This window comes from Idiotropiscis lumnitzeri, chromosome 22 (assembly GCF_059441095.1).
Source record: "Idiotropiscis lumnitzeri isolate Australia: NSW breed Sydney's pygmy pipehorse chromosome 22, RoL_Ilum_1.0, whole genome shotgun sequence".
Taxonomy (NCBI): Eukaryota; Metazoa; Chordata; class Actinopteri; order Syngnathiformes; family Syngnathidae; genus Idiotropiscis; species Idiotropiscis lumnitzeri.
The window spans coordinates 6,905,372-6,977,460 of record NC_142412.1 but is presented as its reverse complement, the minus strand read 5'-3'; the positions used below and the strand labels follow the sequence as shown (position 1 = coordinate 6,977,460).

At 43.5% G+C, this 72,089-nt stretch overlaps 1 protein-coding gene and 1 non-coding gene across 2 annotated transcripts; one reads left to right on the top strand and one right to left on the bottom strand.

Annotated features, from left to right (window-relative positions):
- Positions 1–21,780: 21,780 nt before the first annotated feature.
- Positions 21,781–37,610, top strand: LOC148316187 (uncharacterized). Its single transcript, XM_088287017.1, has 5 exons — positions 21,781–21,874; positions 23,383–23,483; positions 23,559–23,659; positions 34,639–34,759; positions 35,030–37,610. Exons 3-5 carry the CDS (start codon positions 23,574–23,576, stop codon positions 36,059–36,061), a joined length of 1,239 nt encoding a protein of 412 aa, XP_088143143.1. The 5' UTR covers positions 21,781–21,874; positions 23,383–23,483; positions 23,559–23,573; the 3' UTR covers positions 36,062–37,610.
- A 15,630-nt stretch (positions 37,611–53,240) lies between these two features.
- trnat-cgu (transfer RNA threonine (anticodon CGU)) lies at positions 53,241–53,313 on the bottom strand. Its single transcript has one exon. It is a non-coding gene; the product is annotated as a tRNA-Thr (tRNA).
- Between the last annotated feature and the right edge of the window lie 18,776 nt (positions 53,314–72,089).

Genomic DNA, 72,089 nt, shown 5'->3' with positions numbered 1-72,089 from the left:
CCTATGAGCTGTATTCACTGTGTTATAGTCACACTCTAGTGGCAGCTGGATCCACCAGTTGCAGTACAAGCTTCTCCGGTTTCCAGCTAAAGGCCGAGCTTAAATTGTTCAGTGACCACGCTTGTTGCACAAAACTATTTTATAATTGGGAGCACCTTCCCCGGGCACGGGCGGGGCGAAATGCGGCGCTGTGTGTATAACAAAATAACAACTATAAACGCGGCGAGAATGCCAGACAAGACTTTCAAAAAAAATTACAATTTTGTAAATGGAAGAAAGACTCGGGGGCTGATATTTCACTATCAGAGTGACAATCAAATTAATGACTTTCCAGGCTTCAGGATGCCTTTCTACACTATATAAAGGTGGAAATTTACATTGGAAACGTTTGGTTTAGCTGTTATAAAAGTTTGGTTTTTTAGTGCTGTATGAATTAAGCAATTAAGTTAAATCCACACGCTTTTAACCATTGGAGAGGAGCACCTTCCCCAGGCACGGGCGGTGCCATCATCTTCCTCTACCCCACATATTTGTGTGCGTGTTTGTATATATAAATATATATTTGCTAAGAAAGAAAATTCCAGCCATCTGCCATGGAGTGCACCATTTTGACCGAGAGAACATATTGTGACCTGCAATATCTGAGTGATATTTGCCACAATAAAGACCACATGTATAAAATGCAAAATTTTGAAAGGAATTGTCGCTTACGGCCATACTACCCTGAGAACGCCCGATCTCGTCCGATCTCGGAAGCTAGTTTTCACCTCTCTCGTTATTTCCGTGTGTGTGCAGTCAAAGAAAACGGGGCAATCACTCTGTTCAACGTCGCGGTGGCACACTTCCATATACAATACACATGCTGCCTTCTGCCCTCAGGTATTTTTCTTTCTTCGCCCCCCCCTTGCTACAGCATCCCTGTGGGAGGGCTGTGCACAAACCCAATGAAAAGCAAAAGGCAAATGAATGTGCGTGTGTATGTGTGTGCGTGTGCATGTCTGTGTGGGTGTATAAAGGTATTTGGCTGGCAACCAGTTCAGGGTGTCCCCCGCCTACTGCCCGAAGATAGCTGGGATGGGTACTGTGTCTCCACCTGGTACAGCGGCCGCACTTTCCAGGCTTCAGGATGCCTTTCTACACCTGTGACCGAGCAGGAGGGGCCACCACTTGAAGAAAGACTAGTGACTGACGATGGTTGTATTGGCTGCAAAATATTGTAAACAATTCAGTTCACTCAAAAGGTACTACAACTTCCTTGATGCCAATTCTCCAGTCGGGGCGCTGGGCGAAACTATAATGATTGTAATATATATATATATATATATATATATATATCGGATTTTTGACCCCCGAAACATGCACAAAAACTCACCAAACTTGGCAGTCCCGGACGCGAAGTGCGGGGGACCTGCCCCTGCATCATAATTTTTGTATGAAGAAAAAAAAGCCGGCCGAAGGAACCGTCCACCCGAACACCCCGGCGCGAGGCCGGGGCCGGCAGGGGCCCTCCGATGGCGGGTCATGATTGCCAATCGGTCAGTGGTTGTGTGTGTTGCGGTGGGGCCGGGAGGACCGCTCCTCCTGCGTCGGACTTTCAAAAATTCATAACTCACTTCCTGTTCAGTGATGGACGTCAGAGTGAATTTAGGGACGTATCCCTCAACAGTCGTTCAGTCCATTCTCCTTCGAATGTCGCTGAGGGATGCCCCTTTCGTCCTGGACAAACGCTTATTTTTTTTTAACGGAGGACAAGAAGTTTTTAAAAAAGGACGGACTAGGCAAAGCCGAAAGTGAGTTCTCCTGCGAGTACCCCTTCTTCCTGGGTTTCATACCTTTGCTCTCGTCTCCCTTTTCCAGCTTGTTGAAAGGGAAAATTGTGCTCACATGGACACAGTCTAGAATAGCTAGCAGGATCTTGGTGAGTCTTAGTAAGTCGCTGAAGTTGTAAAATCCAAAATAAATCAGATTCCTTGACAAATTTACCACCTAAAAAAAAAAAAAAGCCAAGGAAGGTATTATTTTGTTGCTTTTTTTTCCCTCCCAGAATGTGTGCCATGATTGTGACTGTGTTTTATATGCCAAACTGGTAAAACTCACCTCAAAGGTGAGCTTATTCTTTTCTTTATCTGCAAACGGAAAGCTCTGACAAACCACATCTCTGAGATAGTTCTCTACAAACTCCATAGTCTGTGAGAATCGCTCCTTAATTTCATCTTTAGATGTTCCGTCGTTGTCATAACTACATAGAGATCATTTCAAGGATAAATACAGACAAAAAAAAAATATGAAAATGTGAACACAATTGACTTCGAAGTGGTGATATTCTCCAGCGTTAAGCACCTGATTTACAGCACTAAAAAACCAAACTTTTATTTTTATTATTATTATTATTAGGGCCCGAGCAGTGACCGCTGCGAGGTCCCTATTGTTTTTCTAGAAATTGTTATTAGGGCCCGAGCCGCGACGGATGTGCACAGTCGAGTGGCATTCCCATCCGGCTGTTCGTGCCGGCCCAGTTCCGCGCGGAGGTGCTGAAGTGGGGATACTCCTCACGGGTGGCCTGTCACCCCGGAATCTGTGTATGTATATATATATATATATAATATATATATATATATATATATATATATATGTGTGTATATATATATATATATATGTATATGTGTGTATATATATATATATATATATATATATATATATATGTATATGTGTGTATATATTCCCGCCCCACCTGCGGAGCATCAACTCCGCATTGCAGTAAGCAGGCCTGTCTACCCGCCTAATCCCTCCAATGCTCAACATATGCTTGTTATATGCGCGCCTGCCCCCCCCTTCACACCAACGTCACAAGAAGCATTCATACTGAAAGAACGATGATCATGTTTTTACTCGCTAATTTGCTTTACACAGTGTGTTACAGCTCGCGCTGTACACATTTGCTATGAGAGGCATTATCTCATGAAAACTTTGGATGGTCTGATGATTTTAAAGATAAACTCACGACAGATTCAGTGTCTTTCCCTTGAGAACCCAAGTCAGAGTGGATGTCCCTCTCACCGACGCCATAGTCAAATGTTAGTAGTGACTGAATAACCACAGTTCATAGTTAAGAGTTAACCAAAACAGCAGCACCTGTTAGCCAATCACAGTCTCCCATGACGGCCACTTCAGGGTGTGCCCCGCCTACTGCCCGTTGACAGCTGGGTAGGCTCCAGCACGCTATCCTTGTGAGAAAAAGCGGATTGGATATTACATGTATGTGTTTATGCCCTAGGCCAGGCGAGGGCAAACTACGGCCCGGGGGCCACGTCGCTGACGCTCCGAGAGGTAGATTTGTGTCTGGAAGATAGCTGGGGGTTTCGATTGCCTGAAATCAGAATCTTAGCTCATTATAAAATGATCTTAGGGAAGGTGCTCCTCTTCGGCTTACTGTGACGCGAGCATGCCCTCTCTAATCTCGTTGCACACTTGAGTACAATGACAATAAAGGGATTTCAGGTGAAAAAAAGACAGGCTACAGGTCTCGTATCAAATCCTAAAAGACTGCTGGCACAGTTATCAAAACAAGGTGCATTCGGCTGTGCGGCATTCTTGTTTAGCTGCACGGGTTATCTCAAAAACCACCAAAAATTATGGGGCCAAAATTAAGACTGAAACGTCCAGGGTTCCTCCTCCAAGATCCACCACCAGCACGCTGAAGACGTTTGGCGGCTGGGTTTTTTTTTTTTGTTTTCTTTGGCGTATTTTCTGAACTCTAGAGCGCCCCTACTGGTGAAAGAAAAATCCACAGAAAAGCCGCACCCTTGTATTAGCTGCATGGTTCAAACTCTAGGAAAAAAAGTAGCGCCTCATAGCCTGGAAAATACGGTACTCAACACAGAAATTGTTTTAAATGATTGGAACCGCCCGTGCCTGGGGAAGGTGCTCCTCTTCGGCTTACTGTGACGCGAGCATGCCCTCCTCCTCCGGAGCTTCCATTCGGTTAAACTTAGGGGCCTTAGATTTTAATGTACTGTGATGTTTTTTTTTTTTGGTGATTATCTAAGAATTGTCCTTTATCAAATCTATATTTATAATGGATGTCATTTTTAATAATAATAACAATTATTATTTTTTTCCCCCCCTAATTTACTTTTCCTTTATTCTGTCTTTCCAAACACCATCTCTGCATTTTTCTACAGAAAGACGGCGTAATTGTGCCCTCACCCCCTTGGCTACAAGCCAGCAGCACAACCAGGGTGCCCCCCTAAATTAGGGCTCGAAATTAATCCCCGCAACCATTTGATACTCATGGCGTCGTCACGCCAGGTTTTCACAGTCTTTGTGGTAGGCCTGAATCTGCGCCTGAGAGGGGTGTACGCAGGTGCATTCCTTAATAAACTTAAAAAAAAATCCACCTGTTGCTGAACCTTATCTTTAATTCATAAAATATTACGTAAAAAGGCATCCGTTATAAGAATAGTGCACAAAGGCATTTTGTTCTACCACTGTTGGGGCAGACACCCCCTGCACAGCCTCTTTCCAAATCCCCTTTCCAAATTTCCCCTCTCTCAACTCCTAATCTTTTATTCTGCAGCCCCCTAACTGCCAAATTCACTGACTGATGCATTATTTTTGCTTTTGTCTAACCCTAAAATCTAATTGCGATGTATGTTTGACAACATGCCAGTTGAAGATGTTTTTTTTAGTGCTGAAAATTCATTGTCTGCTGGCGCTGTACACTTTTTCTAAGTGTTGCAATATCTCATGAAGGATCAGAGGCCTAAAAAAAAAAAAATTGGGAGACAATTAGTTGCAGATGACTGTAAACAGAGCTAGGTTGGCTCCGGCCGGCGTGCGTGGCAGTTATGCTTGTTTAATTGTAAATAATTATTTAGCATTTTGCAAATAATTCCAAAAGCTTTACAGTATAAATAAGAAATGTATTAGTCGCAAATATTATTTTTCTACATGCCGCTGGACCCTTAAACAAGCATTTTTTAAAGCAGCCAAATATCTTTAATTTTGACCGGGCTAAATTGCACAATCTCCTGTTCTGGGCTTCCACGAAGCGTTTACTTTGAAAAAATTAGAGTGTTCAAAGCAGGCCCGCCGGCGTACCAGCAGGTAAAAGTCGGAGTAATCCGCGATAACCGAGGGTTCACTGTACTCCATAAAATTTACAAAAAGCGAGGTGAAACACTCAACCAGGGCTGCTTTTTAACTACAAATGTAATTCATGTCATTTGGAGGCAAAACCGCTTTCCGCCGCGCGAATTCAAAAATTAAGTGGAATGTAAAGAATGAAACTGAAAAAAGCAGCCCTGGTTGAGTGTTTCCCAAATTTTAAAACAGGTCCAAAAACAGTAATCTGGTGTCTATTAGTCCAAAATTAAAATCCAGTTCCCAATTTCCAATGTTAACCAAGAGAAACGGTGTGTACAAGGCACACCTTTCATTCAACACAGCTATTGTATATAATAATCGTATCTCGCAGAAAAAGCACTTCTGAAATCACAGCCAGACTAACAACGGCAGTTAAAAATAGACCTCTTCCTGCCCGAAAATATAATCCCACTTTTATCGTCGTTGGAAAAGTAGCACTGAAATCACATACTTCTGATATGCAGTATGTTCCATTTGCAACATTCATCATCTGTAGCAAACAGAAAACATCTTTGGGGAGCAGCAGAGAAGGGAACCCGTTTACAATACCATTTCATCTCAAAGTGAACTCGCGTCTCTTTACGGTCCACTGCAGGTTCAATGAGGCCGACTGTCAATTTAATGGCGATACGAGGCTAAGTGAATCTCGGGTACTTTTTCATATCACAAATGAACCAGCACATTGCACATAAGGCAAGTGAAAGCAGAGCTTCTTTCGGCAGGGTGCGAGTTTGTGTGGATTGTTCTATCGAAGTTTGCTGAAAAAGCTAAACGTGTGACGGCAATCTCAAATGTGATTCCATTTGCGTACCTTGCAGGCTGCACGATGAGGGCAGAACTTTCCAAAGCCCAGCGGAGGCTGGATCCGTCTGAGCAGCGTCACAAAGCCATCCGCGGCGCGACGGTGCGGGTCTTCCGCCCCCCCCCGGGCCGGGGCAGGGTAGCGCGGGCCCGCGCGGGTGGCGAACGGCGAGGCGCACTCAAGCACGCGTCCAGTGCGGTAACGCAAACGATCTCGGAGAAGCTGGCGGGGGCCCCGGGGAGAGTTCTCTTTTCTTAGTGAAGGGCAGGGCGCCCTGGAATGGAATCGGCCCGAGAGAGGGGCCCGCGCCCTGGAAAGCGTCGCGGTTCCGGCGGCGTCCGGTGAGCTCCCGTCGGCCCTTGAAAATCCAGGGGAGAAGGTGTAAATCTCGCGCCAGGCCGTACCCATATCCGCAGCAGGTCTCCAAGGTGAACAGCCTCTGGCATGTTAGAACAAGGTGTGTAAGGGAAGTCGGCAAGTCAGATCCGTAACTTCGGGACAAGGATTGGCTCTAAGGGCTGGGTCGGTCGGGCTGGGGTGCGAAGCGGGGCTGGGCACGCGCCGCGGCTGGGGGAGCAGTCGCCGGGAACAAAACCCAGGACATGGCAAAAAGGTGAAAAATAATAACAAAAAACCTGACATGACCGACACGGGTCATGACAGATAGCAATTGTTCAACGAGATATCCAAAATAAGCAAACGAAATTGTGTTATTGATATTATATTAATGCTCATCTTGATAATACATGTATGGATCGGGTCAGCGTGAATCCTGTGACTAGAGTTGATGTAGATGAACATGTTTTCTATGATAGTTGCTTTTGAAAATTTCAATTGTATTAATATTGCTGCTAATAAATCTCTGTATGTGACAGGATACCCAAGGAAAAAAAAAAAAAAAAAAAAAAAACGGCATGCAAACACAGATAATGATGCCTTCCCTCGTGTGATGCATTTCCAAAATAAGTCCCGCGCTTCTCCCTGGAGTCTCGCTCCGTTGATAAAAGGAGATTATATAGAATTTTACTGAACGTTTAAATATGTACTAACTCTAACCTACTGCATTTTCAGCTCGCACTGTACACATTTGCTATGTGAGGCATTATCTCATAAGGGAAATACTGGACAATCAAATTAATGACTGCCCAGGCTTCAGGATGTCTTTTTACACTATATAAAGGTGGAAACTCCTAAAATGTCACAGGACATGCAAGTATACATCCTTTTCCTACAGTAGGCTATTCCTCGTAACACATTCAAGGGGGCTCCTAGGGGACAACTTCTCTATTATGGCTCATTGTAGTGCTGTGGTTGCTGAACGGACCTACACGTGGTCGTGCTTGTACATTCCCTTGTGCCCGCACCCCCGTCCGTCTCCAAGCGACCGCAGCTGCGCTGTGTAGTAATTACATAAAACATTAATTTGATTGTCTCAGGATTCGCATTAAAAACAAATATCAAAATATCCAGTCATAGCGATGGTATCATTTGTCCTAGCATCCACCGAGCCAAACATGCTGTAGGGCCGATTTGTGGGCCGGACTTAAATGAACTTTTTTAAAAATTGTCATCCCGTTCCCCAAAAATGGTGTCAGAACAGCCAAAAAGAATAAGAGACTCATTTGATGGTGCATTGCAGCATGGCTGAGCATCGGCAGACCCGGTCCCCTCCCCTCGGGCGGGTATATATATATATTTTTTTTTTTCTTGAGTGTTTGTATGGGAAGCATGCATCTTATGCGTGTCTTGTGTTTGAATTTAAATGAAAGTGAACAAAAGCATTCCAACAAAATATATACGTCTTTGAAAAAGCACAGTATTTAGAAAATAAAACATTAACAAGGTAATGACTTCCCAGGCTTCAGGATGCCAGCCTTCCTGTGTGGGCAATTGAGCTACTTGGGAGGCGCTCGAGCAGCACAGTAGAGGTGCGGTTAACGTGTCTACCGACGGGTCTCAAGACACCATCATGCGACACTCTGAAGAAGGCGAAAGACTCGCCGAAACATGTCAGGTAAAAAATTAACCTAAAACATAATTGTCTGCTTTTAATGAATCAGTCAAATATCAAGAGCGGTCTAAGGCGTTGCGTTCAGGTCGCAGTCTCCCCAGGCGAAAGACTTTCGTATTGTGACATGCTCAAGGCCTAAACACTCATCCGAGCAAATATAAGGTAGATTTTGTTAACCTGCCCGGAGAAAAACATCAACGAAAATTAGTCAACATTTCGACTCAGGGGTTAACGCGAGTGCCTCTCCTTCGTTATGTCCTGGGTTCAACTTTTGGCTTTGTGCATCCCCTATGTGATGGAATTTGGCTCCCCCCTTCATCCCTTAGTGCAAATACATTGTATTGTTAGGGACTTCCCTAATAAAATAGAGGGCTCAATGTTTGGTTTTATATCCAGTTTAACCAGCGTCTTTTAATGGACGGTACCAATACATTAAAAAAAAAAATTAAAGCGGGGCAGACCATTCTCATGTTTGAGGGTGAATTTATGTGCTTAACCAGATAAGGAAATTGAGATGAGCTATTTATTTACTTTCTCACCTGGAGGCAATTTAGTGTTGAATGTTTTGGTCCAGCCTCAAGACGTTGATCTTAGTCTATGCTGAATTTTGTGACGACCGACTGGTGCTTGGAACCAATCCGCCAATCACGGGACGCTTGTTGCCCAACGTTGGGTTGCCTTTGACTCAATCTTCTGTATTTGATGACATTTTCCATTCCATTTCATGCATAGAAAATCACATTAGAAGACATGAGTCAGTCTTTCCCAACAACCGTTCAAAAATCTAAAAGAGATTCTTGCTTTTTTAAACTATTATCTGACTCTATTAACCAACATTCATCCAGCAATCCAGATTATCGTAAAATGTGTAAAAATAAAATGTAAGTTGCAAAGTCCAAGTGAAACCTTATTTGTATATGCACTATGCGACCCATGCTCGACCACATGAGAACACCTCAAGGAGAGGCAGATGCAAAAAATTACTTACAAGGCACTTTTATCAAATCTTTCTGCTGTGCGTATACAGAAGAAGATAGTGATCTGCCACAGATATGTTTCGCTGTGTCAATCAATAATAATGATAGGATACTGTGACACACACCCGCCCTCCTCCCCCGGAGCTTCTGATTTTACCCTTTAGTTCTTTTCATCATGGCCCCGGTCACAAAACTCGTTTTGTAGCTCGGTAGCAGCATTTGCTCCCTGCTGGGCAAAGAGTGAGTTGGTTTCACATCTCGATAGTCATGTATCCAATTACAAAAGTTTCACGTTAGTTTTGAATCGTAATCATCTTCAAGCGCCTTTTCGAAACCGTCGCCGCACAAGATGATGTAACCGTGGCGGCATCCTCCTGAAAAGCATCCAACACAGGCCTTATCTAGCTCTTCTGGACGTGGAGGAGCAGCGGCGGAGAAAAACATCCAAGAAAATAACTTGGCACGCCGGTCCCGCAAGCCCAATTCGGCCGTCTGAGTTCCAAATTAAAGATGCTTCCAAAAAAAAAGATCCGGAGACACTTTCCTGAAAAATTCTACAGTGATTTAAGTTATTTGTTCCGCCCCCAGGACAGACTACCCACCTCTGCCAAAAGTATGCACAATGATTTTGAATGGTCAAATTGTGTCCAATACCTCCACTGATTCAAACCAAGAGATGAAAAGATGTGAATATATTGCTGACTAGAAAATGGCATTTTGAGAGTAGTTAGTTGTTCACTGATTTCTCCAAAACAGATTAACTCATTCACTACCAGCCAAGTAAAAAAAAAAAAAAATTATCTTTGACGTCTTTAGCCGTCAATGGCAGTTAAGCAGGAGGGGATGACTGCTTGAGCCAGGGATCGGTTGAGACCATGCCGCCTCCACATCAGCTGCCGCAACGAGAATGTGTATTTTCCCTTTTTTAACTAACTGTTCAAACAGTATGTTGGCAAGATTATTTAATTCTCCAATACCCCATCATCATCATCATCATCATCATCGCCACCACCATGGCCATCAGCAGCCTGATTTTTTTTTTTAAACTAGGTTCATCATGCGCATTTTACATTCTTCATGATCCTGGAAAGCAACTGTTGCCGGACGAACTTCAGGTTGGATATTATGAGAAAAGACATCATAAATGCATAGGTTTTTTTTTTCCAAATCAAATGTTCAGTGACATTTCTATGAATACTTGTTTTGTCAGTATATGCCCTCGGCTGCCCAGTCAGGAATCAACCTCTGTGTCTCTGTAGCTCATGTTCACTGCGCTACGAAGAGTAATTTAGGGCTTCCCTATGCATAAGAAATGGGTTAAATGAGGCATATATGAGGGCGACCTTATCAAAAAAGCTAACGCCCACCCCTGTTTTAATGTTGTAATGCTGAGTCCAAATGATAAGTGAAGATACAATTGTCATAACCACAACCAAAATATCTGAATAAATTTAGTGGCATTGCGGCGAAGGAAATCTTAAGTGAAAACTTCGAAGCCCCGCCCCCATTGTTTGGAGCTTCTTCTCGAAGGTCTGTGAGTCTACTGCAGGCCTCTCATAGCAAATGTGTACAGCGCTTCCATTCGGTTAAACTTAGGGGCCGCTTGGCACCGCCCCATATACAAGAGTTGTCTTCCTTACAACTTCCTTAATTCGGTGATTTATTATTTTTTTTTTACATGCCGCAAGTGTACAGCGCCAGCAGACAATGAATTTTCTACTAGTGTAGAAATTAAATAAATTATAAATAAACTATAAAACAACCAAATAATTAAGCCTGGAAAGTCATTAATTTGATTGTCCACCCAAATCCCAATAACACCAACAGTGCGTAATGGGCGAGAACAAAGGGGGTGATACCTTTGGCAATGATTAAAATATTTCATTGTTTAAATTGGCTAATGATTAAAAAAAAATATCTGTGGTGCCTCAAGGATGAATGCCTCCTGGGGAGACTGCGACCTGAACGCAATGCCTTAGACCGCTTCAACATGTTATGAGAAATGTACCTGACAATGTTTCAAAGTTCCCCGCTGGAAAGGGGACTTAGAACACTCCCACAACTTTTCATGAAAAAGGATTCAGAATTCGCAACCGTACCATCCATCCTATGTGAGACAAAAACATCCATTTGCTTTCATCTCTCACACTGATAATGTTAGAAGCTGAAAGAAAAAGCAAAAAATGTGTCACAGCTGTTTACATCCCTCCCGACGCTAGCACTACCACGGCGCTTGTTTTGCGTGTGCGTGTGTGTGTGTTTCTTTTTAAATCCATATGTCCGAGTTTGGCGTTTTTCAACGGGTTTTCTGTGGGTACTCAAGCTTACTCTCCCATTCCCAAAACAAACATAGCAGTTTTTTTTTTTTTTTTTAATCATTTTCAAGTAATGCTGATTGACTATAAAGCCGGTCAGGCTCTGAACGCCTTAGACCGCTCCGCCATACTGGCACCTGGTACGAGTTAGATCTGAATCAGACGGTGAAGATGACAACAAAGATTGGCGTAAGCACAGCTATCATTTGCCGTGGAACATCTGTAAAGCTAATTACATATTTTGTGTATAATTATAGGGCAAGCTCATTCCAGGGGACGGATTGATTTATATTGAAGATGACCATCCAAGTTTGTTCTGCATTTGTGGCAATGTGGCATTTCAGATGGAAAACTTCATATTTAAAAGGATGTTACCTTACCTGATTATTGACCCTGATCTTTAAGCGAACATTTCCGAACATTTTTTTTCTTTCCAGCCTTCACGTCCCCACCAAAGGACGGCGACCCCCATTAAATCCGCCATTCATGGAATATGTTCTCTGTGGTCCCAGCACATCTTAATGAAGATTTTCTACATTTTAGCGCAGCTTTTATCCAACTCACCCTTTCAAACAGAAATTGCAGAAGCTTACACATTTGTATCGACTGCACAACACTGCATTACAGTGTGGACGGGTGAAAAGTCAAAGTGTTCAAAACACCTAACCAAACAAATTAAGAATGAAGACAATAAAAAGCACAAAAAAGAGTAAAACCCGTGCATGTGTCTTCTTCCCATGCAGTCAAACACAGCCGCCGCATGTGGACTCACACACTGTCCGGATCTGTCTGAGGTGGGATTCGAACCCACGCTTCCTGGGGAGACTGCGACCTGAACGCAACGCCTTCGACCGCTCTTCCATCCTGGCATCTGGTAATGCTCTCTTGACTAAACGACAAAGAGATTCGCCTCCCTCCAACGCACCACCTTTGCCGACGCCCCGTCCTGTAATACAAAACGTACAATGAGAATTGCCGTCTAACCGCTCCAGCGCCCGTCGTGCCGCTCGGCGAGGTGAGCGGCTGGCATATTTAAAGGAAGCCATGGATTGGCCAACAATCAAGTCTGAAGATGGTGATCATGCACGAGGCGTGGGTTCGAATCCCACCTCAGACGACCATAAGAGCCGTTTACAAAGCGACCCATTTCTGTGCTGGATTGCAAGCTAACTAAATCTAACCTAAAGCTCGTTTGGAAATTCACACATACTATACCCCGAAAGGGGGTGTGTTCGACCTGGTTGATGTCTGGAAGTTTCTTGAGTAGGAAATCTGCTTTAAGTCAAGTGAGGGTCGCACTTGGCTTACTAAGTGCTGCTTTGAAGTTGTACACATTTGAGGATACTTCAGCCCTGAAGACATCTACCAACTTATTTTACATCGTAGTAGTAGCGCCACGGAAGAGTACGTTTTGAAGCAAAACAAGACCACCTCAAAAAGTGGGTCTTATTTTTCACATTTGAGGGGAAACGTTTGGTTTAGCTCCCACCTCAGACAGAGCCCATTGAAAGTACCAAGCAATATAAATTAAATCAGCTTTATTTGTTCCACGCGGCTGCCGCAATGGACAAAATGCTTAATAACTCTCCTGCACATGCTGCGCTCGATCCGCTTCATTTTCAAATGATAATTCCAAAAAATCCGCCCGCGGCCGTAATCGCTTGGATCCCATTTGACGAATATCGTCCTCGGCGTTCGGAAGCATTAAAACTTCATTGAAGATTCCTGTGCATTGATAGGGCTCTTTCTCTCGCACACAACACATGCACAAGTGCGCTTGACACACACACACGTTGCACACCCACCATGTGCTGAAGAGTTTGAGCCTCCAGACAAAAAATTTGTGGAGCCGCACATAGTTGTTTTCCGCGCCTATGGATTTTGTTTTTTTAATACTCGACAGTGAAGGACATGTTCGTGTTTTGATTTTGGAAATGGAAGCTCAAAGAAGGAATATGGAAGCTCCGGAGGAGGAGCTCGTTGAACTACTTGTTGGCCTGTTTGCATGCCCATTAGTCAGAAAAGACTCAAGACAATGATCTTACTCTCTGCCGAATTTTGTGACGTTTTCTTCACATGTGCATAAAGAGTCTGTACCTGAAGACATCTATATGTTTATATTCAGTTATACACCTTGCGCCAATCAATATCATTTTTTACATTTTGACGTACAACAGACAGCAACAAGATCACGGTAAAAGGCCAAAAATAAAGAGTCCTATTGCACAGATGTGACTTGAAGACAGGCCATGTGAGTGAGCAGTTTCGGATAAAGAGTCTGTACCTGAAGACATCTATATGTTTATATTCAGTTATACACCTTGCGTCAATCAGATTCGTTAAAAGGGCACCGTGCAGTACGTCAAAATGTAATAGCTCGTCTGGTCATTTTTATCTCCAGGCACTACTAAATTTGTGGCGGTAAAATGGCTATCCCCAAAGTGAGACTTTTTAATGTTTTTTTTTTTTTTTTTTTTTTACTTCAGAAGGCACGTCAAGTCTTTTTGCTCTCTTGTCTTCCACCTAATGTTACAAACAATGTGGACTTGATATTTTCTGTCACAAGCCAATATACTATACGGTCTCCTGTAGATGGCGCTCTCTGTTCAACATTGACCTGAAAGCCATTTTTTAAACCCTTCGTTTCAACCAACAGCGCCATCTAGAGGACTCAGAAATACTACAACTGGTTCATGAAGCAAATTTGAAGCTTCATTTTCCCGTTTATGGACTTTCACAGTATACGTTAGCATTAAGCTAGCATGCGTTTGTTAACGAGATTCAAATGACGGTTTTAGTTGAGCATCTTGGTCTGACGGTAAATATTTCATGTGTCCAATATACAATGCATTATGTACTATTCAAAAACAACGCATGATCTTGCATTAGTTAACCTGTAAAATATCAAATTTTTCGCCATGCCCGATGAGACTGCCAAGTTTGGTTGTGGGAGTGGCATTGCACTGTTCGGCAATAAAACAACGCCGCTTGGAACCGCCCGTGCTAGAAATATATCGAGATGCATTTCAGATCTATATTTTGGAAGGCGGAAATTTACATTTGAAACGTTTGGTTTAGCTGTTATGAAAGTACCAAGCAAGAACAAAGCAAACACAGTCAAGAGAGCATTACCAGTGTCCAGGATGGCGGAGCGGTCAACAACTACACCAAGCATCTTACAATATGTGTGTGTGTGTGTGTGTTTAAGTGTCTGTTTGTGTGTTGTTAGCCAATCACATACCTGCAGTGAGAAATCATAGCGATATAAGTATTTCATATGGGTCCATCTAGATCTCAGAAAACGGGAAATGGCCATCCTGGCAACTGGGTGGAAGTTCAGCCATGTTGGCTGACCGGTTTTTGCTATCATAGTTGCAGGAACATTAAGGTTTACTTTACGAAACTATATCCTCATCAGGGAATCGAACCCCAGGTAAAGGGGGACATTCTAATGGAACTAAAATACATCTCATTGTACTCTGCCACGACAGCAACTCAACAAGGTCGCCCTCATATATGCTCGGATGACTGTTTCGGCCATGAGGATGTCACAATACGAAATTCATCCTTTTTCGTCTGATGATGAATCGCCGGGTGGCCCGAGGGTGTTCTCTTGCCGCACCAACGATTTTTTTATTTTTTTTTTTTCGAAAAGGAGTTGCATAAGCACTTATAGTCCAGGAATACGGTAGATGTGGACTGTACCCTCTTACTGATTTCTAAATGCCAAATACAAATTTCTTTGCAAGACAAAACATTGGTCAGCTGTTCCAAAAAATCTGAGAGGAATAGCAGGATCACGTTTCCCGAATCACCAAAAGCAAAATGTGACATTCGCTAGCTGAAGAAGAACATATCGACACTGCTCAGTGACTTTGCAATTTCTGTGTACGTGGCTGGCTCCAGCATTTTCATGCGCCGTTTTTTCGAGCTTTCCTCCCCCGCCGCTGAATTTTGAAGCAATTGTGAGCTGAGCAGTGCTGACCAAGCCGAAACGCTCACGAGTAGCCCGATCAATGCTGTGCCGCGACCATGGCCCCAAAAGGGGGTACGGCCGCCATCATCCTTCAGACTGCACCGGATGTCCTCATCTGCCTCTCTCGTCAGCACTCTGCCAACAGCAAAGCGGAGATTTATGCACAGCAGACAACTCAAGTCGAAGCGTATGTTTTGGCTTTGCGAGCTAGCGTAGGACACAAGTAGCGCCGTTGACGGGCTAAGCGTCGGAAAGGGCGTGGCTATTACGGTGCCGCAGAGTCTGAAGTTGTGGGAGTGGCATTGCACTGTTTGGCAATAAAACAACGCTGATTATGAGGTTCTCCCTCACAAGAAGCAATGTTTCAAACCACCCTACATTAGTATAGTGGCCCAAATGAATATGATGACTCCTTATTTGTGTGCTTAAAAATATGACGAAGCTAACTTGATTTCCCTGTTAACTAGGTCGAGGAGTATTTACCAAGGCCCCTTTACCGAATGGAAGCTCCGGGGGAGGAGGACGGGCGTGTGTCACAGTTAAGCCAAATTGGAGCACCTCTTCTGCCCGGGCACGAGCGGAGCGCGATTTTGTCATGTACATTTTTTTTTAGAAATTAAATAATCGAAAGTAGTGTAGAAAGGCATCCTGAAGCCTGGAAAGTCAGAGGTTCAGGAAATAGTACTGAGCGGCTTTTTCTTAATCTCATGAGAAAATGTACTCGGGCAAGCACAGTCGAAAAGAGTCGTGCGTTATCTCAGCCCAAGCAAATCTCAAAACTCAGTGCTCTGTGGTGCAAAAATTATTGATGAGAATATAAACATTTGATATATGTGTCGGACCGCTTTCAGGATTCCAGCGTCTCATTTGATTGTCCGACCTCTGAGATGTACAAAAACGGATGAATTTTACTGCTTAACTCGTCAGATAGCTCATTAATTATAACAATAAGGTCAATAAGTTATGCAAATCATTAGAACATGTACAATATTAACATTAACATTATTATTATTATTATTATTATTATTATTATGTGACAACACTCGGCTCGCATCATCCCCGACAAGGGGGGGGGTGGTGGACAAGTGGCGAGCACAGGTGAATGATGTGTACGCTGCGTGCATTAACCCCTCGTATTCAAAACTTTACCAGCAGACCTCGTTCCTGTGTTGGATGATGTTGTGCGCATGGTAAAATTTGCGAAAAGTCGCATATTTGCGGCCATCCAAAGTCGCTTTTAACGTCTAATATGAACAGGGACAGATATTTTGTTGTAATTGCAGCAGCACAGGTGGTTTTGAAATAGTCCAGAAAGAGATGATGTCCGGAAATCTCAGCACTCAAAGTAAAACATGAGCTTTCAAAACGTCACAAAATTCGGCAGAGAGTAAGATCATTGTCTTGAATCTTTTCTGACTCATTTTCAGTCGGATTCGTCAAAAGGCAGTCATTAATTTGATTGTCCAATATTTCCCTTATGAGATGACAAAAAACTCACCAGGATCGATAGTCTCAAAATAAATCGGGTTTCTATTCTTGGGGGGGTTGGAAATTATTTTCTCGACACCAATCGGTGTAGGTACATCCTGCAAAGAAGTCGGCACTCACAGCTGCGCTGGCCGGACTCCCTAACAGCTAAACCAAACGTTTCCAATGTAAATTTACAACGGGACAAGAAAGGGAGGAGAAAAAAGCGCAAGCAGACACGTTAGCCCAAGCATTCTTCAATTTTGGTGTAACTCACCCGGTTTTTTCATTTGAAAGCCTGGACTGAACCTCGTCGCCTCTAATTCCCTTGATAACACATGCAAGGCTGCGCTCGAACTTTGACACTATTATTTATGGCCTTTATGACACCTCTAGAAAAATTTGATATTTTAACGTCTAATATGAACAGGAAGTGAGTTATAATTTTTTTATCTCATACGGGAAATATTGGACAATCAAATTAATGTTTTTTAAATCCATAAAAATTATTTCAATATTTTTTTAATTATTTTTATTTAAATCTTGAATATTTGTCAACATATTTGTTCGATGAAGGATAAATTTGGGTCCGTGGGATTGGATACGTTTTATCAGTATCTTGTGCTAGGTTACCCCAAATTAACAGCTCCACTTGGCGGCACTGTGTGTATAACAAAATAATAACATTAAGATGTCTTCAGGTCCCGATGACCTTTCTTGGAGTCACAACACCACAGCAGTGGTAAAGAAGGTCCGCCAACGTCTGCATTTCCTGAGATTGATGGTTTTGACTATCATTTAAGGTCTCAAGAAGATCAAATCGCTATTATACCAGCTGTTCAGTGGGTAACGACAACACTCAATCAGGGCTGCTTTTTTGAACATTTCTCGAGGGCCATGGCGAGCCATTTCAAAAAAGCTGCACAACTAACGTATAAAATAGGAACTTTGACTTACATTAGCATTCCATTGCACATTTCCGAGGACAAAGAGTCGTCTTTTTCCCTTTTTTGTTCTGTTTGTCTTCGTATATTATTCCTAAATAAACTGCCATCTCTGTGTTTTAAGAATCCCCACCCCCCAACTTCCCCGCTCCGTCTTTTTCTGTGCTGGACTGTTTTTGCTCTCTGCTGCAGAACATATTGCCCCCGAGGGACAAGTGGAGAAATAAAGGTGAAAGTACAAGATGGAAAAAGTTAACTGCGACGTCAAGTCAAGGGTTTCTGAGTGCTCTTTGTGGCTACTCCTTTGGCAAAGAATTGGCTAATATGTGTAAAATCTAAAAGTATCATGGATTTGGGGGAAACATAAAACAACATTCAGTGATAGGGCGGGAGGGAAGGGGGTTCGGAAGGCGGGCGACTAAAAATAAAAGTGCTGATTTTAACAAATGCAGAACTTTGCGAGGGAACGCAAACTTTGCAAGGGAACGCGACGCGATGTTATGACTAGCCGAAACATGTCGTCGAGGCAGGCATCCCTTCAACATCAAATCTCATTTGTTGACATCAATCACACGGGCCGATGATTGAGGACCCCTGTCGTGTGCGGCAGGTTTGCCAGGTGCTTGCCCTCTCCGCTTTTGACACGAGCACTAACCTGTGACCGGGGGCTCCGGAGAAGACCAAGTATCACGCCCATAACATTTGTGCGTGGATTTAGGTTAAAATAAATAAATCACCTTTTCGTTTCAGGAAATTGAAAGAACGGAGAAAGCCAGTAGAGGGAGGCACCTTGGGGTCACAGTCTAAAAGGGGGCGGGTCACCACAATGGACTTTGTGTAGAAATTATTATTGGGGCCCGTGCCCCCTTTTGGAGCTCGGCTTGTTATTTTTTCCGTCTCTGTCACAGCACCGCTCTGCGAAACGACCAACTTTGTGGGTGCCCATAATGAATGCAAAGTTTAAGAATGCAGGAAAATGCGACAATTTTACTGCTTTTGAATACATGTGATAGTTGGTGGGCACATGCTCTGAGGACCTTGCCTGGTATTCCGTCGGGTCCAGTAGCTTTCAGAGCCCCCCGCCCCTCCTCTTACCGGTGACATCCTGAAGCCTGGGCAGAAATCCCACTCCAAACGAAGACTCGGTTGAACGCTCTTTCTTACCTCTGCAGATGACGTGATGTTAAAATAAATGTAAATGGAGCTGTGAAGACAACAGTGGCTGCGATCTTGTTTGAGAGCTTGTTCTTTTAAGATGTTGAAACAAAAACAAAAAAGCAAACCTGTCGGCACAAAAAGCGCACGAGAATATATAAATAATCAATTACTATTTTTTCGGGTGTGTGTTTGTATAATTCGGTAGGAGTACTTTTTCAAGGCGTTGTACTTGTATTTTTCTATTGCAAATTGATTCCAGTAACTTTCCGACCTGATTCTCAAAATGTTCCAACTTTATTCTCATAATCGTACCGTGGCACAAAGTGCAGCCAATTAAAAAGTTTGCCCACCCCTGGTCTAATAGGTCAGGCTTAAAGTCAAAGCAAAAAAAAAAAAAAATCAAATAAATTTAGAATTGACCAACCAACATCTGGTATCTCAAAAAAACTCCAAAGTCAGGTCACTCGTATTTCAAAGCACCACTGACTGCTTTGAAATTGCCAAATGTGTTGCATTGTTCATAATAAGTAACTCGCTTCAAATGTTCCCGGATACCCTGACGGCCACTCTTTGTAACTACAGCAACTGGCCCTGGCACGATTCGCGTTTTTCAAAAATAGTCCCTGGAGCAGTCGGAAAAGTCGCTAAGGATCGCGACCAGCCCTCCTCGCACGGTCGTCATGCTGTCTCTGTTCCCTGGCACGTTTGAGTCCTCTGCAGTCAAAGTGAGAGACAAAGTCAGCAGCCGAGGTCAGTAGCACCCCATTGCCACTGTACACATGTCAATGGCGCACTGCTTTCCTCTCCTAAAATGCTGGATTAGGGTCCAATGACTGCCCAGGCTTCAGAGGAAACCGGAGAACCCACGCAGGCGTGTGGGAAACATGCAAACTCCAAACAGGAAAGCCGGAATCAATCCCGCGACCTCTGCATTGTGAAACAAAACCCAAATTGACACATTTTTCTCCAAAATAGCAGACCCAATTAAAATGCAGATTTGTTAATTATTAAAACTACAATTAACATTTTCAATAACTGCACAGGATGATACATGCTGTTGTGCGCAGGGGTTGATAAAGGAATACGGGGAAAATAAAAATATGTTTTATATACAGTGTTCTGTGGGGATAAGAATTAAAATATGCTCTCTGTTGAAGGAGTGTGATGGTCATTGAACATCTCAAACCGGCGCTGAACTTTAGTTGAGGACTGGACGAAATCAAGAATCTCCTGTAATGCCATGAACCAATCGATCCGATTTTTATTATATTCACTATTATTATTATTTGTCCATCTATTAAATGTTTGTAAGTAAATGTTAAAAAAAAAAAAAAATGAATAAAGAATTAATTTCCAATGGGGGTTTGCGCTCGCCGCACCCCAGCGGCAGGGCGAAGCTCACCATGTCGGCCGACCTGAACGCAACGCCTTAGACCACTCCGCCAGGTTCAAATTGATTATTAGCAACTTCTGATCCCTGTTGCCCCTGGAGGCGTGGGTTCGAATCCCGAACACCTGACGGACGAGCAGTCTGATGTAACGAGCGGTCTAAGGCGTTGCGTTCAGGTCGCAGTCTCCCCAGCTCGAAATTGCCCCGAGATCACGAGCAAACAAGCTTCTTTTCCTTCCTCTGCTGTCAGCCTTCGATGGCTCACCTCTTGGCGTTGCGATTCAGACAATGAATTTTCAGCACTAAAAAAGCTCGCGGGTACCCCGCGCCGCCCCCGCCACGAGAGGAGCGATGCTCCAGTAACTGTTGCTTAAAGCATGATCGATTTTCAGCGATTAGTTGTTGCAGAGGGACTGACCAGCAAAAAAGGGTCAAGTGCCCAGGACGGCTGCGAGGTCCCTATTGTTTTTGTAGAAAATATTCTGTCTGTTTTTTTTTGGGGGGGGGGGGGGCAGGGGGGGGTGTTGCTGTTAAAGCTCAGTTTCATGACAGTCATTTATCATACCGCTGTCAGAGGCTCCAAACGTGACAGACAGGAGATTTGTAGTCTCCAGCCGGAGTGTACTAAGTGGGCTCTTTTCAAAACTTTTCCAGGGCCTTGAAATGCCCTGAAACCTAACAACTTACGGAAGCGAGCTTTTCCTGAAAAATAATTACCGATTTTTGGGGTACCCAACACGAACCAGAAGATTGGCGACTCAAGACTCATGACTTGGCTCAAGTCAGACTCAAGTTGCCAATTTTAGGACTTGAGCCTTGTTTGGCTAAAATGTATGAAAGACTTAGGCTTGGCTGGCCATGGCTGATAGTAACTCTTAAAAAGTTTGTAAATTAACAACACCGATTTTAAATAAAAATTACATGTGAACCTTTTATTCAGCGCGTTGGTTCTTTATTCTATTGCGATGACTGGCCATCACAGTTGATTTTTTCTTTTTTTTTTTGGGCCAGGGCTTTTGGTACAAAAGAGCGGGATGAGCCTTCCTTTCACAACATGAATAATGATGTTACAGTTAATACAAAAGAGGGCCATGCAGCCAGTGTGATGTGCACAGGTTGGCGGTGTGTACACCCACACCTGCACACAGAGACAAACACAGCGAGAGACCCTGACCACGCTGGGAAACAGTTGGCGGTTTAATGGGCGTTCGCTGCGAAAATCAACCCTATACCTCCACCCCTCCCGTTGAAGTGACTCATCAAACATTTACTATTGTAAAGAGAGGATTAGCCCGTGTGAGCGCCCAGATGCGACTCTGATAGTGTCCTTCTGGCGCTGCACTGCGACAGTGCAACATTATTTCACTGGATGGCAGTGAGCAAAAAAGAAAAAAAAAATATATATATATATATATATATCGTTGGCGCTCTATAGTTCAGAAAATCCCCGAAACAAGGTCGCGGAGGATGGCCCGGCGTCCAGAACAATAGCATTACAACATTTTTTTTTTAAAAACAGTATTTAGAAAATAAAACATTAACATGGTTTAAAATTTTTAGAATAATTCTTCTTTGTCATCCGAGCATATATGAGGATCGGAAGATATCTGGAGCGCCTTGTGACATTTCTCGCCGGCCGGCCGACGTTCGATCGCACCAGCGGACCACCGCTTCTCAAGCCCCTTTCAGGTTTTTTTGGCTTTAAGTCTTTATTTTCGTTACTTTCCAACTGCAACCAGCTCACCCTTGTCTGAATTGCTCTTTGTCTTTTTCTGCAGAGTTGTTTCCTGTCTCTGCTGTCTTTTTTGCTCCCCATACCCTCCCCCTCTGACAAAGTTGCTTGCTCTTAAGTTGTGTTTAAAAGGTTTCTGGCCGGGAAAATTCATAATCAGATGCTACGATGTTGTCAAGGCGTCTAAAAAAAAAACTATTGTATCTTTAAGTCTTATGTCAACTGGCTGAAGAATCCTGCGAATGAGTCTACGCTCGCGACGAACAGTGAACCGCTGACCTAACGTGTTTAGCGTGAAATTCCGGTCGCGACTTTTGCCACATTACCAAAATGATGCCTGGCCAAGCGGCGCGTCTTGATTTGGCTGTCGAACGTTAATGAAATCAAAACACGGGTCATGGGACACAATGACAATAATCCGCCCGGCGTGATGCACAAATCCAGGAATTAGGCGTTTTGCTCTTTTCGGGGTTCGTCCGCCGAATTCCTGACATTTGTATCACTTCCGCTCGTCATGTCGCGCTTGTGCGACTGGTTTGTTTTGTTTGACGCTCGCATTGTCTCGGCATCAGATTAGCGTCACCTGAAAGCAACGCCTTAGACCGCTCCGCCATCCTGGCAACTGGTAATGCTCTCTTGAATGTGTTTGCTTTGTTCTTGCTTGGTACTTTCAATGGGCTCTGTCTGAGGTGGGATTAGAACCCACGCCGCCAAGTGGAATCAAAAATTTGTTTTTATTTTAATTTTCACGTACTGCACGGTGCCCTTTTGACGAATCCGACTGAAAATGAGTCAGAAAAGATTCAAGACAATGATCTTACTCTCTGCCGAATTTTGTGACGTTTTGGCAAAAGGCGTGGCTATTAAGGTGCTGAAAAGTCCGATTGTACTCTGTGGCAACAAAAGCTCCGGCAACATGACTCAGATGATCCTATCTTCTCGAAGTTGTACACATTTGAGGATACTTCAGCCCTGAAGACATCTACCAACTTATTTTACATCGTAGTAGTAGCGCCACCAACTGGTAAAAGCTAATACAAGTTATTTTCTTGGATGTTTTTCTCCGTGCATTTGAGGATATTCAGGCCCTGAAGACGGCTGCCAACTTATTTTTGATCGCAGTGGTAGCGCCACCAACTGGTTAAAACAAATACAAATTATTTTCGTTTATTTTTTTCTCCGGGCAGGTTAACAAAATCTACCTTACATTTGCTCGGATGAGTGTTTAGGCCTTGAGGATGTCACAATACGAAAGTCTTTCGCCTTCTTCAGAGTGTCACATGATGGTGTCTTGTGGCCCGTCTTTATCAGCTGATGTTCCATGAGGGCGTGACTTACCTGTCACAAGAATGAAGGCAAGTCACGCCCCCCGCTGTCCGTTCACTCCGCCAAAATGCTGCTCCAGGTGGTAGAGAGGATGAAGGCTCCCTTGTCTCTGTTCATGGTTTTTATGCCTCGCTTGCAGATCTCAATGGCCTCTCTGATCCAGCGCTGTTGTTTGTTCTCTTCGGTGCGGATGACCCTGCCCTTCTCCCGGTCCATGATGTGGTTTTCCCTTTTGCAGTGGTCAGTGATTGCTGATTTGTAATGTTCATGTTGTGCTTGTTCTTTGACTGCTCTGATTTTTCATTTTTTTGACAGGTAAGTCACACCCTCATGGAACATCAGCTGATAAAGACGGGTCTCAAGACACCATCATGCGACACTCTGAAGAAGGCGAAAGACTCGCCGAAACATGTCAGGTAAAAAATTAACCTAAAACATAATTGTCTGCTTTTAATGAATCAGTCAAATATCAATAATAAGAAGACAAAATGAACCTAATACAAATAAATGAATGCTTAATAACTCCCCTGCACATGCTCCTAAAAATCCAAACCTTCACCTGTAAATAAAACGTCCCGACCTGAAGACATCTTAATGTTATTATTTTGTTATACACACAGTGCCGCCAAGTGGAATCAAAAATTTGTTTTTATTTTAATTTTCACGTACTGCACGGTGCCCTTTTGACGAATCCGACTGAAAATTAGTCAGAAAAGACTCAAGACAATGATCTTACTCTCTGCCGAATTTTGTGACGTTTTGGCAAAAGGCGTGGCTATTAAGGTGCTGAAAAGTCCGATTGTACTCTGTGGCAACAAAAGCTCCGGCAACATGACTCAGATGATCCTATCTTCTCGAAGTTGTACACATTTGAGGATACTTCAGCCCTGAAGACATCTACCAACTTATTTTACATCGTAGTAGTAGCGCCACCAACTGGTAAAAGCTAATACAAGTTATTTTCTTGGATGTTTTTCTCCGTGCAACTCAACAAGGTCGCCCTCATATATGCTCGGATGACTGTTTCGGCCATGAGGATGTCACAATACGAAATTCGTGATTTTTCGTGAAAAGTTGTGAGAGTGGCATTGCACTGTTCGGCAATAAAACAAAGCTGATTATGAGGTTCTAAATATGAACGACAACTCGTAAAACTTTACACACACAAGTTGTTGGTTTTGCCGCACTAACCAATTTTGTTAGGCTTTCAAGAGATATTTTTTTAAATTGACATAAGGTTATCGGACAGTTATCAGCCCTAATGTCCCTATTAACACCATTTATCGCGGAATTCGACGGAATTTTAAGAACAGTGTCTTTAATCTCATCACGAATACACTCAATCTTCTGAGTAAAGAATTGCTTCATAGTGATTATTGTGTATTGCTTGACGGCTTCCCAATAAACATCCTGTCAATCAATTCCTCCTGAGTCTGCGATTAAGGATCCGTCAGTTTACATGCAAACCCATTATATAAGTTCCAATGTTAACGTCAATTAACTGTCCCTTTAAATATATACAGTATTCAAAATCAATTGTTATCATGGGGTAATGTCCTTTCTGAAGTTTAAATATGTGCACTGACCCCAAAGAGCGGCGAAGGCTTTTGATTGCGTGGCCCGAACTTTATGGCTGTTGCCGTTGTATATCCACATCCAATATGGCTGCGATCATGCGGGGAGAGAAAGAAGAGTTTAGGATAAGAAGCTTATTGTGAATATTGACCTACTATCTGTGGAGAAAAAAATGAAGGGGGGGGGCAGGAGGGGGATAAAGAAGTGAGGTAGGAAGGCAGGGTGGAAGAAAGAATCAAAAACCTTGAGCGTTGTATAATCCCAAAAAAATGGGAGAGTAACGGAGGACAGATAAGAAGAGCTTTGCTTCCACTAAAAGAGAGATGCGATGATGAGACAAAAGGAGATAGCGTTGGAACGCGGCCATCGACACATCGAGGAAAACAATGGCGCCATTGCTGAGGCCACATTCGAAGCCGGGATAATACCGGCTACGCGTTCCGGAACTCCATCAAAGACATCAAATTGTCTTTTATTGGAGGGATGCACACCCCTAGGTGGAAATTTACATTGGAAACGTTTGGTTTAGCTGTTAGGAAAAACATTTTACATTCAACTAGTCAACTGTTTAACGGAACCCTTTTAGCGTTTTGCAGACAGATGGAGGAGGCTGGCGTTTGCATTTGTTCGAGGAGGTCCGATGTTTTTGGCGTAGTCGGGCATGATCTCGAAGAATTCTCTCTCATCTGCTATCTAGCAAAGGTGGAAAAATTAATCACACTCGGTACTTAAGTGGAAGTATGGATACTTTTGTTAAAAAAAATGGAGTACTCAAAAGTAAAAAGTAGAAATGAACATTTCAAAAATGTCATGTTCACTTAAATAATTGAAAAACAAACCGGACAAGATGCCGTGCAGTATGTTACGGAAGTGGTCACTTTCAGGATGGCCGCCGAGGAAGGTGTCTGAAGTTGAAACAGAATCTAGACAGTTTTGGTTGTAACCAAGGCAGTGCCACCCAGTTCTGTGGCAGGAAGTGGGAGTCGGTGCTCTCTCATTGCATTGCAAACCGGAAACCCTCCAACCTCCTCAGCGTGGTCTGTTTCCCCTCCGCCCTCTGCATTCTGACATTTTGGGGCCCCCCTGCAATTGGCAAATCCCTCCTCCCACAAATGAAGTTGACCGCAACTACGCAGCTGATCAAAGCTGAAACACTCATCCGAGCAAATATAAGGTAGATTTTGTTAACCTGCCCGGAGAAAAACATCAACGAAAATAATTTGTATTTGTTTTAACCAGTTGGTGGCGCTACCACTGCTTAACTGCCACGCACGCTGCTAAACTATCAAATAAATGCAATTCAAAGACAATGCTGCACAAAAGTAACGTGCCTTATAACGCGGTGCGCCTTTGACAGCCCGACTTATTTATTTTTTTAGTTACCGTAATTTTCGCACCAAAAGATGCTGCAAAGACGAGTCGCACACACACACACCTACAAAACTTTTGCACATGAGCCGAACCGCCTCCAAATCAACGCTGGGAAATCGAGCGGTCTAAGGCGTTGCGTTGGGCACCAAATGATGACAAACTAAACATATCCGATATTCTGAGGCTCGTTGCGACCCTCGTGAGGAGAAACAGCTCATGAACAAAACGCAGCTCGTAAGGCCTCATGCAGAGTACCAGCTGAAAGAAAAAGAGAGTGGATATGTCATACTTGCTATGATCATCTCAAAGACGGTAAAATGCAGTGGTAGCGACACTCTGAAGAAGGCGATTGAGCGGGGACAGCCCGGGTTTGAGATAAACAATTGCCTCCTGGGGAGACTGCGACCTGAACGCAACGCATTTGAAGCATGATGCTTATTTGCTTGGTACTTTCAATGGGCTCTGTCTGAGACGGGATTCGAACCCACGCCTCCTGGGGAGACTGCGACCTGGGTCTGCTACTGCTGCAAGGCTTTTTTACAGGTAGTATGTAACTCTGCCCGTGTTATCGCCCAATAAAAGCACAGAGGAGGTACAAACAAACGGAGATAGTCAAGCGTATATGAAGGTTGAATACAAATGATTGCTGAATTGAAATTTATTTAGCTTTACAACACAAAACATGCAAATGCTTTTGTTCACTTTCGTTTAAAATTAAATGTATTTTAGGACTCATTGTGCCCCCCCCCCTCCCAATCAAAAAGTTTGCCCATCCCTGGCATAGTGGATGGGCCGAGGAGTTTAAAAGGCACACATCATGCATTTTTCAGTCAGTTTTAGCCAGGGCTTGGTATGGGGAAGACCAGCTGGTTTACATGTAATCATTAAATTTTCCCAAGTTTTATTTAAGTTAATTGGACAAAACAAAAAAACGCAATATTCTTCACATGGCTTTCGGTTTGAAAAATAATCACTCCAAGACAGTGCGAGATAAATTAATTTAATAATTTTAGTGTTTTTAGTGTAACATGAATTGAACCAAGTGGACGTTTGTTTTCACGGCAGGTCGCACGGTTGGATGGCGTGCCGCCGGTCGTACGCGGTGTCGTCGCTCTCCTCGCCATCGCTGGGTTCGCCCAGAACACGCTCCCGTTCTCGCTCTTCCTCCTCCTCCGTCTCGCTCTCTCGATGCAGGCGGTCACGGGGGGAGAGCTGGACTACTGGATTGAGAACTGGACTGCCCGGCCAAATTGCAAAGCTTTGGATAACTTTAATTGCCCATAAATTGCAAATCTTTAGAAATGGCATTTAAAAAACATGAAAGTGTCCCCTGGTAGCTAGTTGTTTTTTTTTTTACACTGACACCCGTCTTTATCAGCTGATGTTCCACATCATCCCGCCCTGAGGGGACGACCTATGCTTGGCGTCTAAAAAACTCAAGTTTGTCCTGTTTGAGAATGATACTACGGTGCTGTAATCATGTGAAAATCTTGGAAAATCTTAGACGGAGGTTCCAAGAACCTCTGTCTGCCTATGACTATGTTATACGTTGTCGCCTGGACACAACTGAAACGTACAGTTAACGTTAGCTAGCAGTTAGCATTAGCCCATGTATCCCTTTATTGTCATTGTACTCAAGTGTGCAACAACTTTTACAAGCCACTTAAATACATCAAAATCATTATTTTTTGGGAGGAATCAAATGAAATCATCGTTAAATTTGGGACTCCACAGTCATATATTGCCAGTTTTAGTCAAATTTGCGGAATATTTTACTAATTTTCAGTCGGATTCGTCAAAAGGGCACCGTGCAGTACGTGAAAATTAAAATAAAAACAAATTTTTGATTCCTCAATTAACTTCCCGTCGCGCGCGTGCCCAGCCCCGCTTCGCACCCCAGCCCGACCGACCCAGCCCTTAGAGCCAATCCTTGTCCCGAAGTTACGGACAGCATGAACTCTTGGCCTCCAACCACCTCCAAAAAGTGTTCCTGGGGTGACAACGGAGGCATGGATGAAGACATTGGGAGACTCAAACCGCGATAACCGGGGTATTACTGTATTTAAAAAAAAAAGAAAAACCCTCTCCAAAAACCATTTCAAACAAATGTCATTCGCAAATAACGTCAAAATCCAACGACTCTGTTGGCGCCGAATGACGTCCGTCTCCTCCACAATTGTACCGAAATCAAGGTTGGGAATTTAAAAACCAAATTATATGCGTGGCAGAGAGTAAGATCATTGTCTTGAGTCTTTTCTGACTAATTTTCAGTCGGAAGATCGGGGAGCCGGGTCAGAAATTCCATGCCAAGGGGCAGCAAGTATAACGAAAACAACAAGTAGTTGTTTTTCTTTGCTCTTCAACATGAATTTATATCCTGTCCTTATATCATTGGTATGTTGGTGGAGAGCACAAAACACGTTTTTCACGTGAGAATTCCAGGCTGTTGTGGTCCTGAAATGTCTTTTAGAGTCGGAGTAATGTTCTAGAATGTTCTCGTTATCGCTTCCAATTGTTGTGTGCTGTGTTCTAGAATGAATTGTAAGATATTTTTTAGACCCGCGAAGCACTGAAGCCGCGAAAGGTGAACCGCGAAGTAGCGGGGTATTCATACTGCAGCAATACAATTTCTTTATTTCTGTAATTTACAGGGCGTGCATCTCGAAGTGATGATTCAGGCTGCCAGCGGCATCAAACATAATATAATGAGTATTCAACATTCCTCTCAGAACTCACTTGTTAGCCGTGAGCAAGGGATGGGGCATTGTAGTTTCGCCGAGCGGCACGACGGGGCGCTGGAGCGGTTAGACGGCCGGCGTGCGCCGAAGAAGAGCGTGGGCGAAGAGGAGAGTGGACGAAGAAGAGCACGTTCCCCCGTAAATCCTGTTTAGATGCTTCCTATCCTAGTCATGCTGAAGGTTGCTTTTTCTCAGGGCAATCGTAGGTTTATAAAAAAGACAATAAAAGATGTCCTTTATTAGCCCCCCACTAAGAATTATTCAGGGCCTACACTTCAGCTGTGGTGGTTCAGTGCAATTGCCAATTCCTTATAATTATTATTTCAAATCTAAGAATTTTTTTTTTTTTTTTTTTTTTTAAATAACGAGGTACAGTAATACTGATGAGGTGATTTGTTGTGTAGCTGAATTCTGCCAGGCATGTTGATCATATCATAAAATTGTATTTTGGGTTTGTTTTGAAAATTCACTTAAGGTAGCCAAATGCCTCGTCATCTAATTAGTGACGCGCATGAATGGATGAACTCCAGGTGGTAGAGAGGATGAAGGCTCCCTTGTCTCTGTTCATGGGCAAGATGAATCTTGGCTTGGCATCAAGATGACACACAAACACGCACGCACACACGCGCGCACACTCCATCCTAAGCCACATACATGGATTGCTTTGAATCCAACGAGAGCATGGGGGTAGGTGGGCGTGTCATGTATATTATTAAGCCTGGACGACCGCAGGACCGGATCGGCTATCCTGTCCCTTGCGTGTCCCGTCTTAATGAATCAGTCAAATATCAATAATAAGAAGACAAAATGAACCTAATACACAAGGCGTTGCGTTCAGGTCGCAGTAACCCCAGGAGGCGTGGGTTCGAATCCCACCTCAGACAGAGCCCATTGAAAGTACCAAGCAACCCCGTCCACTGCCCGAAGACTGCTGGGAAAGACTCCAGCACCCCCGTGACAAGCTCTGTAGAAGCCTGTTAATGATCCTGATTTTGAAGTGTGTTGGAGGAGGGAAACATCTAAAACATGCATGATAGCAGCCCTCCCGTCATCCCTCTCAGCGCGGATTACCTACACTTGGAATAATCTATTCGGTTCCAAGCGGCCCCTAAGTTTAACCGAATGGAAGCTCCGATTGCTGGTACTTTCAATGGGCTCTGTCTGAAGCGGGATTCGAACCCACGCCTCCTGAATGCGCTCTGTCTGAGGTGGGATTCGAACCCACGCCTCCTGGGGAGACTGCGACCTGAACGCAACGCCTTAGACCGCTCCGCCATCCTGGCAACTGGTAATGCTCTCTTGACTGTGTTTGAATAAATAAATACATATACCGCAAAGATCCTCAGTTTTTACTGGCACAGGATGTGTGATTTGAACATGATCACATTTAACTCAAGGCATTGTAAATGTTATTATATTTGAAAGCCGTTTTTATTTGTTCTCAATAAGGTGCGACAAATGTAAGTGAAATGATTAGACCTTCAAAGGTGTCTGGCAGTTTATCAATACACAACCCGACCACAAACAAAACACAACAATGCACACCCAAGGAGTTAAGCTGAAATTTTCAAATCAAGCCAGCAGAGGCATGAGACCCACACGAGACAAGGTAGTGTATTTGCGCTCACCTTAGGATCCAGTGGCTCCATCGGATTGGCTGAGCTCGCTGCATGTGGGACATCCTTTGTCCAAATAAGTTTGAAGAGATCTTTGATTTTCTCACGTGGATTCTTGCTAGAAGGACGGCTTCTTTTAATTGGCACCTCCGCGTAAACATGCACAGCCTATTCAAAAATGCAGCTGGAAGAGAAAAAGAGAGGGGGAAAAAAACAAAATTGCCTCGACCTTCAATAAGTGCCATTCAAGTATTTATGCATTGTATCTGAAGCAGCCAAAGCTGGACTTTTAGTGTAGAAAGGCATCCTGAAGCCTGGAAAGTCATTAATTTGATTGTCCAGTATTTCCTTCATGAGATATTGCAACACTTAGAAAAAGTGTACAGCGCCAGCAGACAATGAATTTTCAGCACGAAAAAAAAAACGAAACTTCATTAACAGCTAAACTAAACGTTTCCAATGTAAATTTCCACCTTTATATAGTGTAAAAAGACATCCTGAAGCCTGGGCAGTACTGGACAATCAAATTAATGACTTTCCAGGCTTCAAGATGAAATTTACATTGGAAACGTTTGGTTTAGCTGTTATAACAGTTTGGTTTTTTAGTGCTGAAAATGCATTTTCAGCTCGCACTGTACACATATGACCAGCATCAGTGCAGCGGTAGGTGCGGTCATGCTGGCCGAGTCGCCAGAATTCAGATATGACGGATTTACTGAAGGTCTAAGGCATTGCGTTCAGGTCGCAGTCTCCCCAGGAGGCGTGGGTCTGATCTATTTAATTCGACATTTAATGACTGAAGGAAACAATGAGTTGACTAATGAAAATTCAAACATTTCCGAGAGACCCATAAAATTCAGCCGCGCGACTTTTTCCCCCAGCTTTAACCCAAGTGATGTAAACAAAGATGCTGCTTAGTTGCAGATTTTGTCCATCCCAAGAGCTTCATGTTCTTGTCTATTCTTAGCTTCTCCTGCTGCTGGTGGCCGCCGTGGTTTGGAAGATCAAGCAGAGCTGCTCTGTACACATTTGCTATGTGAGGCATTATCTCATAAGGGAAATACTGGACAATCAAATTAATGACTGCCCACACAAGATTGTCTCAAAGATTAATTTCTGACATTGATTGAATAATTGTTTTTTTTTTTTTAATTAACTATCCTTAAATGCAAATGTGAAAGTGATTGGTTGTCTGTTTTATGTGCTCTGCACTCAACATTTGGATACTTATCTTCCCGTGGGTTCTCCGGTTTCCTCCCACAGCGACCGCGGCGAGGTCCCTATTGTTTTTTGCTCAGGGCCCCTCACTTGGGATATGGGAGAGGTCAAAGGTGCACTAGACGGAGTCTCTAAGCGTGCTGAAAGCATCTGTACAGAGTTATTCGCGGATGCAGATGACCTCTCTGGGCTCTGAACAGAAACTCAAAGCACGGGAGAATGAGTGGGTCCTGCGAATAAAGGCAGGCTAGATGAATTTATGACACCCACTCTCATTTTTCATACTTAACCTTTCGTCAAGAGCACAACAATCTTTATGTAGAGCATTTTGTTACTGATGTTGCTCAGTTTGTGGTAAAAGCGACACAATTTGAACGTTTTTCGCAATGCCGAGTACACAGTCCAAAAAGTATACAGTGTTTAAAAAAAAAAAAATCTTTTAATTGGACAGGAGCCTTAGTGAAGAGGAATTATCCATTAAATATTTAGATAAAAGTGACATTAATTAAATGTTTCATGTATTAAGTAAATATTAAATTAAATAAATCAATGTGTCATTAATTAGTTACATTACCATTATATGTACAAATATTAATTTATAATTACTTCAGAATTAAACAATAGCGACTTCGCAGCGGTCGCTGCTCAGGCCCTAATAATAATAATAATAATATAAATCCACACTTTTCCCTCCTTCGGCCATTGTGGTTTAAAAAAAAGCAAGAATCAACCCTTGTGGGAGTGGGGATAAAAGGGTCCCACTTTCAATTGAATAAATAAATAAATGAAAAATGCCACCTTTCATTACACGACGGCAACTCGTATTTTTGATCGATGGACGTGTACATGCGACAGCAATTTGTTTTTCATTCGAAGGGTTTGGGGGTTGATTGTCTAACTTTACATGCCCTATCTGTTTTTGTATTTTCAATTGTTGCTTTCACATTGTACTGAGCAGCTAGGATGGAGAGAGACATGGACCATTTGCGCTCTAATCTAAGTGTGTGTTTTTACAGTGTGTGTATACTGGCATGTATGCACATCCATCTTATATTTTATCCCGTCTTTATTTCCTACATGTGCGCGCACTCGTGTCCTTGTCGTTCCCAGAGTGCCCCCGCGTGGTTCAAAATCTAGGAAAAAAGTCGCGGGTTATAGTCCGGAAAATACAGTACTTTATTCCAAGGTATTGGACATAATCCATTCCGCGACACTAAATGGAAGCTGAATTTATGCTGCCTGCGTTGAAGTCAAATAAAGACCAAAACAAAGGAAATTTTTAATTCTTTTTCATTTTATATTGAAGAGCTGAGAAGTTGGGAACTAACTATCTTTGTCATTACTTTGATTGTCCAGTATTTTTGTTTGGCAATTATTGTGACTTACGACTTGACCCATTAGGGGTCACGAGCGTGATTTATTCGAGCGTGGGCGAAGAGGAGAGTGGACGAAGAAGAGCACGTTCCCCCGGACACGATCGGTGGGGAAAATTCCCCCGGAGCTCCGCCCTGAAGAAATCTTCTCTTCCCCGCTCCCAAAACTTAGGCGGTGCCAAGCGGCCCCTAAGTTTGCCCAAATGGAAGCTCCGGAGGAGGAGTGCATGCTGTGTGACAGTGAAGCCGAATAGGAGCACCTTCCCCGGGCATTGTATTAATGGGTTCTTAATTTCGGCAGTGCACAAATTTTCATTGTATATACAACCCCCCCCCCCCCCCCCCCCCCCCCACAAAACTCGATGTCTTGTGTTCTTGGTGTTCGGCCAATCGTTGACAGATTTTTCGGTTTGTCATGCAAGCAAAAAAGGCATCCTGAAGCCTGGAAAGTCATTAATTTGATTGTCCAGTATTTCCTACCTCTATTTATGTCTATTTTTATCTCATACCTAGCTTGGAGGTTGAAAAAAAAGTACCCAGCCAATTTGGACCAAATAAGTAGTAGAAAGCTTTCAAATGGAGGGCGTATAACTAAATAGTCATCGAAAAATTTAAAAAAAATAAAAATCTACCAAAGTATTGCAACACAGTATTGGTGAGTGGTTACTTCCCGCCGCAGCGAATTAGACGAGAAGGTTTGTGGGCGCCCCATTGTTTTTGTGGAAATTATTATTATTATTATTATTAGGGCCCGAGCAGCAGATGCCTATCCGATGACAAATGATGGACTACATTCTGGTCACCAGTCAATCACATGATAATTTTGAACGGGGCACTGAGTGGGAGTTGGTCCCATTATAGATGAACAAAAACCACTAAAGTACCGGAAATCATGCCTCCAGACATTCGTGACGTGGATACAATAACTTTGAATATGCAAATTGTGATCGAATATTGGATTTTTATTATGTTCATTTGTCGTGGTGGTTCCAAAAAAAAAAAAAAAAACATTATTACTTTTATTATTATTATTATTATTATTATTAGGGCCTGAGCAGCGCTTTGCCCAACTGAAATATTTTTCCAAGAAACGTCCCATATATCAAACAATCGAGACGCATTTTCAGCTCGCACTGTACACATTTGACTTGCAACAGTGACCACTTGCAATTACATCCATTATCCAAATGTTGGTAGCAAGGTCATAAATGGAAAAACATTCACATGTGATTTTTACTCATGTTTGTGAGGCAGAGAAGAAAGGAATTGACTTTGTAAACCCACAGTGATTTTTTTTTAGTATATAAAAAAAAAAAAAATAACAAAAATGTTTTGCGTAAAAATGAGTGAACGTAGCAAAGGTTCATAAGGAAGAACTGTGCATGTTTTTTAATTGTCTGCAGTTGAGATTCTTCCCTGGTTATTGATTAGCATCCGGGTAATTGGTTATGGATTGGAGGCCAGCGTGCCGTCTAATTGTCCTGGCGTGTCACGTTCATTTCAGCTTTTGGCGTCGGCGTCGACGGGTCTCGGCGGGCCGCTGCGCCATGACGCGCTTCACGCTGCGGCTGCCCGATGAGTACAAGAAGGAAATGCTGCTCTTGTTGAAGCTGGCCGGCCCGGTGGTGAGTCTGTTGAAGCGGCGTGTGGCAGCCTTTTTTTCTTTTTTTTTTTTTTCCTTCCTGAATGCTGTCACAGAATTTGTCAAAATGGACGTTTTAAATGAACGGCTTGAATTGACTGAAGAATGCATAAGGCCCGATGTTCGATGCTAATCTTAGCATTAGCGTTTGTGCTAGCGTTTTGCAATATATTGAAAAATAAAAATCCCTAAATGTTTACGTTTAAAAAATCTAATACATTTGCATTTGTTGAATATTTTGTTATACACACAGCGCCGCCAAGTGGAATCAATTGATGACTACTCGAGATGCTGCAAGGTATACTTCATGAAACAGAAGAATGAAGTTCTTTACAAATTTAAGGAATTTGAGAAAACATTGCGGAAGGGGTCGGGCGGTGGGTCAACGACCCGTGATCGAAGCCGGTCTGGCGGATGTCCGGGAGGCCAGACCAGCGAGTCCTTTCGTGGCCATTCAGGCGGCCGTCCGGGTGGCCGAACCCGCAAGTCCAGTCGTGGCCATTCGGGCGGGCGTCCGGGAGGCCAAACCAGGGAATCCGACTGTGGCCATTCAGGCGGGCGTCCGGGAGGGCCAGATCGCCACATCGAGTGCGCCGCCGAGGCTGAGACGAGAAGCGGCGGCGGGTCGCGGGGCGCAGCCGAGACAGGAACTTGGAGCGGCGACGAGTCGTCGAGCGTTGCTGACACAGGAACGTGGAGCGGCGGCTGGTCGTTGAGCCCCGCCGAGTCAGGAACGTGGAGAGGCGGCTGGTCGTCGAACCCCGCCGAGTCAGGAACGTGGAGCGGCGGCTGGTCGTCGAACCCCGCCGAGACAGGAGCGTGGAGCGGCGGCTGGTCGTCGAGCCCCGCCGAGACAGGAACGTGGAGCGGCGGCTGGTCGTCGAACCCCGCCGACACAGGAACGTGGAGCGGCGGCTGGTCGTCGAGCCCCGCCGAGACAGGAACGCTGAGCGGCGGCTGGTCGTTGAGCCCCGCCGAGACAGGAACGTGGAGCGGCGGCTGGTCCTCGAACCCCGCCGACACAGGAACGGGGCGCGATGGTGGGTCGTCGTGCGTCGCCGAGGCTGAGGCGAGATGCGGCGGCGGACCGTCGTCCATCGCGGGCACCGGAACCGGGAGCGGCGGCTGGTCGTCGAACCCTGCCGAGACAAGAACGTGGAGCGGCGGTAGGTCGTCGTCCACCGCCGAGGCGGGAACCAGGAGCGACCGTGGGTCGTCGTCCGCCGCCGAGGCAGGAACCAGGAGCGACCACGGGTCGTGGCAAGGAACAAGGGAATTACTGTAAATGAAAACAAATGTCTTAACCCGATGTCATGTATACACGCATGAATGTGTGTACACAACAACAAGTTTAAAGATACTGCCAACACATTTGAACATGCGAAACTTCATTAACAGCTAAACTAAACGTTTGGCAAACCTGTGTTTGAGAGACAGCCTTGATCTCTTCTTTTTGTATTTATTTAATTACTCCGACTTTTACCTGCTGGTACGCCGTCCGGTGTGCCCTGTGAAATGAAAGGTGGCATTCTTTATTTATTTATTCATTTATTCATTCATAACTGACAGCCTCGCGCTCCGCTCGTGCCCGGGCGGAAGGACAAAAAGAGACTGGACAAACTAGTGAGGAGGGCCAGCTCTGAATTTTCAGCACTAAAAAAAACGAAACTTCATTAACAGCTAAACTAAACGTTTCCAATGTAAACTGTTCGAAATAACACAACCTGTCAGCAGACAAAAGCTTGCAGTGGCTGACATGATTCGCACCCTTGTTTTCCATCATCGGGCCCGTGGGCGTTATCTAGAGTCACCAAAGGGGGGGCAACCGACGTAGTCCTGCCGGGGGAATGCACTTTAATGAACAATGGTGTCCGACCATGGAAGGCTGTCGGATCCCATGTTAAAATGTACTTTCACTTTAACTGGTGGGGGATTTGCTTTCCAGGCAAGACATGTCCTACATCTTTTGATGAAGTGCCCGATCCTCACCATGGCGCTGGCCAGGTCGTAGGTCATGTGAAAATTTTTTGTTTCCGAAATACTATATGACGGGGGCGGGGCAACAAAAGCTCCGGCAACATGACTCAGATGATCCTATCTTCTCATCCTGGCAGCTGGTAATGCTCTCTTGACAGTGTTTTCTTTTTTCTTGCTTGGTACGTTCAATGGGCTCTGTCAGAGGCGGGATTCGAACCCACGCCTCCTGGGGTTACTGCGACCACCGCAACGGATGTCCGTGCCATCGGCGCCGTGGAGGACTTCGCCCCATGAGCGCCGCCACCACGGAGCCGCCGCTCGCGTCACGGTTCGTTTTATCAACACGCGTCAGGCCTACAAACGGGCGGGCATTACTGCAATTCGTGAAGAAAGTATTCCTACTTTTTTCTCTCCACTATTTGCACTAACACATTGAAAGTACCAAGCAAGAACAACGCAAACACAGTAAAGAGAGCATTACCAGGTGCCAGGATGGTCTCCCATTTGTATAAAACCAACAATATTGTATCTGATCGTTATGCAGGGGGGCTCTCGGTTCTGGTTCCAAGCGCGGAAAGGGTAGTTATGTATGAGAGTACTGAAATGATAGAAAACGACTGATTCCAAAGTTGTAGCTCGCTAATCTAGCGAGACACGTTTAGCGTGGGTTCGAATCCCCATCCGATCAAAAATAAGTTGGCAGCCGTCTTCTCAAGGCCTAAACACTCATCCGAGCAAATATAAGGTAGATTTTGTGAACCTGCCCGGATGGTCGTGACCTCAGTCGCTCCGCAGCATTCCCTCCTGCTTTCACCTTCATATCTTTCCACCCGCTTCTTGGTGTTTTTTCAGCATCTCAGGTGAAGAAACGAGGAAGGCAGCGGATCCAGACATCCTGAAGCCTGGGCAGTCATTAATTTGATTGTCCTGGCAGAGCGGTCTAAGGCGTTGCGTTCAGGTCGCAGTCTCCTGACGGTGCACTTTGTTGATATAGTGAACCCGTAAACGAAAACTGAGTTATTATTTAGCGAATATAAAAGGTTGCCGTTGAATAGTAGGGTTACTGTGCTTATCGATGCTTGTGCCAAAGGTTGTGCAGTCAAAACCAAGTAAAATGGCACCCGACCGTGCGTCATTTAATTGACCAGGGTTGGGCTTTTAACTTCACTTCCTTGATTGCCAACGGGGACATTGAACAATCACTTAAACGTTTTGTTTGTTTGTTTGTTTGTTTTGACTTTCGGCTTAGTCCCTTTTAGTCCGGGGTCACCAAAGCGAGTTATTGTTGAATGTTCGTCGATAATTTAACATTATTTTTTAATGACATTGGAGGATCTCCGAGGAATAATGAATTAGGTTATTTTCACATTTTGCAGGTCAGTTCTGATTGTTTTACCCAATGTGATTTTTTTTTTCATGCCAATGTGAACAATAAAATTCAGTTGTTTTTTTTTTAATTTTTCAAATCCGACTCAAGTCTTCTTTCGTGTGCGGACAAAAATTGGAAACGTTTGGTTTAGCTGTTAATGAAGTTTCGTTTTTTTAGTGTGGCACACCCTTAAATTCCTGGAGCCACATTTAAAAAAAAAAAAAAAAAAGACTTTTCCATCACAGCCTAGTTCCACTCGCTCTGATTCAGTCTTTAACTCGGTTAAGATCCTACGTTTGTGAAAGGGGGATTGTCCATTTCAAGTCTATCTTTTGGACCTAATCAGATACAATAATCTTTGTGTTTTTTTTGCCAACTTTGAAAGGGCGAACCCACGCCTCCTGAGGAGACTGCGACCTGAACGCAGCCGGCTTTAATGTCATCTGACTATTTGCAAACTAAGGAGGCCATCTGAAGACATCATTGGAGTATCAACGTACTCATACGGCATTTCGGAAAAACTGCCACATATAGTTAACGCTGGAGAATATCACCACTTCGAAGTTCTATTCTCTCTCTTTTTTTTTTTAACCGTTGCAACGCCTTAGACCGCTCCGAAGGATTGTATTAGGATAAATGTTGCAATATCTCATGAAGGAAATACTGGACAAGGGATAGAGTAAGATCAATGTCTTGAGTCTTTTCTAGCCAATTTTCAATCGGATTCGTTAAAAGGGCACCGTGCAGTACGTCAAAATGTAAAAAATGATATTGATTGGCGCAAGGTGTATAACAGAATATAAACATATAGATGTCTTCAGGTACCGACTCTTTATGTACATGTGAAGTTTTGGATTTTTAGCAGCATGTGCAGGAGAGTTATTAAGCATTTTGTCCATTGCGGCGAAGGAAATCTTAAGTGAAAACTTTGAAGTCCCGCCCCCGTCATATCGTATTTCGGAAACAAAAGATTTTAGCCCCAGTGTTTGTCCCAGGTCTTAAGATGCTACAGACAGAATTTTAAGGCAATCAGATGAAGCCTTTAGGATCAGGGTGCAAAAGAATGACCCCTGTAAACATGCAAAAAAGGGCAAAAGTCGGACTTTCAAAAATTCATAACTCACTTCCTGTTCATATTAGACGTTAAAATATCAAATTTCTCGCCATGCCCGATGAGACTGCCAAGTTTGGTGAGTTTTTGTGCATGTTTCGGGGGTCAAAAATGCGATCGAACAATCGGAAAAATAATAATAATAATAATTTCTACAAAAACAACAGGGACTTCGCAGCGGTCGCTGCTCAGGCCCTAATAATAATAATAATAATAATAATAAAAGTAATAATATTTTCTACAAAAACAATAGGGACCTCGCAGCCGTCGCAGCTCGGGCCCTAATAACAATTTCTAGAAAAACAATAGGGACCTCGCAGCGGTCACTGCTCGGGCCCTAATAATAATAATAATAATAATTTCCACAAAAACAATGGGGACCTCGTAGCGGTCGCTGCTCGGGCCCTAATAATAATTTCTACAAAAACAATAGGGACCTCGCCGCGGTCGCTGCTCGGGCCCCAATTATAATTTCTACACAAAGTCCATTGTGGTGACCCGCCCCCTTTTAAGTAAATTCAAAATGGCCGACTTCCTGTAAAACCTAGCTCATTGCTCCAAGAGACTTTTTTGTAGGTCTTGGTCTTATACATACAGTGAACCCTCGCTACTTCGCGGTTCACCTTTCGCGGGTTCAGTGCTTCGCGGGTCTAAAAAATATTCGGGGGCATTGTAGTTTCGCCGAGCGGCACGACGGGGCGCTGGAGCGGTTAGACGGCCGGCGTGCGCCGAAGAAGAGCGTGGGCGAAGAGGAGAGTGGACGAAGAAGAGCACGTTCCCCCGGACACGATCGGTGGCGACGTTTCGCGCGGTTCGGACCGTACCAGAGCTCCGGCCGGCGTGCGTGGCAGTGAAGCCGTAGAGGAGCACCTTCCCCGGGCACGGGCGGTTCCAAGCGGCCCCTAAGTTTAACCGAATGGAAGCTCCGGAGGAGGAGGGCATGCTCGCGTCACAGTAAGCCGAAGAGGAGCACCTTCCCCGGGCACGGGCGGTGCCAAGCGGCCCCTAAGTTTAACCGAATGGAAGCTCCGGGGGAGGAGGGCGGGCGTGTGTCACAGTTAAGCCGAATTGGAGCACCTCTTCCGCCCGGGCACGAGCGGAGCGCGAGGCTGTCAGTTATGAATGAATAAATGAATAAATAAATAAAGAATGCCACCTTTCATTTCACAGGGCACACCGGACGGCGTACCAGCAGGTAAAAGTCGGAGTAATTAAATAAATACAAAAAGAATGGCTGGGGAATAAAAAAATAATACGTTTTAATAATAATGTGGTTTTTTTGTTATAACATGAATTTCACTCTCTCTCTCCCCGTATATATATATATATATATATATATTATATATATTGTATATTTTTTTAAGCATTTTTGAAGGTGCGCCGCTACTTCGCGGATTTTCAGTTTTCGCGGGTGGTCTCGGTCCCCATTAACCGCGATAACCGAGGGTTCACTGTACTCCATAAAATTTACAAAAAGCGAGGTGAAACACTCAATCAGGGCTGCTTTTTTGAACATTTCTCGAGGGCCATGGCGAGCCATTTAAAAAAAGCTGCACAACTAACGTATAAAATATTGATAAATTTGCTCGGCCTGATGTGTGTGTAAAGTTTCACGAGTTGTCGTTCATATTTAGAACCTCATAATCAGCGTTGTTTTATTGCCGAACAGTGCAATGCCACTCCCACAACTTTTCACGAAAAAGGACTAATTTCGTATTGTGACATCCTCATGGCCGAAACAGTCATCCGAGCATATATGAGGGCGACCTTGTTGAGTTGCACGGAGAAAAACATCCAAGAAAATAACTTGTATTAGCTTTTACCAGTTGGTGGCGCTACTACTACGATGAAAAATAAGTCGGTAGATGTCTTCAGGGCTGAAGTATCCTCAAATGTGTACAACTTCGAATCCCGCCTCTCACATTTTTCTGCCTTGACGTATGACGGTGAGCAAAACAGAAAAGTGGACAGTATGATCTTTTTGCGGTCACTAAACCACATATAATTGCCCATACTTACTTGCATTGGGTACATTCGTGAAGAAGAAGAAGAAGAAGGAGACGAATAAGTAGTAGATGAATAAAACCATTATAAGATAATCAGATTTGAATTAGCCAGCAAATTATGTTAAAATAAACCTCTGCGATTAGCATCTCTCCCGCGGCGGCATCATCTTGGCGGAGTGAACCGTCTGTGCCCGGGGAAGGTGCTCCTAGTCGGGCCAAGTCCATTGTGGTGACCCGCCCCTTTTAAGTAAATTCAAAATGGCCGACTTCCTGTAAAACCTAGCTCATTGCTCCAAGAGACTTTTTTGTAGGTCTTGGTCTTATACATACAGTGAACCCTCGATACTTCGCGGTTCACCTTTCGCGGGTTCAGTGCTTCGCGGGTATAAAAAATATTCGGGGGCATTGTAGTTTCGCCGAGCGGCACGACGGGCGCTGGAGCGGTTAGACGGCCGGCGTGCGCGAGACATCCCGCGACCGACAAAATAAGCACATTGTCCATTACATGCGCCACACCAATCAAAGGCAAACAGTATTAACAATACAGCAGGCTTCAGGATGCCTTTTTACACTCTATAAATGTGGAAATTTACATTGGAAACGTTTGGTTTAGCTGTTAATGAAGTTTCGTTTTTTTAGTGCTGAAAATTCATTGTCTGCTGGCGCTGTACACTTTTTCTAAGTGTTGCAATATCTCATGAAGGAAATACTGGACAATCAAATTAATGACTTTCCTGGCTTCAGGATGCCTTTCTACACTATATAAAGGTGGAAATTTACATTGGAAACGTTTGGTTTAGCTGTTATAAAAGTTTGGTTTTTTAGTGCTGTAAATGCATTTTCAGCTCGCGCTGTACACATTTGCTATGAGAGGCATTATCTCATAAGGGAAATATTGGACAATCAAATTAATGACTGCCCAGGCTTCAGGATGTCTTTTTACACTATATAAAGGTGGAAATTTACATTGGAAACGTTTGGTTTAGCTGTTATAAAAGTTTGGTTTTTTAGTGCTGTAAATGCATTTTCAGCTCGCGCTGTACACATTTGCTATGAGAGGCATTATCTCATAAGGGAAATATTGGACAATCAAATTAATGGCTGCCCAGGCTTCATTTTTACACTATATAAAGGTGGAAATTTACATTGGAAACGTTTAGTTTAGCTGTTAATGAAGTTTCGTTTTTTTAGTGCTGAAAATTCATTGTCTGCTGGCGCTGTACACTTTTTCTAAGTGTTGCAATATCTCATGAAGGAAATACTGGACAATCAAATTAATGACTTTCCAGGCTTCAGGATGCCTTTCTACACTAAACTAAACGTTGGAAACTTGTGTTAAAACGTTTATATACACTATGGACACGTCAGGATTATTTATTATAAAATTGTTATTTGAGTCTTGATATATTCAAGTGGAGTTGGCTGCTTCCTGCTGATGAGACACGCTCGCACACAAGCCCGCGCACGCGCACCCGTTATGACCTGAGGCCAAATAATTCCCTGCAAAAAAAAAAAAATATTATATGTATATTCAAAATGGCCGACTTCCTGTAAAACCTAGCTCATTGCTCCAAGAGACTTTTTTGTAGGTCTTGGTCTTATACATACAGTGAACCCAAAAAGGCCAAAAAATAAAAAATAAAAATACTGACGGCACCTCCTGGCGGACAACTGGTTAGCAAATGAATCCTCTTCTGTCTTCTTTTCGTTGACATTCAAGAAATGAAGTGACATCCCGATTTGGATTCCCTCGACATGGGAGAATTGAGAACGGGAAAATATATCAATGTTTATATATTTATGCCATGACTGCAACGTCATGCGAGCAGGTGGTTCATCATCTGTATCCTGAAAAAAAAATTGGAGGAAATCAGCCTCATGCCAACACGCTTGGGGCAGAGTCCGTTTGTCCTTCGACGCGGCGGTGTTTTGTTTCGGGAGTTCATGCGAGGCCAGTGCCATTTTTTTATTTATTTTTTATATCGCCCTCCGATTGTTGAGTTAAGAGAGCATTACCAGGTGCCAGGATGGCGGAGCCGTCTAAGGCGTTGCGTTGAGGTCGCAGTCATGATCTGATGCTTTGTCACCTTTTGTTGAACACGTCAAGTGTAACAGGATTTATACTGTTACTGTTTGAGGTTCCCACCCGAAGGCATCTCTTTTATTTATTAAGTTAAGATACTAATTGATCGCATATCGGCCGTCAAATTAATAATAAAAAAAAAACCACATCATGGACCGGGAGAAGGGCAGCTCCAGTCAGTAAAGCACGCTTTGGCGCCTTAGACCACTCGGCCATATTTGAATGTGTTCCTTTTTTTTTGGTCCTTGATTTGATGCATCTGTAGCGCCTGCCCTCCGGCGTCCTCCATGTGATCGCAGTTGTGCTGCTCCCAGTGTCCGTGTGGACACTGATCCAGGAAGAGTTCGCTGATTGGTCCCCAACTGCTGGCGCCTGCCAACCGGTGGTCCGCTCTTACAACATCAGGGGCCTCGGAACCCCTCCATGCGTCCAACCGCGTGGGGGGGGGGCGCATCCACGAATCTGCGAGTTTCTGCTAATTGCACGCGGCAACGTGATCGTGTTTAATCTTGGAATCCATTAGGCGCCGGCTGCCGCCACAGTCGGCAAATGAAGGACGACAAAGCCGTTATTGGAGCAAATGGAAAGAGACAGCACGTGCAAGCGTTTGGCGCGGTGACATGGCAGATGTTACTCACACCTGGCGAGACGGGAGGCGGGGGAGCGGTGGGGGAGGGGCCGCTTGGACTGACATTTGCCAGCTTCTGACTGGCAACGCATATTTGCTCCGTTCAATGACGGGAAGAAAGCAAAATCCAAATAGCGCCCGCACTCAAGTGGCTCCGTGTGGCACCTACGGCGCGGTCACGGCACCAAGTTGGTGGGAACTCGCGCCGGTACTTTACACTCACAGAAGCGACTTGGATGCTATGAATTTTTGAAAGTCCGACTTTTGCCCTTTTTCGGCCTCTCAATTATCTAAGTAGAAACCTATTTATTTGTTAAACCCCCAAATTCTTTGGTCTGAGCACGGCAGACCGCTCCGCCATCCTGGCAACTGGTAAGGCTCTCTTGACTGTGTTTGCTTTGTTCTTGCTTGGTACTTTCAATGGCTTTTGTTTTGTTGTCATTTTACACGCATTACAACAAACTTGTCCGTAATGCAAACGTGCTGGGGCGGATCACCACAATGGACTTTATGTAGAAATTATTATTGAAATATACCACTACCACGATGGACTCTCAAAGGACAACTCAAAATGAGGAAATGTATATCAAGTCAGTAAAAGGGGGGCGGGTCACCACAATGGACTTTGTGTAGAAATTATTATTGGGGCCCGAGCAGCGACCGCGGCGAGGGGGTCAAAAATGCGATCGAACAATCGGAAAAATAATAATAATAATAATTTCTACAAAAACAATAGGGACTTCGCAGCGGTCGCTGCTCAGGCCCTAATAATAATAATAATAATAATAATAAAAGTAATAATATTTTCTACAAAAACAATAGGGCCCGAGCAGCGACCCACACACACACACACACACACATATATATATATATATATATATATATATATATACGACGAGTGACACAGTACCTCTGCTGAGCTGGCGTAAGGTGGCTGCTGGCATAGGTTAGAACTCGCTCCTCTCCCCACTGGATTTGGGATAGGACAGCTCCGACACTGTTGTTCGAGGCATCTGTATCAAGAATGAACTTGCCTTCCGCGTTGGGATACCCCTTCAGTGAACTATTTGCCAAATGTAAAATTATTAATTATAAAGTGACTACCCACTACTAACAAAAAGTTAGAGATATCCACTGACCTAACAAAACCTTATAAAGATAAAGATAAAGATGTCCTTTATTAGTCCCATCGCCGCAGGAAGTGACGGCGCGGCATGGACAGGAAGCGGAGTTGTGAAAGGTGCTGCGGCGGCGCTCTAAAGCGGCACTCTCCGATAAGGCAGGCGGAATGGTCTCTCATCCACTAGGTCTAGTTTGTGCACAAAGTCAGATGCCTCCCCACAGTCCGTCCTGTTTAGTGAAAAGATGATTAATGATCAATGATTTGGAAAAGTCTGTCAGACAGACCGAGAGAGAACTTGGATGTTATCAGGCTGAGACAGATCTTCAACAACGATGCAAGGAAACACATCTGCCAGTTTTGTGTCCCTCTTCAACATCACTTGTTCACTGGAGGGGTTCATGACTTTCACTGACAGCCAATGATCACCCCACATCGAAGCAATAACTCTGCCAACCAAAATCTTCCTTGATCTGCTCCTTGATTGAGTTGGTCCAATCATGAATGTGCTGCCGATCTCGTAGAAATGTTTATTACTAGTTTGGATAAATTATTAGACGGCCGGCGCCTCTGGATGCCACGGTAGCTGATGTCGCTGAAGTCCTGGGTGTTCTTCTTCATGGCTTCACCAATTCGGGGCCCTCACCTTTGATTGCATTACCTGCTTGGTCCAGCTTTCTCCTACACCATCACCCAAACACCATAGTCACATAATGTATAAGTCACGGTCAATTAGAAACAAAGATGACTCAGACTTCACAAAGAGAAAGGGAGAGGAGAATGGGAGAGCTGTCTCCACCAATCGTATTCCCCCTCTCAAAAAAAACAAATTATTATTAAAACGTATTATTTTTGGATGGAGAGGTGGGGGTGGTGGGTGGTGTCGGCAGGCTCCGGCCTGCCGTGCGCCGTTCAATCAAATTAATGACTTTCCTACATTACCGTACATACATTAATTTAAGAATGTTTCAAAATCAGATTTAAATCTCAAATAAAATTGTCTGAGGTGGGGGTTCGATCCCGGCTCCGGCCATCCTGTGTGGAGTTTGCATGTTCTCCCTTTTAGTGCTCTGGCACTAAAGTCTCAGTCCGGCACCGCAGCACACACATAACCACTGACCGATTGGCAATCATGACCCGCCGATCTGAGAATAACTGACTCCATTCATGAAATATTTTAACTACAGTTTTTGAATATTAAAATTCCATTCTTAAAAAAGGTATAATCTTGCAAGAATAAAGTCGTAATATTCCATTTTTTTCTTCTCAGTGTAGCCCTAAAAAGTTAAGTTCACATAAAAAAAGCAAATGTAAATTTCCAACAATGTTGAATATTTTATTTAATAATGTGTTTGCTGATTGACAGGCTAGATTTGATAAAAAAAAAACAGATGGGCTTTCTCACGGAAATGTTAAATTTATAAATGAAACTTCTATCATTGTGACTTCTCCTGTTTCAGAATGTATTGGTTTGGACAGTCACATCAAATAAACACTAAGTCATGAATACCAAGATATGGGACTCCTTCTCTTTCTATTTTTTGGCCACCTTTATATAGTGTAGAAAGGCATCCTGAAGCCTGGAAAGTCATTAATTTGATTGTCCAGTATTTCCTTCATGAGATATGTGTGAATAGGTGATGGGGTGCCTCAGGCAGACACGGCTTATGTGAGGCATTATCTCATAAGGGAAATACTTGTGTTGACAATTTGAATTTTTTTAGGCAGATATTTATACATTAGCTGTGAAGAAAAATATATTTTCCTGCTTTTAAAGCTTGTTTGGTATCTGGTGAAATGAATGAAATCCCAGGAAATAAAATCCTCGGTTTGCCTCTAGAAAGACCCCTAACCATGACTATATAATTATTTTGGGATGTAAAATGGGGTCTCGTTCACACCTCCTGTGGTGCAGCTGTGATCCAATCTTCCTGCATTCCAATCCTGAGGGTTTGGTCATTAGCATGGTCTAAACTTCAGTTACACTTAAAGGATCCCTACAATTCAACTGGCCGGATCCTTATCAGCGGTCAAAATGCAATATAACCTACAACAAGAGAATTTGTGGATAATTTCATAGACCCGAAGGTGAGATAAAAAACTGCAGATGGAGAAGGAGCCTCCCCTGCCCTCTCCAGAGATGTTTGTTCCTCGCAGCTTGAGCCGCTTGGAACCGCCCGTGCCCAAAACCCAAAGAAACAGGGAAACTACAACAAATAAAACGTCCCGACCTGAAGACATCTTAATGTTATTATTTTGTTTTACACACAGCGCCGCCAAAAGATCTGTCTAAAAAGGTTTAATACATTTTTCAAGCTCTATGTAAGTTGAAAAGTTAAGCGTGGATAGCCGTGATCAATGACGACACGAATTGTCTGTCAATGTGTGCACTTGTAGAGTTTTTGCAAATTGTGATCCCAGGTATTTTAGGTCTCCCCCGCTCGCCCATTTGCGGTCAAAATGCTAGGCTAAACTAACTAGCTTTATTGGCAAGCAATGCAACTGCTCATATCTATCCTCTCAGGTCCAACACAAGGCTTGGTATTTCTAAAGCAACAAAAGCTCCGGCAATGCTTTACAAACGTTTGCAAATAAATTTAAAATTTTTTGAACTTTTGGAATGGCCACTCGGGCAAGGCAAATTTTAGTGGCACTTGCCCTATAAACATCCTCTTTCACTAAATGCTTATCAATTTTCTCAATTCTTGGCTCTGTGTTTACGTGCATGAGAACTGGTGCGGCGATAGCACGATCGTCGATAGTGTCCCCCAAAATGGGTCTGATATCACGATAGCTCGAGGGTATTTTGAAATGATTATTTTAAAATCAGTGTTTCTTTTGATTAGGGCGGCTACAACTAAAACGGTCTGAAATACAATATATATAATAAATATATATATATATATATATATATATGTGGGCAGTTTTGAGAAATGTTTCAAATAATTTGCAAATGCATGACTGATTCTACTGCCACCTAGTGGCCAATTTGCGCACATGAGAAGTCATGAGAACTTCCGGGTTTTTGTTAGTGCTGAGCCTTCCTCCACCCCTGAGGGGCACATCATTCCACAGGGCATCCTGGAGAACTCCATCAAGATTACCAACGAGCCACCAACGGGGATGCATGCCAACTTGCACAAGGCTTTGGACAACTTCAACCAGGTAAAACCATGTCATGGTTAGTCACATTTTTTTCATGCATGATTTTTGTTACTACAAAAGATTCAAATCATCCAGTAGGTCCGTGTCGTTGACCTTAGCCTACTAATCTTTCCTGTCCATGATTGAATATTAATATTTAGTTTATCTAAAGCGCACAAATTGAGAAAAGCGAAGCATCTCAACATAACATAATTCAACTTTTAATATAGTTTAGCTTTTCAACCATTTTTATACTCATGTCACTCTTTATATGTTTTCTATTATAAAATAGCAAATATTGAAGACAAAATTTATTAAAAAAAAATACCATTATTACAAAATTCCCTTAAGTCTTTTGGAGAATTTTGGAGAGAGATCGAGGGACACTGTGTTTAGCGTCACGGAAAAAAAAAAAAAGAAAGTGTACATGAAGATGTGATCAACAATACAACCCTTTTAACACAGAAATTTCCACCTTTATATAGTGTAAAAAGACATCCTGAAGCCTGGGCAGCCATTAATTTGATTGTCCAATATTTCCCTTATGAGATAATGCCTCTCATAGCAAATGTGTACAGTCACCGAAGGATCCCGACCACATCTAGCAACCCGTCCACATCTAGTACTGACACCGGTATATAATTGTGATGAATATCTTCTTACGTCAACAATGCAAATAAACAAACATGGAACAAATTATTAGAAAATGTGCATAATTGTATTTCTTTTTTCCTTGTTTTGGTTTTTTGTAGATTTGCCTTATAGTTGGAAGGGACACAACAAACAATTTATACTCCCACCGTAGATGGAGCAGGATACTGTATCTATTTAAATAACTGGTATATTATTTACTCTACAGTCGACCTCCACCATAGTGCACGCACGGGAATGAATTGGAGGCTCAAGTCTAACCAGTACGTGAAAATTAAAATAAAATAAAATTTTTAATTTCGGCAAGGCGGCTCTTTTTAGGAATAATTTGGCGAAAAATTTGATATTTTAACGTCTAATATGGAAGAAATTATGATTTTTTTTTTTTTTTTTTTTAAATTGCCGTCTTTCTGGAGCATGTTCCTTATGAGCCTATTGTTATTAATGGAGCCGCTAAGTAAACACACCTTCCCCACGGTTATGGTAGTTGGGGAGAGATAATTACAGAGCCAGCAGACAATGAATTTTCAGCACTAAAAAAACGGGGCGCTGGAGCGGAGGATGCCTTTCTACACTATAGTTCAGCGGACACAGCGAGGCGATCCACCTCGTTCGTGGAAAAGCGCTTCCACATGCTGGAACCACCGGGATCCATATTTCTGCTTGAAGACCAATGAAAGCATTTTACTTTGACAATCAGTGGCCAATGTTGGATGCAACGCCTTAGACCGCGCCGCCTCCCGGTCCCGATGACAAGCCACGGTGAGCCGGGCAGCCTCGCCAGTTCGTCCGGAATTTTGCTATCGACAAATGCTCGCAATGAATCATGCAAATTTGCACGCCTTAGAACACACTGCCATCCTGGCATATTTGCCTGTGTTGGTATATTTTATTTTGGTCGTGTCAAAAATATACAATATATATAATAAATATATATATATATATATATATATATATATATATACCAAGGCGTCACAAAATTCGGCAGAGAGTAAGTGAGTCTTTTCTGACTAATTTTCCATGCTCCTAAAAATCCAAACCTTCACCTGTAAATAAAACGTCCTTAGCACCTTGGCCCACTGTAAGATTTAGCAATCCACCACACATGGCGTCAGCCAGTCATGCCAAGTTTTTTGGTTCATTATTTTCACTTCGAACGCAACGCCTTAGACCGCTCCGCCAGGATGCATTTTAACCACCATAGGTTTCAATTTGTTTGATTTTGTCCAGAATGCACTCTCCCGCCACGGGTCAAAAACAGAATTCTCAGCATTTTTGTGTTTTGGAAAATTGGCCCTCAGTAACTGAATTCCCTCGTCACGTCCTAACCGGCAAGGCGTCGCCGCTGCAGAGCGGCAGTTTTTCGAACCCACGCCTCCTGGGGAGACTGCGACCTGAACGCAACGCCTTAGACCGCTCCGCCATCCTGGCAACTACTTTCAATGGGCTCTGTCTGAGGTGGGATTCGAACCCACGCCTCCTGGGGAGACTGCAGCAGTGACCGCTGCGAGGTCCCTATTGTTTTTCTAGAAATTGTTATTAGGGCCCGAGCTGCGACGGCTGCGAGGTCCCTGTTTTCACCCACGCAGTCTGGCAGACAAAGCTACCTGATTCCCATCTGCACCCCTAATGACTGGACAATTTAAGCAAAATAGAAACAAATGTGCATTGATGCCATGGCCCTTGAAACCTGACTGGAAGATCTCCATTACAATGTCGGCCATTTTGAATTTACAGCTTTTCCTTTAAATCGGCTCTGTCTGAGGTCCCTGGCCCCCCCCATTGAACTACAGGAAACAGACCAAACAACCAATTGCAATAGATAAGAAGCACTCGATGCTATTAGCGCTCAATGTCAAGTTTGGCCCCATGGGGTTCCCACCTCACGACTATGACAAAAATAATTTCCTGAGTAGTTTTTACTGAATCCAGGGCCAATACAGGGACCACAGTTTTATTTTTTGCTTCTTCCGTCTTGTTGGTGTAAAGAAAGAGACAGTTGTTGGCGCGCTTGTGCGCATGCGCACTGCAGCGGAAAAGGTATGAATTGTTTACTTTCGCCGAGCCGCAAATCGGCGTGTCTCCACTCGCCGCATGAGGTGAGGAAACGGGGGAGCAGGAGGGGCCGGAAAATTTCAACTGAAAGAAAGTACCTTAACAATACACAAAGCTAATATAAATGGAAAAACAATCATTTAAACAATAATATTAGTAATGGAAAAGGATGCTGTGAATATACACTTTCTGTGACTGGCTGGCGACCAGTTCAGGGTTTCCTCCCACGTTCCTACCTGAATAATATATCTCGGTCGAGGCCTCCGCTCTAATAGATGCCGCCCTCTAATGAATTCCATGTGTGCATCATCCATTGGCAAATGTGTTTTTTTTTTTTTTTTTGGTATTCATTTATCATAATGCCAAGCTTTCTCAGAGCTTCAGGGTTCTATTCCGACTCCGGCCTGCCTAAAATTCTGTCTGTAGCATCTTAAGACCTGGGACCAACACTGGGGCTAAAATTTTTTGTTTCCGAAATACTATATGACTGTTCATATTAGACGTTAAAATATATTTGAAAATTTGTTGCGTCATTCTGACGACCTTTAAGAGACGAGTGAAATTTTTGATTCCACTTGGCGGCACTGTGTATATTCTGTTATACACCTTGCGCCAATCAATATCATTTTTTACATTTTGACGTACTGCAAACTTCGGAAGGAACCAGCTACTAGATGGTTCGATTAGTCTTTCGCCCCCCGCCACTGACGGCGTTCAGGAGGCGCGGGCGGCTTATTTTCACGCTTTTATTTTTAAATATCCAATCAGATTTTGATGGGACCACATTTGTTTTTCCGGTTCCGTCGCCAGCGAGTCTTTTCGTGACCCTTCAGGGGGCCGTGAGGGTGGCCAGGCCAGTGCGTCCCATTGGGGCCATTCATGGTGAGTTTTTGTGCATGTTTCGGGGGTCAAAAATGCGACCCGGCCGGACTCGGGTCGACGCGGCCGAGGCCAACGCCCTGCTGCAGCGAGGCGTGAGTTCGCCCCCCCGTTGACGAAGGCGGTTCTGAGGCGCGGGTAACCCTCTGAACCCCGCTCGTGATAGGGACTGGGGACTGCAATTATTTCCCAGCAGTGGATCGGTCCGTTTTTTAAATTTATTAATTTTTTTATTTTATGTATTTATTTATTATTTAATACAAGGGCTTCGGCTCACTACCAGTGGGCGGGACCAAAGTAAATAAATATATGTCAGGGTAACCTGCAGACATAAGGGCAGGGTGAGCAGTGGCTAGAGGGTATAGCGGTTAGACGGCCGGCGTGCGCCGACACTATTACAGTACTTTTATAATTGCAGTATTCCTATCATTGCGGTACTTTTACTATCACAGTACTTTTATCATTGCAGTATTTTTCTATCATTGCAGTACTTTTACTATTACAGTACTTTTACCATTGCAGTATACTTTATCATTGCAATATTTTTATCATTGCAGTATTTTCAATCATTTAGTAGTTTTTATCATTACAGTGTTTCCCCCTCTGTATAATGGACGCCCAAGCAGGAACCACTCTCCTGGGCTTGGCCCACATTGCATGCGTTCAAAGTCGATATTTGGAGAGGGTGCCCCCCATTCGTTAGGGCGCACCCCGGCCCAGTGACGTTCGGCTCAGGATCCACCGCGGGGGACAATATTTAGATCTGCTGGATATCCACCCCGGTGGTGAGTCATACTCGTGTAGTCTCTTTAAAAGGTGCTGAAAAGTGAAGTTGGGAAGAGGACGCAATCTCTCTATGTGTTTAATCGTAGAAAGAATACAAAGCGGCACGCCTGTCCTTTGCGTTCTGCTTTTGTTCTGTTGCGACTAATCCGTCTTGACACTCTGCTCTCGCGTCCTTAATGCCACTATAACACTGAACGACGAACAATTGTGTTTGCGCTGGCAACCAATTCAGGGTGTGTCCCGCCTACATTTTACAAAATCAATATTTATTGTCAGTTATTGTTACGAAACCACGCCTCCTGGGGAGACTGCGACCTGAACACCTTTATATAGTGTAAAAAGACATCCTGAAGCCTGGGCAGTCATTAATTTGATTGTCCCCAGGCTTCAGGATGCCTTTCTACACTATATAAAGGTGGAAATTTACATTGGAAACGTTTGGTTTAGCTGTTATAAAAGTTTAGTTTTTTAGTGCACAGCCGGATCTCAAGACACTTACATGTCCACAAAGGCTGACCATGAAACATCCCCCTTCATCAATCATAAAGAAAAGACTGCAAGATAGACGGCGTGGCGCCATGCTGAAGCCGGGCGAGGCGTCGGCGTACTTTCAATGGGCGCTGTCTGAGGTGGGATTCGAACCCACGCGCTATCTAGGCCTCAGTGAGAATTGAACTCACGACCACTGGTTTACGAGACCAGTACTCTAACCACTGAGCTATGAAGCCTTCCATGTATTTATACTGTTAGCATTTTTGTTAACGAGCCAAAAACAATGCTGAGCGGCCCAAGGGAGAACATAAAAAAAAAACAGTGTACTTACTATGACCGCGCAGAGGTCAAATAAGGGAACCACTACATCGCCAGTGACCTATTGTAAATGGTTAACTGAAATCAATCATAAAATTACACTTTTTTTAAGACACCCATTTGGGTAGAGCCACGTACAGGTTCAAGGAAATGGGGAGATTGTGGACAGTTAAAGTTCTCTTAATGTTACACTACTTAATATTTATTTTCTTTGACAAAAACATTCGATAGTTACATGTCCAAGTTTGATTTTTTTTCATTACAGCTTACATCATGAAGTGGAAATGCTGCTGTGTATGTCCCATTGCTGAGTAATCGCTTGATTCCTGTCTTGTCTTTGTCTTGTCATCCATTTTTGTAATAAGAACATCGAGCTAAGATGTAGAACACCTGAGATAAAAATATTGTAATCGTGTTTTCATAAACATGAATATACTCTATGCGTAAAATTAGTGAACTCATTCGTGCCGATAAAAAACACCAAGAAAAACGCTCACAATTCTGTTTCTCGTGGATGGCGGGAAGAACGTATCCTTGTCATTAATGAGGAAGAAGTCAGTCTTGCCTTTGTCAAAGGGGTAAGTAAAATAATCAGGTTGAGGGTGCATAATGTGTTCTGGCAAGCGGAAAGGATGAGACAGCCACTCCAGAGGAACATCCCGGCAGTGGGGGATATCACTGGCTTTGAATGGAACTTTAATCTTTAAGACGTCAGCGTAGGTCGCTAGAACTTCCCATGGAGCATGGATTTTCAAAAAGTATGTCTTCTGGTCTTTAGAGTCCTGGTGAAAGAAGATGAGAGAGCAGAGTTTGTTGGCGAATCGATCAAATTGGTGGTGTTATGTTTGCTTCGATGCTGGCGGCAAAAGTCCAAAAGGCCGTCAGACGTTCTGGCGCTCTCGACAAGCGCGTCCGTCCGTCCGTCCGTCCGTCCGCGGCCGGCGAGCACTCTGCGAGAGCGCCGGCAACATTCCCGACGCGGTTGACGCTTGACTCGAGCTGGCAGGCCATGAAAGCCTTCGTCGCTTCGTCCTCCTCCATTCTTCTTTTCAGCCATTTTGAACTTTGCCCTCGGTGGTGATTCAAGCTCACCAACGCTCACAAATCAAGTCACTTTGGTCACGTGGACCAACACCAAATCAAAGTTCGTATATACCGATTGATCATCATCATCCGAGACGACGACGACGACGATGAACAAATCGTTTCATTTTAGATGCAAGTACGTGCCAACGCCTGACGGAAATGTCGAAAAGGACAAAATACAAAAAACAATGACAGCTGAAGTCAATTTCTTATTTTTCATGCCTCATGTCGAAGCGCGCCGTCTTGCCTTAATTCTACTCGACCGCTCGTCGGTCTGGACGGAACCTCCACCCCCTCCCCGCCCGCGTTGACGGCAGCTGACAAGCGACACGGAAGTCCGCAGGAGGAAGCATCTTGTGGGAACATTTTGGAAATGAAACGCGCGCAAAAATGCACATCAGGCGGCGCCGACACACTTTAATGCGAGTTGGCAGCCGGCGGCGGGACACACGCAGTCTCTAAAACAAACAGGACAGAAAATGCAAGTTAGTATGCTTTTTCCCAAATAAAGAAAAATCAAATTTGAGGAAATTGGTAAATATCGATATCGAATTATCGTCACAGCCCGACTATACGTTTTTGTTTGTTACACCCGGTGTGGCGCCGTCAATGAAAAGTGCGAACTCTGCTGAACTGTGAGGGGAATTCGGGCATCTCTCGAGGCGGGACCTTGCATTAATTAAATCCACTGTCTAAGTGTTGCAATATCTCATGAAGGAAATACTGGACAATCAAATTAATGACACGGTGCCCATATTTGGAAATCCAATGACATAAAAATCTCTGCAGATTTATTCGTCCAATCGCGCAAACAGGAGGCATGAGGTGAAAAAAAGGTGATGGGCCACCTTCCATATGGGAGAAAAAAAAAAAAGATTATCATGCAAGCAGGTTAACTCTAAATGTCCAACCACTATCCAATTATTATGCAGGCTGCTTACCTTCAAGGTGCTGGAGCCTATCCCAGCTGTCTTCGGGCAGTAGGCTTGGTACACCCTGAATTGGTTGCCAGCCAACACGTGCGCACGTGAGCGTTTTCCTGCTCCGCTGTTTGGCCACGTCGCTCGGACAACCGCCGAGGTCACGCTCGCATGTGGAAAAAAAGAATACCGTATTTTCCGGTGCAAGCAGATTGAAGGGCATTCCCCCCAGCCTTATACTGTAATGTCATTTACAGAGAGTATAGTCAGAACTATTATTGATCACAGGCCAGGGGGCTTGCTGAGGTCATTATTAGTTGCCCCCGATAATGTCAGAAATTCCATTGCATAACCCGCGTTCACCAGCCCCCGCAGTCACGGTCCCTCAGGTCTCCCGTTTTCCTGATTCCCTATGGCGGCAGGCTGACAGGGATCAGGGCCCCCGGTTAGGGTGTCATGGCATGATTGCTTCCAGTGACTGGCGAGATTCCATGAACAGAGACAAGGGAGCCTTCATCCTCTCTACCACCTGGAGCAGCTTAAAACATTGGCCTCACAATTGAACACATTTCCGCTCATGAAAATACATCCAACTTCTGTGAGCCGGGGAGGGGATAAAGATCCATGCCCGCCTGCAGGCAGGTACGGGCTGTCAGCGCAGGTAGATCTTAACTTTTATTTGGGAAATAACATTATTTGGACTTTCTTAGAAAGATTAGATCAGTGCCAAGATGAGTGAAATTTTGTGGCGAAGCGGTCTAAGGCGTTGCGTTCAGGTCACAGTCTCCCCTTGTAGTTCGGACCGTACCAGGGCTCCGGCCGGCGTGCGTGGCAGTTAAGCCGTAGAGGAGCACCGTCCCCGGGCCGGTGAAATACCACTACTCTTATCGTTTCCTCACTCACCCGTTTGTGGAAAATGCTTCTCTCAAAAGCCAAGTTTAAAAGCACACACAAGAACACACAGTGGTGAAAACCCTTTTACCTGCTGCCCTGTGATTGGCTGGCAACGAGTTCAGGGTGTACCCCGCCTACTGCCCGTCGACAGCTGGGATAAGTTCAGATAATGAATGGAAGATGTGTTTGTGGCACTATCTTTGTCATGGCATGTACTGTTGGAAGATTTTTCAAAAGAGTTATTTTATTCCTTTGCCTTGGTTGTATTGCTCAGACTAGACTTAATTGGTATTAGGCCGGCCCTTCTTGTCTCGAGATGCGAGGCCCGACAGGAGCCCTGCATCTATCCCAATCCCGCAACCTATCCCGAGGTCCAACTACGAGCTTTTTAACTGCAGCAACTTTAAGATACGCTATTGGAGCTGGAATTACCGCTAGCAGCATTCCCAAAATTAACAATTTTGCGTTCAGGCCAAACCCAAAATAAAAAAAATATTTGGTGCCAGGCTTATTATAAACGTTTTTTTCCCAAGCAAGAACAAAGCATAAAGTCAGTTGGGTCAGGCTCCAGTTGCCCGCTACCCTGAAATGGATAAGATGTATGTTAAATCGAGGGTGGCTGGTTGCAGAATTAAAGGTCAACTTCTTAATAAAAACCTCAGGCTCTATTTTTTTTTTTTATCAGTGCAGGTCTGGCGCAAGGTGTTGCCTAAACCTGCGCAGACCAGCTGTGTGGAATCGTCCAGCACATGTTCAACCTGAGCTTGAAGCTGGGCAGAGTCCCCCAGCTGTGGAAAACATCCTGCCTGGTTCCGGTTCCAAAGACAACATTAGGGCCCGAGCTGCGGTCGCATCACTGGTCGCCTGACCAAACTTTTATAACAGCTAAACCAAACGTGAGAGGCATTATCTCATAAGGGAAATATTGGACAATCAAATTGGCGGAGTGAACGGACAGCGGGGGGCGTGACTTGCCTTCATTCTTGTGACAGGTAAGTCACGCCCTCATGGAACATCAGCTGATAAAGACGGGTCACGAACGCAACGCATTAGACCGCTCCGCTATGCTTGCAACGGTGCCTGCAGGAAGGCCAGGTCCCATATCTGAGGAATATGGGCGATTGTTGTCACATGTAGTAAACAGACAGTAATTTCAAATCCATTCATTTACATTTACGTCTGAAGGTCTTGGCATCCAAACGAAGCAGAACGGTAAATACCGTGGAAGAAATGTTGAGAATGACGAACTCAAACTGGACACTGAAACGTAAAAACACATGGACTTGCCCTCGCTCTTCGGTATCCTCAGGACAAATAAATGGACTCTTAACTCCTCTACCATTACTTACTGGTACAATGTTTTTAATTATCTTTGCCCAAGTCAATTTTACAGGATGTCAAAACTTATTATTTTTTTTATTCCCCAGCCATCCTCGGTGACCCCCATTAAATCCCTGACCCTTCATAGATAAAGTTGAGGCCCAGTGCCTCTCTCTTGACTGTGTTTGCTTTGTTCTTGCTTGGTACTTTCAATGGGCTCTGTCTGAGGTGCTGCGGGGCTGAGGGAGGGGGAGTAGCGCAGTAAAAAGCTCACCAGGGATGGGACAAGACTTTTTTTTAGTTGCCGACTATATGTTTTAATTTGCAAAGTTGTTGCCGTGTTAAAAGGCACTCTTTTAACAATCTGCATGTTTTTGCCTTTGAAATGATGCTTGCTAAATTGATCCTGCCATGCCACTTGCTCTGCTTCTGATATCAGACGCAATGGCCGAATGCGACGGAAACAAATGGATAAGTTGCGGCCGCAGATGTCGCCGCTGCCGAGTCTGACATTTATTTTAATTTTCACGTACTGCACAGCACCCCCCCCCCCCAAAAAAAAACCACATTTTTGAATGTGTTTTATTGCAAGGAAAGACACTCTAAAGCATCATATTTCATAAAATGAAAGCACAATAACATAATTAACTCATTGACTGCCATTGACGGCTAAAGACGTCAACGATACTTTTTTTTTTTTTTTTTACTTGTCTGGTAATGAATGAGTTAAGGCAAAATTGTGTGGCCAGAAGAATTCTCAAATGTTCCAACATTTTCCATCTCACCTGTCGATTTTTGTAGCTTTCTAATTTATGGTTCCACAGGCAACTATTCTCTAAAAAAAAAAATACATCTTGGAGTTACAAGTCACTGACTGTAAATCACGGCATAGGAATATTTCACGTCCCGCAACCATTTCACACGAGGGTGCCCACCGGCTTCTCGTGGGCACCAAGTTGGTGGGCCCATTTCAAAGTGCAACTGCAGCCCAGCTCGGATTTGTTTTTTCCGCCGCTCATATCCGACAACACGCACGCATTGTTAAGACACGGTTTATTTGAAGGAACTGAAAGAAGGCCTTCCTCATCTGCCCTTCCTTGCGATAGAAGGAATGCAAAGAACCCAGAATGCAAGTGAGCTTGTCTGCTTGCCATACTCACGCATGCGGACAGGACACTGGAGAGCGGTAAGAGGAAAGGAGGAGGGAAACTGCAACATATTTTCAAAATGTGCGGGTTTTATCTTCTCACAAGCCGACACAATCTTGCTCTGGACCCTGACAGGCTGCTTGGATGTGGTCCAAGAATCATAGCTGGATTGTTGTTTGCTGGAAAGTTAAGCATTTTTAATTCAGTCTTTTCCCTTTTGTGTAGTGTACGTAAGACAGTTAAAATATTACAATTTTACTTTAAACATTTCCAAATGCCAGCTCAGTTTACTCTTTTAAATTGTTTATTGATTATGGAAAATTGGTACTTTGACAATTGTGGGGAGGAGGAAGGCTGTTGGTCTGATTTTCAGATACTGTAATTAACAAAATAATAATCATTTGGTGTGATGTTTTTACCTTCAGCGCTGTAGATGCAATGCCTCTCTGCTGAAGAACAATGACTGAAGAGCTCATAGTGCACCTCCAAGCTGTTTTAGGTTGACATGAAATCGTCTTAGTTTTAATTGGAGCAATTTCCCATTTGTTCTTAAATTTGAGGTATTCTATAAGGCCTTCCAAACAATGTTTTACAACGTCTCGGTCCTAAATACAATGCGTCCTTGAGCCCCTCCACCCGTATTAATTTGTTTTTATATTTATTTATTTATTATATAATTATTTTTTTTTAAATGTCTGGCCAAAGGAAAAATAGGCAGACACTTCTCAGAAGAAGCGCCGGTTGGGTTGTATTTGAACTGTGGATATGAAAGACAGCGTCGTGCAATAAAGAAATAATCTGCAGACAATGTAAATTTCCACATTTATAGAGTGTAAAAAGGCATCCTGAAGCCTGGGAAGTCATTAATTTGATTGTCCAGTATTTCCCTTATGAGATAATGCCAGGTTTGTCACACCCTCATGGAACATCAGCTGATAAAGACGGGTCTCAAGAGTGTTCAATGAAATATTGAACATGATTTGGAAATGATTGTATTCTGTTTCCCACACAAGCACAAAGAGAAAATGCACACTGCACATAGAAGGCCCGCTGATGTTCGTTGCGAACCGGAAATGCGAGCAGGTTCGCTCACTGAACGGGAAGTGACCTCACTGATTCCTCTGTAAACAGGAAATTAATCACGTCCACTCATTGAGGCGTCTCCAATCAAGTGCGCAACTAGTAGAACTAGTACACTAGAATTTGAATATTCAAATTTTGTGGGTAAAGGTTAGAGAAAATAAGTTAAAAATGAGAGCTGTACAGGTATTTAAGTTTTTGGTTTGTAAAATACCCGAATGTGGGTTTCAGCAGGTGAGGCAATGATTGGACAGAGCAAAAGCTATGCTCCAAAATAGAAGTGATTACACCTTCACTAGACTAACCTGCAGCTAATTACATAATTATAAAATTAACACTTTAACCTGGCTTCCCGAACTCTTTCTCTTCCAAGTGTGACTGTTTTAACAGTTCATCTGCTTGCTTTCTCTTTCTCTTACTTGGTCCACACAGCTTATTATGCTATAAAGCGAGATTTCCAAACCAAACGTTTCCAATGTAAATTTCCACCCCGAAGCGTGTCTCCGTTCGGTTGAATACTGCAAGAATCTTGGCTAGGATGTACCAAATATAAGGTGCTCATATTCGGGCCAAGTGTGACACACGCCCGCCCTCCTCCTCCGGAGCTTCCATTTGGGCAAACTTAGGGGCCGACGACTGCTTTATCGACTCCGGCTTAGTGGAAAAACTAGGTTGCACGGTCTGCACCCCCACCTCTCCGGAAGGAGGTATATAATAATTATAATATTATAATAATGATAATATTGTGGAGATGCAAACATACCAAATTGGGCACTGGAGGACTCACATAGACGCTATCAAAAGAAAAACACATTCCGAAAAACTGAAGAATTGGAAATCAGAGCACATGCACATATGCATGGACACACACAGACACTTACATACACCTGCATATACACGTGCACATGCACACCGACAAGATTCCAGAGGAATGCCAGAGAGGAGAGAGACGGAGAGACTGCCCGCCGGAGAAGGCCAGCCTTGGCGTGCCAGTCTTGGGGACCAGACGGGAATCAACTATACAGACGATGACTAACCTGGGGAGGAACCTTCCCTTGGACGAGGACCCGAGCGAGGCTGACTGATTCAACCTACATGACCCTTGACATAAAAAAACTCCTATAAAAACTGAAGCTGGGCTGAAAGATGGCGCCCCGAGGTTGCATGTTTTTGGATGTTTGACGCCTTCAACACACGAGACTGTCACTGTTCTGCTGTTCTTCTGGTATATATACTTTTTGTATGAATCAAAAGCTTTTAGATTTTATCATGCAGCGTATTTATTATTTCAATAGATAATACATGTACTCTCTCTCATATCTTTACAAGGGATATTTGTGGACTTTATAATATGTCTGTGTATCCATATAACCTTAGCTAATGATAAGATATCTCCAGGTAGAAGTGAACTGAATCAACTTTATTTATATGTGACTTTGCTTTAATAGCCTTGATCATATATTGTTCTGAAATTGCTCCCACTTTTCCTTGTCTAACTAATTTTGTTAGAAATGGTAAATGATTATATGTCAGCCTGTTAAATACTGCAGGTTACATGTGTGTTTCTTGCAAATGTAGCTTTGTCATATTTTTAGTCTCTTGAGTCTCTTTTCTTACCGGACAATAATTCGGTGTATACATTGTGAATTTGAAGCAGTCTATGTATCGAGGTCACATTTATACTTAATTGTGTATAATATATACAATTGTTGTAATTGTGTTACATTCACCCACTATTTGTAGAATAGAAACTATCAAGTTTAGTGTATTATGCAATTTGTACTCAGTCATCCTCTTATTTGTGCTGCAATATTTTGCTTGGACTACTGCGTGTCATTTTATAGTCAACAGCCACAGACTTTAGGGTGTTGCAAAGTTTCAATGTTCAACTGACATATGCCAGCCCAGTAAAGGCAGATGGCCACCCGCCTATACGACCACCACCCCAAAAGTTGTAATGTTATATGACGGGCATTTGGCTGAAAATAAATGTCAGAAAGAGTGACTTACTTTCATCTGTCTGCATTAATGCATTGATTCAACTTATGTATTATTTATGGTTTATATTGTTTAGAAGTGTTTTAAAATGTTCTAAAATAAGAAAACAATGTATTGTTTAGAAAAATACATCAATAACTGTGATATTGAATGGCAAATCGCAGATTTGAATCGAATTCGGAGTTAAGTGAGTTGTTCCACCCCTAACGCGTTGCTAACGCCAGCAAGTGGCGCTGTTTAGAAAATCTTAAAAAATGACAGTGTAATTAATTCAAGATTGGTTTATAAATGGATCATTTTCAAATTCGTCATTTTCATCGCAATCACTCAAGGCCAGTCACCACAATCAGTCAGTGTTGCAATATCTCATGAAGGAAATACTGGACAATCAAATCAATGACTTTCCAGGCTTCAGGATGCCTTTCTACACTATATAAAGGTGGAAATTTACATTGGAAACGTTTGGTTTAGCTGTTATAAAAGTTTGGTTTTTTAGTGCTGTAAATGCATTTTCAGCTCGCACTGTACACATTTGCTATGTGAGGCATTATCTCATAAGGGAAATACTGGACAATCAAATTAATGACTTCCCAGGCTTCAGGATGCCTTTTTACACTCTATAAATGTGGAAATTTACATTGGAAACGTTTGGTTTAGCTGTTATAAAAGTTTGGTTTTTTAGTGCTTAAAATGCATTTTCAGCTCGCGCTGTACACATTTGCAATGAGAGGCATTATCTCATAAGGGAAATATTGGACAATCAAATTAATGACTTCCCAGGCTTCAGGATGCCTTTTTACACTCTATAAATGTGGAAATTTACATTGGTAACGTTTGGTTTAGCTGTTAATGAAGTTTCGTTTTTTTAGTGCTGAAAATTCATTGTCTGCTGGCGCTGTACACTTTTTCTAAGTGTTGCAATATCTCATGAAGGAAATACTGGACAAACATCTCAGGTGAAGAACCAGCTGAGGAAGATGAAGGCGAGGAAGGCGGCAGGCCCAGATGGGACCAGCTCCCAGCTCCTCAAATCCTGCGCAGACCATTTCATTTCACAGGGCACACCGGACGGCGTACCAGCCATTATTTTTGTATTTATTGCTTGGTAACACCCGCATCGGTGTTGAACATTATTTATCATTTCAATTTTCACGATTGAAAAGAATAGAAATGGAAAAAAAAAAAGACGATACCGTAGAGTAAGAAGGGTCGGCATGAGTAAAAAGCCCTTTACCCAATATTTGGAAAATTAAATCAACGCATGGGGCCTTGGGGTAGGTCTGGTGATTCACTGTACCGCACTCTGTCTGAGGTGGGATTCGCTGATTATGAGGTTCCCCGCGTGGGCTCCCGGAGCGAGACCCGATTCAGGCCTCTTGCACCAAGGATTGTGGCCTGCCTAATCGTGAACGGCGCTCCTTATTTGCACGCCACATTCAAGAGAGCATTATTTTATTGCTAACATATCGAAAACCCCCCGCCACTCATGTTTCGCTTTGGCTATGCTAAAGTCAATTTTCCAAGTGTGCTCAGAGAAAATAAACACCTGTCCACGCCTTGCAGAGAGGGTGAGAAAATCATTCCGTCACATGTGAACTGGACGAGAGCGTCCCAGTGCGGCTTTTATTTTGCCTCGCTATATTAATCTCTGCTTTTTATGTGCACGTAACAAAACGCTACACTGGAGCGTGTTGCCCCCGCCGTTCAGGGTGGTCCTATCAGTGCCAAAGTTTAAAAAAAAAAAAAAACATCACTTCCTTGTGTGCACTTAACGCTGCAACTGAATGGCTTGTCTCCACTGTGCGTCCAGCGCCTGCCCGAGCCTGATCCTCCGCCGCCAGCCGCCAAACGTTTCCAATGTAAATTTCCACCTTAAAAAACATGAAAATCAAAGAGTTGTACCTGACCACCGGATGAAAATACGCGTCGGTTTAGTTTCCACATTTATAGAGTGTAAAAAGGCATCCTGAAGCCTGGGAAGTCATTAATTTGATTGTCCAGTATTTCCCTTATGAGATAATGCCTCACATAGCAAATGTGTACAGTGCGAGCTGAAAATGCATTTACAGTTCTAAAAAACCAAACTTTTATAACAGCTAAACCAAACGTTTCCAATGTAAATTTCCACCTTTATATAGTGTAGAAAGGCATCCTGAAGCCTGGAAAGTCATTAATTTGATTGTCCAGTATTTCCTTCATGAGATATTGCAACACTTAGAAAAAGTGTACAGCGCCAGCAGACAATGAATTTTCAGCACTAAAAAAACGAAATTTCATTAACAGCTAAACTAAACGTTTCCAATGTAAATTTCCACCTTTATATAGTGTAAAAAGACATCCTGAAGCCTGGGCAGCCATTAATTTGATTGTCCAATATTTCCCTTATGAGATAATGCCTCTCAGGAGCTAAGCTTTGTTTGGGCTGTTAGTAGACGTTATGAAGTATCTTTGTCCATGCACAAGCCCACTTACGGTGCATTAATTACACATTTTGTAAACGATAACATTTTCGCTAGCTCGATCTCCGACAGAGACGCCACACACAAGGCAGCACAATCCACCGCGCCGAAACCTCCTTTTCCGAGGCGACACTTCAAGCGAAAAATATTTTTGCTATAAAATTTACCAGAATGAATTACACACTTGATTCATTATGGGACACACACATACGCGCATACCGAACCATTCTGTCAAATCTGAATAAACACACCTGACATGTTTCGGCGAGTCTTTCGCCTTCTTCAGAGTGTCGCATGATGGTGTCTTGAGACCCGTCCGTCTTTATCAGCTGATGTTCCATGAGGGTGTGACTTACCTGTCAAAAAAATGAAAAAATCAGAGCAGTAAAAGAACAAGCACAACATGAACATTACAAATCAGCAATCACTGACCACTGCAAAAGGGAAAACCACATCATGGACCGGGAGAAGGGCAGGGTCATCCGCACAGAAGAGAACAAACAACAGCGCTGGATCAGAGAAGCCATTGAGATCTGCAAGCGAGGCATAAAAACCATGAACAGAGACAAGGGAGCCTTCATCCTCTCTACCACCTGGACCAGCATCTTGGCGGAGTGAACGGACAGCGGGGGGCGTGACTTGCCTTCATTCTTGTGACAGGTAAGTCACGCCCTCATGGAACATCAGCTGATAAAGACGGGTCACAAGACAGCATCATGTGACACTCTGAAGAAGGCGAAAGACTTTTGTATTGTGACATGCTCAAGGCCTAAACACTCATCCGAGCAAATATAAGGGTCCCTATTGTTTTTGTAGAAAATATTAATACTTTTATTATTATTATTATTATTATTATTAGGGCCTGATTTACTGTGTCCAAATTCATAGGCTGCATCCTCTAAATCAGGTGTGGGCAAACTACGGCCCGGGGGCCACAAGCGGCCCGTTAAACATTTTAATCCGGCCCATTTTTATCCACGTATTCACTAGTCCAAGTACAGTACTTGTATTTTTGGGGAAACACACACACACAAAGAGCTAAAGATAACTCAAAATACTTCAGTTGACAGTGGCGGACACTCCAGTCCAGATGTTGGTGGACACTGGAGCAACACATTCATCAATCAACATGCCACTGCCAAGTACAGCGTTGTCGAGGCGAGTTACAACGTTAGTCGGCTTCTCGGGACGTCCTCAGACTCTGCCCTTTACTCGGCCACTGAAAACGGAAATTACAAACACTGGACAGAGACTATTGGTCCTTTATTTGATGCATCTGTAGCGCCTCGCCCGCCGCGTCGGGGAGGTGGAGCCTGAGCGCGCGCGATGGGACCCGAAAGATGGTGAACTATGCTTGGGCAGGGCGAAGCCAGAGGAAAAGTCATCACGAAGAGCCATAGAGCAATATTAAGTCGAGTTCTTAAATGAAAATGTCTTTATGTGCCAACAAAACTTGACTTACTTGACAAGAAAAAAAAAGAAAATAAAACCAGGCCCATATCAACCACAGGAGTCTTGAAATTAGTATTTTTAAACTTAACACGAGAAATATTGACATTGATCAAGCTGAAATATTTAGAACTATTTTCTTAAATTAAAGAAATATTCACTTGTATTTTGTTGGCTCAGATTTCATAACTGGAAATTGGAAAAATGAGCTTATTAAGTAACAGCGAAACATGACATCTAAATAAAGAGCTAAACCTCAGTTTTGTACAATTGTTTTCATGCTTGTATTTTTCATTTATCTTATTCCTTGATTAAGCAAAGTCGTAAAATAAGAAAATTTGACTAATGAAACCCCACTTCGGCTCCTTTGATTTTTAGTCACTGCCCAGGCTTCAGGATGTCTTTTTACACTATATAAAGGTGGCAATTTACATTGGAAACGTTTGGTTTAGCTGTTATAAAAGTTTGGTTTTTTTAGTGCTGAAAATGTAGATGAAAAAGATCAGATTGAAATAAAACAATTATGCAATTTATACATTCTGCATATCACGTGTGCCACCTGTCCTACCTGACCTTGCGGCGAGTCGCTGCTCGGGCCCTAATAATAATTTCTACATAAACAATAGGAACCTCGCCGCAAGAGCACGTTCCCCCGGACACGATCGGTGGCGACGTTTCGCGCGGTTCGGACCGTACCAGAGCTCCGGCCGGCGTGCGTGGCAGTTAAGCCGTAGTGTGTGTTTCAGTGTGTGTGATTCTGTACATAAGCGCAGCTGTGCATGTGATCTAGAAGAATGGGATGACGTGCGTGTGTGCGCGTGTCTGGTTTGTGTGGGTGTATAGGAACCAGTCGAGGGCGGTGTGGATCCAAAGTCCCCAGCCGCCGATCCACGTTCCTGTCTCGTCGACAATGAATTTTGAGGCATACCTCCTTGGAGTTTGCCTCTTGCTTTTGTCATACCCTCGTGGGTATATTCCAGTAAAATAAAGGTTGTCCCGCTTCTCATCCATAACTATGAAGACAGTGGCAAACCAATTTTCTACTGGTACACTAAACATTAACAAACAAAGGTGCTCATAACACAGCCTTGTGATTGTTTCTCATAAATGACTAAATTCAATCATTTTGACAGCATTAATTTATTAACACTCGCTGGTCAGCCAATTTCAGGAACACTTTGGTATACTCTGAGTCATCACCTGGGCATAAACGTACCTGTGGATAAGACATGACACAAAGCCTTTTGGCGTTAAATAATCCTGGATTGGAAATATGTAGAGCTCCGGCCGGCGTGCGTGGCAGTTAAGCCGTAATCCTTTCGTTTGACGTTTAAAAGGACTTGTGGATTTTTAGGAGCATGTGCAGGGGCGTTATTACGCGGCCGCACCATCGCGGCTCCTGTTGCGCTCCGAGCCGATTTTGTGCATTGCATCCCCCTCTCAACCACGTAAACCTGACAAGAAGAAGCAAAAATATCGATATTCACTGCTTTTGCCGCAAAGAAATAATGGATCTTAGCAAGTTTCAACATGTGTACATCCCTACCTATGACCACCGAACCCACACCTCCTGGGGAGACTGCGACCTGAACGCAACGTTGCGGCTCTGGTCGTTTCTCAAGCTGCCAAGCGGACCTGGGAGCGCTGCAGTTTATATTCATCCGTGGACAACGTTGGGGTACTGGCACGTTGGAAATGTGAAATATTTCCGGTCGGGGTCACCGTGTGCGCTTCTTACAGGTGACTAGTGCACATCTGGGGGGAAGTCAACACAGAAAAAAATCTCCCCGCGCTATATTAACTTGGCGGCGCACCTGCGGCTTGTTGACTACAATCAACGGGCAGTATAAGATCCAGCCACGCCAGGAGCACGAAGGCTCCCTTGTCTCTGTTCATGGTTTTTATGCCTCACCAATGTAGGTTGACGAGCATTGTTTATGAATATGAACTACCGTACGTTGTTGACCAACCATCACTGATGTTGAATAGGGACTCTGCAGAAGGGTCAGCACCGTCATAACCCAAAACAAAGCAGCTCATCTGTGAGTTTGGAGTGAAGTTGTCGTTCTGCATCCTGAAGAACCGGATCGCTCTGCCAGAACACCGCTAGCACGGAGCGGATCATTTAGTAGAATCAACAGCTAAACCAAACGTTTCCAATGTAAATTTGCGTGGATGCTTGAGAGGCGACTGGTTAGACATACACCATTGGAATAGCGACCCAGGTAGTCTGGTTTGTTGGCGAGGGGAGGGAAATAGCAGCTATCTTCATCGAATAAAGGCTGAATACATGCCAGTTATGACTGCCAAACTAAAAAGGGGAAGACGCGTCTATCGGTACGATCCACAATTTGTCGAGGGGGGAGTGTGACAGGACCTCCCGGCAGGGGAGTAACGTTCTCTGTAATACAATTTAATTCTGCTAGCTGACAAACAACTTAGAACAATTTAGGCAATTTAGAACCTCGATGCAAGTTTCGGTTTGTGTGACCGCTCTGCCATCCTGGCAACTGGTAATGCTCTCTTGACTGTGTTTGCTTTGTTCATGGCTCCACACTGCCTGCCTCTAAATGGGGGCATGCTACTTCTGAAACTTGAGACATTTGTAGGTGGAAATTTACATTGGAAACGTTTGGTTTAGCTGTTATAAAAGTTGATGGTCTTTCTATTAAGGTAACTGTAATTAGTAACTGGAATGAAATCAAAAAAAGGGTGACACTGGCATATTTAGAAAACCTTGAAAGCAGAGAACCCTTCTCTGTCCTCCTTCCTAGGGGGTGCTGAAAAGTCCATCCGGATACATTTTCTGTTTACCTAATTGAGCACATTTTTTTTTTAACCATGCTAAAAGGACAAATGAAATTTCACTCAAGGAAACAAAACGAATTCATAATGTTTAGTCATTCAAAAATTTACATTAAATTTACAAAAAATCTTTTAGACGCAAATCTCACTGTCAGAAAGACACCTTCCCCGGGCACGGGCGGTGCCAAGCGGCCCCTAAGTTTAACCGAATGGAAGCTCCGGGGTCAAAGGTTACCTGGCTTCAGGTCCATGAAGAGCATCACGTTAGGTAAAAAGACATCCTAAAGCCTGGGCAGTCATTAATTTGATTGACCAATATTTCCCTTATGAGATAATGCCTCTCATAGCAAATGTGTACAGCGCGAGCTGAAAATGCATTTACAGCACTAAAAAAACAAACTTTTATAACAGCTAAACCAAACGTTTCCAATGTAAATTTCCACCTTTTTTCCTCTTCGGGGGCATTGTAGTTTCGCCGAGCGACACAACGGGGCGCTTGAGCGGCGCTGACCGTTCCCCGGAGGCTAATAAAGACTGATGACAGTGATGCCGTGCCATCCGGCTCCACCGTTTCCACTGCCAAACCATTTGCGCTACCAAGGCATTGGAGGGTCTGCGCACGCTAAGTAACAAAATGAAGGAGCACTCACTCCTGTTTTTTCGTCTTTCTTTATCTTCATATTCCTCTTTGTAGCGTATCCTAAAATCGTAAAACGTTTCCAATGTAAATTTCCACATTTATATAGTGTAAAAAGGCATCCTGAAGCCTGGGAAGTCATTAATTTGATTGTCCAGTATTTCCCTTATGAGATAATGCCTCACATAGCACAGTGTCACCAGCAGGTGGCAGCAGACACACAAAGAGACTGGAAGAGTCACAGAAAGCTTTCGTACCGGGCGTCCTTGACTTGCTTAATTAAATTGGCCAAACACGGCCGAGTAAATAAAATGGATCTTTGACGTCTTTTGCCGTCAATGCTCAAATATTTAATTTAGATTTCCCTCAGGCGCAGTCAAACGCTTACTTGACGTGTTGAATTGTAGCGAAAATATGTCTGGAAGCTGCCAATAATGCCGCGCATCTTCCGAAAAGAATCATTCCCAACATGGTTGCCGTGAGAGATCATCAGGAGTGCTGCGGGAAATGATTCCATTTCTTGTTTTGTCGTGTTAGCTAACAGTTTTGTCTTCTGCTATCGCCACGAGGTGGCGATGTCACGTCACCGTTGCCCGGAACAGCAAAATCCACACGGTTTTAGCCATCTCAAGTGCGAGAGGTAGGAGGATCCACATGCAGGGAAGCAATGCAGGCAATGTAATATATGTCATGTCTTAAGTAATTTAATTAATTGAATCATTTTTTTGCATTAAAAAATATACATGTTATCGACGAGACAGCGTCAGATCTGAGGGCCGCTATAACTGCCAATCTATAAGCAGTATATCATAGAAATCCTCACAAACTTTGCAAGGTTGAAGAAGAAATAAAGATGATGGCGAAGGAGCAACACGGTGGGTTCGAATCCCACCTCAGACAGAGCCCATTGAATGCACCTGGTAATGCTCTCTTAATGTGTTTATTTGGCACTGGGATGATGGTGGCAATCTTGAAGCATGATGGTACCGTGGCTTGGTCTAGCGAGGCATGAGTGACGCCTGTACAATAACCCAAGACGAATAATCATCAAAGTCTTTGCCTGATTGGATTCCACGGCACCGCTGTACGTTTTGTAAGTCTCCTGTTAGTGTAGAATGTGTGTATCAATGCGTGTATCTCATGAAGGAAATACTGGACAATCAAATTAATGACTTTCCACCAGTTTTTTTGGAAGGCTAGCCATGCTTTAAATTGAAATATTTAATTCAGGATGACATTTTAGCACTTCAGGGTGAAAAAAAGCTAGAGAACGACTCAAGCCTTGAAAGTACGCGCATGCTGATTAATTTTCACCAATTGTTGTGACTAATATACAAATGGATTCACTTTGCCCTGGTTCAACGATTTGTTATTGTGTGAAATGCAATTTTGTATATCCGCAGTCCGAGTGGTATCGGTGAGTAAGCGGTCAATCCGCACGCTGGGAATTTACAGTATTGATTGTTCACGTTCTCCGACTTTTACCTGCTGGTACGCCGTCCGGTGTGACAATTTTGTCGTATTTCTAAAATAGCCTGTTTTAAACGCAACGCCTTAGACCGCTCCGCCAGCTGTTAATTTGGTGTACCTCAAGGGTTGGTTTTCTCGCCATGGCCCTCGAGAAATGTTAAAAAAAAGCAGCTCTGGTTGAGTGTTTTACAAAACCGGGGTACTTTGAAAACAGATGAACGAGTTTGTATCGCTCAACCCTTAAACAGGGTTGAACCTTCACTCAAGACAGAACTTAGAATCATGATCATATTCTTGTTGTAACTCGCAGGGTGTAGTGCGCCTTTCGCCCGAAGTTGGAACATCAGCTGATAAAGACGGGCCACAAGACACCATCATGTGACACTCTGAAGAAGGCAACTCTGAATGATACGGTTGCAGTTTGGACCTTAACTTTTTTTTTTTTTTTTAAATCAAAGTGTGGTCTGTGCCTTTTAGATGGTCTGCAAGTAGTTTGTTAATTTAGCAAACTATCCGTATTTTTTTGTTGTGTTGTCATTATGCCAAGAATTAATTTGTTACACTACAGTATACCTGGATTTTTTTTTTTACAATTTTTATTTTGACAATTTATGTGCCCTAAAAAAAATTCCGGCATTGTAGTTTCGCCGAGCGGCACGAGGGATTGATGAGTTTAACCATGTCTCCGTCAGAATTATAGGGAAGTCATTAATTTGATTGTCCAGTATTTCCTTCATGAGATATTGCAACACTTAGAAAAAGTGTCCAATTTAACATGCAGATTTGTTAATTATTAAAACTACAATTAACATTTTCAATAACTGCTTAATTGGTTATAATACTCCCCCCCATTGAGTAAACAGCCCCGAAAAACAGGTGCATATTATATACTGGATTTTATGGTACCTTTAACCACTACCATTTAACAACCCGAGTTTGTTATTTATTCTAACTGTGGTGTTTCAGTCTGAATGAGTGGAATCAGCGCTGCCGCCTTGAGTCTGGCGCCTTAGGCCGCTCGGCCATCCTGACAAGGTTTTGTTGAAATGCTTTTGTTCACTTTCATTTAAAATTAAATGTTTGGGTTTTTTTTCTCCGATGAGGTAAGGTGACTAAAACACTGCATCCAATAGCTACCTCGAAATTTTGGTGTGGAACCACAACAGTTTTCCACTTTGCCAACTGCTTGCCCCGCGCGCAGATATCCGATTCCTTTTCCCCCGGCCCGACCTCGTCCAATCAGCGTTGTTTTATTGCCGAACAGTGCAATGCCACTCCCACAACTTTTCACGAAAAAGGATGAATTTCGTATTGTGACATCCTCATGGCCGAAACAGTCATCCGAGCATATATGAGGGCGACCTTGTTGAGTTGCACGGAGAAAAACATCCAAGAAAATAACTTGTATTAGCTTTTACCAGTTGGTGG

Bases quoted from the DNA above. Each gene is read 5' to 3' on its own strand.
- LOC148316187 (XM_088287017.1), top strand. From the start codon at position 23,574: ATGGAACATCAGCTGATAAAGACGGGTCTCAAGACACCATCATGCGAC. The intron at 23,660-34,638 runs GTAAAAAATTAA...CGTTCATTTCAG, and splicing joins GACTCGCCGAAACATGTCAG to CTTTTGGCGTCGGCGTCGAC. The intron at 34,760-35,029 runs GTGAGTCTGTTG...TTATACACACAG, and splicing joins TGAAGCTGGCCGGCCCGGTG to CGCCGCCAAGTGGAATCAAT.